The sequence below is a fragment of the Anas platyrhynchos genome, chromosome 3 (genome assembly GCF_047663525.1).
Source record: "Anas platyrhynchos isolate ZD024472 breed Pekin duck chromosome 3, IASCAAS_PekinDuck_T2T, whole genome shotgun sequence".
NCBI classification, from domain to species: Eukaryota; Metazoa; Chordata; class Aves; order Anseriformes; family Anatidae; genus Anas; species Anas platyrhynchos.
Window position 1 is genome coordinate 69,911,354 of NC_092589.1, and position 58,004 is coordinate 69,969,357.

Here is a 58,004-nt window from a genome sequence, read left to right on the forward strand (position 1 = left end):
TGTTACTTTGGAACTGCCAGAATCATGACACCTTTTTTTCAAGCATTCTGCCAGTTTTTGAGGATTTTGCCATTGCTCAGGGGTGAATTTCCAACACACTGGGGGTGCCAACTGCTCTAGATGCCTGCCCATATCCACCCATACTCCCTGCCACCCACAACTATACTGCCTCCGGGCAGATCTCCGGATGAGCTTCCTAAGTAATTGTTTAACTTTAAGCAGAACCTGAAGTGCATTCATGAGGCAGAACAACAAGACTATGGTGGTCTGAGTATCCCAAGAATATTCAATATCTTGGAGAGTTATTGTGACAAGCTCAGGGGATAAGAGGGTGGTGAAGGAGGAAGGCAGAGTGATCCAGGAGGATACAGGAGTGGTGAAGGAGAAAGGGAGAGTAAGCAAGTAAGGAAAAATATCCTCCCCTTTCCCCTCCACAGATTGACTCCCTAATGGAAAAAAACAATAGGTATAATTGCTAATAGTTTCCAAGATACAGTTTCCAAAGTACAGAGTTGATGATGTTACTGAGTACAAATAACAAGTTAGAGTCATGACCAGATATTTCATCGTCTCATAAGCCATTGCTACAACACACAGTACCATAATGATCTGAAACCAGGGCCCGGAGAGGATAAACAACACGACAGAGAGCAAATACGGAAAATAATGTACTATAATACTTAATTTGGAAAACAGGCGCAGCAGAGTTGAGATTAAAGCAATCAGCATTATGACAAGTGACTATTAAGCAGGTCTAATCCTTACACCAATTTTAGTTTAACACACTCTGGTCAGATCTGCCGTTGTCTCAACCTTTCGGGCCCCACATTGGGCGCCAAAAAGACTGTTGTGGTTTAACCCAGCCGGCAGTTAAACACCACGCAGCCGTTCGCTCACCCTCCCCCCTCCCTCTCTGGGACGGGGGAGAGAAATGGAAAGTGAAGCCTGTGAGTTGAGATAAAGACAGTTTAATAAGACAGGAATATAATAATAACAAAATAATAATAACAATAATAACAATAATAATACAATGGTGATAATAGGGAAATAATAATAATATGTACAAACAAGTGATGCACAATGCAATTGCTCACCACTCGCTGACCAATGCCCAGCCTAACCCCGAGCAGTCCGGCCCCCTCCCCTGGCTAGCCATCCCTATATATTGTTTAGCATGACGTCAGATGGTATGGAATACCCCTTTGGCTAGTTTGGGTCACCTGTCCTGGGTCTGTCCCCTCCCAGCTCTTACTGCACCCCCAGCCTGCCCGTTGGCAGGACAGAGCAAAAGGCTGAGATGTCCTTGGCTTAGTATAAGCACTGCTCTGCAACAATTAAAGCATCGGGGTGTTATCAGCACTCTTCTCATCCTAAGCCAAAACACAGCATTCCACCAGCTACTAGGAAGAAAATTAATTCTGTTCTAACTGAAACCAGGACACCATGTTTTCTCACAGTATGTGGAACTGCAGATTTATAACTTCCTTAAATGTGCAGCTGTAAGTATAAGCTTCACCTACACTGTCATATTATTAACAAACCTAACTCCTCAAGCCATGTAAATTTGCACTTGGCCTCTATTCTGGATCGAATTAGACTATTTGGTGGATACATCCAGGGATAGCTTAGGTACTGTTGACATGGCCAGAAATCTATGTGTAGTATTATGCATTAAAAGTACATAATATTTATTTATTTATTTTTTGTCAGATAAAATAGAAATGAATACAAATGGAATATAAATTGGAAGTTATGCACACTTAATTTTTTTCCACAGAAAACTTTTCGAATAACAGGAAATGAATAGTAGAAGAAGGCCTGCTGTAAAAGGTACTCAAGATCAGACAATGGTAAAGAAAATTCATCAGAGTGAAAGCTTTTATTTTCACTGTTATCTAAAACAACTAGACACACAGGAGTAAAATGGCTGGAAGTTATTTATTTATTTACTTACTTATTTATTTATTGGTTATTCCAACTGATGACCAGCTGAAGTCATGCTTAGCATTTCCAATGGACTTTGTGCACATGTGGCTCCAAAATGTTAATTGCTCCCCAGATTTTAAAAGACATAATCTTTGCCTTGAGAAACTAATTGACTGAAAGCAAATATTTTAGTCTAGAGCTTGTTTTAAGCTCTGCTGGAATATTTATTGTCAAGTCAAGTGATATCTAATAAACTAAACTAAACTTATGGTCAAAATTTCAATTCCTTTTTGTCTCTGTGTTACTGACAGGTACGAAAGTTTGGTTTTGTCACTCCAGCTGCCAAATTCTCGTAAGGCATTTGGAAATAATTTGACATAGTACACATTGACATCTTTGCTGTGGATCCTTGTTATTTTACATGACTCTTTCTTAATGAACATCAACATATGAAAACTCCCATTGTGAACCATGTATTTATTTAAACGAACCTAAACAAAACTATAGTTTATTTAAAAAATAAATCTCCTGAGATTTACATGCAATATCTACATACTGATTTCAGTAAGAGCTCAGAATAAGACTATTTATATTAGTAGGTTTAAAAGATTACCAGTGTTACAAAGAGTATGTTTCATCAAAATCCAGATTCAATTCCATGTGCTTCATCCACAAATGCTAAAACGTTGTGAATCTGATCTGTTCCACTGGATGTCTTGCCTCTGTTTGTGTTCACATACTTGTGTATCATGCTGTAATGCTGCTCTTTTGTACTGAAGCCATATGGGAATGAAATCTTTTGCCAGTCTTCATTGCTGGGAGTACAAAATGGTGCTGGGTCAGCAGGTTCAAAAAATAAGTGAACGTTTCTTTCTGCCAGCTTGGCTGCATGGTCTTTAGCTTTGATTTCAAAGACCTCTTGTTCCTTTTTCAAGTAAATTTTCCAGAACTTCAGCTGAAAGTGGCTAACTGGGGAGCAACAGTAGCTGAAACACGTTGAAATGAGTGCCGCAGTCATGATGATGGCAATCAGCAACCATCCTACCATCTTGGAAAAGAAATAGGTAGGTTAACAGTGTTTTTACATGGTCCTATGTAAGGGTATAGAACATAACATTGAATCAGACATGGAAACCGTGTGTTTTGTAGGCAGAACATTTGACTATTAAATACAGGAATCATTCCTGGTTTGTACAGGGTTTTATCATACCTAGAATGTTTGGTTCTTAATTTTGCTGAAAGTAGGTCAGGTATAAAAAATAATGTACATTAATCACAATGATCTCATGTGTCTTCCATATTTGTTTGACTTGTTTGCTTCTTTTAATTTTCATTGAAATATCAGTAACAGTCCGTCTTCCTTGATTTTACTCCTTTCTTACACTATCAGAATTCAACTATATAAAATTTGCCCCTTTCCAGTCTTTTTCTTGGAGAATCCACAAGCTAAATACTTAACAAATTTAAACACTGTGTGTGTGTTATAAATCTAACCAGCCATACAAATAACCAGCCAAATCATTAACTATCATTAATGTTTTCCTGAGAAAAAGTGATGAAAAATGGTTTATTTCCTGGAGCTAAGGAGAAGACCAAACAAACAGAAACAAAACTGTAGTGCTGCCAAAATGCTTTAGATTCATTTCACTGCAAATGAAAAAAAATCCACTTGCAAATGCTATTGATTTTTTGATCATGCATTTTTCTTTCAGCGCTACAATAAAACTGTAGTGCTGTAATAAAATAATAATACTGTAGTAAGGTAGATATATTTTTTAAGCTATTCACGTAGACTACAAGTGTGAATTTAATAACAGGTCCAAGCTCTGAGGTTTGTAGTCAAACCAGCCATCTATTGCTTCACTCGCCAGTTCTCTGTTGCAATGAGACATTGGCTTCCTTCCTATTCATAACCTCAGCTTTCTCTCAGCTAATGCATACTTACAACAGTTTGAGATATTTAGAGGGGTAAAAGTGGAAAAAGAGATGAGATTGTGCCAGCTCTAATCTAAATGAGAAAAAAAAAATGCAGCCATGGAAAGTTCCCTGCCCAGCTCTGGAAAAGGTTTTGCAAGTGCCTCTGCCAAGAAATTGCTATGCAAACATGCTAAAACAGAACCTAGCACAAACAGCCACTTGTTACCTTTCTGTTAGTATTTTTGACCAATGAATTTTTGCTAATAGTGTACTTTTGCTATTCACACAGTGTGAGAGATAAGGGCTCTTGCAGTCCCCTGCAGGCACCAGTGTGTGTGAAGAGAGTGGGGCTGAGGTCCATCAGTGAAGAACACAGCAGAGAAGCTTTAACTAGGACTAGGGTACATCAGGGAAGAGCATAGCAGAGGGGCTTTACCTGGGACTGGGCTTGAAGGCTGTGAAATGCACCTATCTTCTTGGACAACTCCTCGTCACAGGGTATTTTCTCCAGCGATGCGTTGCAGTACTCTTTGATGTCCTTGCACACCAGCTTTCTGATGAAGCTGTTCCCACTTGCTGCACATGCATAGAAGCTGGCACTGAGCAGGGCCACCGCGATCCAGGTGAAGGGGGCCACCAAGGCACTGGCTGTCACTGGCACCAGCACTTTGTGAAAGTGTCCACAGGAGTCACAGCTGCACTGGTTCTTTGGAGAGCATCTGCCTGTCACCAAAAGCCAGACTCTGGCATTTGTCATGTAGCCGAGCAGGAAGAGGACGAAGGCTGGCGCTATGATGAAGGCACAGCCATACAAGGTGTTCCAGGAATTGCAAGGACACTTGAAGACCACGGAGGAGAAGATATACTCGCTGGCAGCTGTCAGCAGGGACACAATGCTGTAACCCAGAAACTTCTGGTGGCGGATACAAAAATCCATTGCAGTGCGTAACTTTTCCATTTTCTGCTGCAGGCTCTGGTGGTCTCCCTGTGTTTCGAGGACGGTGAAATCTCAGTCAGGAAAGAAAAGTCAAAAGAGGTGTCTTCAATGTCCAACAGCTTATAAAAGCCCACAGAGCTTTCACTTTCTGTTGGTGAAGCTGTAGCAGCAAATCACTGAAGTGGCCTTTTAGGGGAAACAGAAGAGCATGAACTCACTGCACAGTGTGACAGTCAAGTGGATACCCCAGTGGAAGCCCACCCCAATAATCAGCATCAAAACAGCGAAGTCTGTCTTTGTTTGTATAAAAATAGATTTATATTTGTCCAGACATGCCTGCATTACAACTATCAATGGTTTAAACCTCACAGTCTTCTCAGGGAAGCTTTTGAGTGAGGCATCAGATTAAAAGTGTGAATAAAATGTAAGGAAACCACCCACAATTGTGTACATTTTTTAATCCAATCTTATTATTAGCAATACAATATGGCTTGTTCTTTACAGAAGAAAATTCATCTATAATCATGTCAATTTTTAAAGCTAACCAATTAATCATTTTAAAGTAATCAGAGAAGGTTGGCCAATGTACACCTAGCATTGATCCAGGATTACTGAGTGAAGGTTCGGCTACCAGAGTGCCTTCTGCCAGGAATCAGACTGTGGACTCCCACCAACATAGCAGCTAGTGGCATCTGTATAGCTTCTCACCCCCCCAAAAAACCACCTGCTCCTAAAAAGCAAAGATTAAGCAGCTAAGCCAATGGCATAAAGTGGAAAAATGATGCAAAAGGCTTGCATACTGAAGAAATATATCTGGAAGGGATTGGAAGACTGAGCTTCCTGTGAAAACATTTGTTCCTGGATTACATAGGTTTCACTGACACCCTGAGGGGCTTTGACCAGACCCCTAACAAAGATTTTTCTCATCTGACATCTTTTCTCAGCCGGACATTTGTAGAAACTATTTCAAGCAAGTCAGCAAGTATGAAGTAGATTAGTGACCCATACACAGTCATCCAAGTAAGCTATCACATATATTCATAGAAACATAAAATCATCAAATGGCTTGGGTTGGAAGGGATCTTTAAAGACCATCTGGTTCCAACTCCCCAGGTTGCTCACAACCCCAACCAGCCTGGCCTTGAACACTATCAGAGACGGGGCATCCAGCACTTCTCTGGGCAAAGACATACTTTGTTTCAAAAGGAGACAGACGCTAATTTTCCCGAAATCATTTTTATTTTTATTTTTTATTTTTATTTTTATTATTTTTTTTATTATTTTTATTTTTATTGTATTTATTTTTTCTGGTCAGATTTTCTTGCTACAAAATGCTGCTACTTTTCATCTGGTTATTAAAGGTCCCTTCAGGGTCAGCTCCATGAAAGACATCCTAGAATTAAGGGCTAACTAGCTTTTATGATTGTGGCGTTGGATTTGCTAAGAAAATTGTTTCTTTTTCTTTTTCTTTTTCTTTTTCTTTTTCTTTTTCTTTTTCTTTTTCTTTTTCTTTTTCTTTTTCTTTTTCTTTTTCTTTTTCTTTTTCTTTTTCTTTTTCTTTTTCTTTTCCTTTTCCTTTTCATTTTTATTTTTATTTTTATTTTTATTTTTATTTTTATTTTTATTTTTATTTTTATTTCTTTTTCTTGTCAATCAGGAGTTGTCAATCAGGACTATTCAGGTAACAAGGCAAATAAATTTGTACAGTCATGAGGCAGGATAATGAAACTTAGCAATTTGCTAGAGTACTCTCCTGCTAACACTTGAGCACTACCAGCCTGAATGAATGTTTCCAAAAGTTGGCATAAAAGAGATTTGAACAAAGAACTTGACAAACAATATCTTCCTTGTCAAAATCAAAAGATTTTGAACACTGTGGAGTGCAAAAATATGTGTTATCAACCTGTCATCCTTGTACTGAACAGGGTCTGTAAGACTGCCATGTTGCAAGCCTTTACAACACAAGACTTTAACATAAATAAAGAGTTTTACATATATATATATGCACACATAAAAATTATGCATACATATATATACTACTTGTGTGTAATGCATATAAAGAGAGTGTGTGTGTGTATCCATATATATTTCCCCCTGTACTCAGCTCTGGTGAGGCTGCACCTTGAGTGCTGTGTTCAGCTTTGGGCCCCTCTCTACAAGGACATCGAGGCCCTGGAGCTTGTCCAGAAAAGGGCTATGAAGCTGGTGAAGGGACTGGAACACAAGTGCTATGAGGAGCGGCTGAGGGCACTGGGGTTGTTCAGTCTGGAGAAGAGGAGGCTCAGGGGAGACCTTATTGCTCTCTACACCTACCTGAAAGGAAGTTGTGGGGAGCTGTGGGTTGTGATAGGACTAGAGGGAATGGCCTCAAGTTGCACCAGGGGAGGTTTAGGTTAGAAATTAGGAGAAATTTCTTCTCAGAAACAGCAGACAGGCATTTATATGATTTAATAACTTAGTGGGTAGTATTGGTGATAGGAGGATGGTTGGATGAGAAGATCTTGTAGATCCTTTCCAACCTTGTGTTTCTATGATCCTATGATTGGAACAGGTTGCCCAGGGAAGTGGTGGCATCACCGTCCCTGGGAATGTTCAAGGTTGGATGCTTAGGGACATGGCTTAGTGGGTGACATTGATAGTAGGGAAATGGTTTGACCAGATGATCTTGGAGGTCTTTTCCAACCCTAATGTTTCTATGATTCTATGTTACACTGATCAGAGGCTAGAGCCTGAGCTGGAAAAGGTCATGTGGAACATGTGAAACAAGGTAGATAAGCTGCAATTTGCAAGGTCCTGCAGTTTTTCCACCTAACCTAACCCATAAAAGGGGCCTACAAGAAAGCTGGAGAGGGACTCTATCAGGGAGTGTAGCGATGGAACAAGGAACGATGGCTTTGAACAAATGGAGGGGAGATTTAGATTAGATGTGATGTGAGGAAGAAATCCTTCACTCAGCGCACAAAGTGCACATGGGAACTAGGGATGAAGATGCACCTATTTCAGGTCTATGGGACCTAAAGACATGAATCCCAAGATCCTGAGGGAACTGGCTGATGTAGCTGCCAACCTCTCTCCATCATAGTTGAGAAGTCCTGGCAGTTAGGTGATGTCCCTGGTGAATGGAAAAAGGGAACATCATGCCCCTACTCTTCAACAATTAAAACAAAGAATTGGACAAGAAGCACGACTCTTCAACAATTAAAACAATTAAGAGTCATTTCTTTTCAGAAAGAGTGGTCAGGCATTGGGACAGGCTGTCCAGAGAAGTGGTCAAGTCACCATCCCTGCAGGTGTTCAAGGAAATCACAGAATCATAGAACATCCCGACTTGGAAGTGACCCATAACGATCATCAAGTCCAAATCCTGGCTCCACACAGGTCTACCCAAAAATTCAGACCATATGACTAAGTGCACAGTCCAAACACTTCTTGAATTCTGACAGGCTTGGTGCCTTGACTATGTCCCTGGGGAGCCTCTTCCAGTGTGCGACCACCTTCTCAGTGAAGAGCCTCTTCCTGATATCCAGCCTGAACCTCCCCTGTCGCAGCTTGACACCATTCCCTTGGGTCCTATTGCTGGTCACTAAAGAGAATAGATTGGCCCCTACCCCTCCACTCCCCCTTGTGAGGAAGCTGTAGACTGTGATGAGGTCCCCCCTCAGCCTCCTCTTTTCCAGGCTGAACAGTCCAAGTGACCTCAGCCGCTCCTCATGCACCTTCCCCTCTAGGCGCTTCACCATCTTAGTAGCCAAGGAAAGGTTGGATGTTGTGCTTAGGGCCATTGTTTAGTGGGTGACATCGGTCATAGGGTGATGATTGGACCAGATGATCTCAGAGGTCTTTTCCAACCCTAATGATTCTATGACTCTATGATTATATGTATATATATATGTATGTCACTCACAAGGGGAGTGGAGACACAGGCACTGGGCTCTGCTCTCTGGGGACAGAAACAGAACCTGAGGGAATGGCATGGAGCTGGGACAGGGGAGGGTCAGGCTGAGTGTTAGGGAAAGGCTCTGCACCCAGAGGGTGGTCGGGCACTGCAACAAACTCCCTATGGCAGTGGTCGTGGCACTAAGCCTGACGGAGTTCAAGAAGTGCATGGACAATGCTCTCAGACACATGGTATGATTTTATCACCATGCATATTTCCTGAAGATTCAAAAGACTTCTGTGAATGACAATTAATATGAAATTGTGAGCTGAGTTGCCTCCAATATACGGATAGTCACCAGTACTTCAGTCTCTCCATGGACAGTCTCTGCTGTAGTAACACCCAGAGTAAATAGCCAAAAAAGCAACAGGAACAGACATAGAGAGAAATTTTGATTGTGTTTCTGCTCATTTTTAGTCACAGTCATAATGAGGGGACCTGGATGTCAATCAGCCCTCATCATTGTGGCTTCAGTAAGCCTGAAGGCATTAAACAAAACTCTAGCTTTAGAGAGGTGATGCTAAACAAAAGGAAGACCACAAGTCTAAGGCTAATGAAGAACAACCTTAGGTTTTATGTGACCTGTGAGTACAGCAGAACTGCAGGAAAGATGGTGATGCAGAGGATACTTGTGGGACAGAGCTGAATCTTTGCCTTTCTGCTACAGGATAAAAGAGTTGTCCTATATTTTTAACATACTCAGAACACAAAATAGACAAGATAGGGAAAAACATGTTTCTAAACACAATTGGCTAGAGTGTGGCTACCAAGTGACTGTGAAAATCCACACAATGTACAGCTCCCTACATTTTATGCAGTGTAAAAAAGGTTTGTGGTTGTATAACATGATAACCTGCAGATGTAAAAAAAAGATATCATTCATTCCTTTGTTTAAAGATATGACCTAGGTATCGCAGGTGAGCAGCAATCTGGGCAGCTGAGTAGGTGGCACAGAGGCACCAGAGCAGGCACCAGAGGCATTGGCAGCCACTGGGCTGTGCCAGCTCTGTCATGCTCAGCACCGAGCTCCTGCTACTGCTGCTGTGGAGGAGGAAAATGCGCCACCACCTGAAGTGCTTGCCTCAGTCTGAAGAGATTTTACTTCGTTATTATTCTGCAGACATAAAAATTGTTTGAACTTTGAGGGAAAAAGGAAAAAACAAAAAACAAAAAACATGTACACCAGCTAAACTGGCTGGACTGAAACAGTGAAGGCTGAGTTAGTCTGCTAACCTCTTGCTGAGAATGGCTACAGTAAATACCTGGGGGGAAGCACAAGGACAGAGAAAGCAAGCTGAAGTACTTTTTCAGAATGTATTTACACCCCAAAAATTTGCATTTCAGGGGTTTCCCTCACATCCAGCAGCTGTTGAGATATTTCTCCTCTTTGTCCAGTTGCTTTTTTAAACCAAGCACACATCTTAATATCCAAATCATTGTGTAGCAAGCACGTTTAAGAGGGATGAATCATGTTCATTCAAACCTGACAGCACCCAATTAGATACCCCCCCCAGGTCCCAGCAGAGAAAGGGAGAAAATAGTTGATTCTTAACTGGTCTGTCTATGTCATTCATACTGTACACTTTCATCGTATCCCCTTCTTTTTCAGGCTGAGGAGCCTGTAGTAAAATCAGTTATTCTTTGTCTGATGGGCTGTATATCTACTATTTTTTATCCATATTGACACCTCAACCATTCCCCAGGATTTGGGTAACCTTTTTAACATGAAGAGACATGGAGGGGCGTACAAGATTTGCAGTGCACTAAAGGTGGATCACGGTTTTCCACACCTGCATACTGATGTTATTTATTTCTCTATTTCCTTGTAACGGTTTCTAGAATATTGACTGCTTTTTGATCATCTTTGAAGCAGTGAGCTGATATTTTATTGAGATCTGTATTATATAAAAAAAAATTCACAAACTTGTGGAGTAATTTCAGTCAGCCCAGAGTCCATCAGTTTATATATTAAGGTAGGAATAGGTTTCTCTTTCATCACCACTTAATCTGCACCTGCCATTCTGCTTTCTGGTCAGGTAATCTAGTAAATTATCTCTGCAGTTCTTTAAACCAGAAGGTTTTTTTTTGTTGTTTTTGTTTGTTTGTTTGTTTGTTTGTTTGTTTAACTCTGCAGAACAACTTCATGTTATTAACAACTATTGTTGCCTTGATTTTTACCCTCTTTTAGGTCACATAAAAGATTGTTAAGCATTATTCTCACAGTACCGATGCACTACTTTTTGCAATTTTTAGAAAACTTAAAAACTCTGAAGACCTTTCTTCTCACTCCAGAACTGCTTAGTCTTTCATTTTTTTCTTAAATTCTGCAGGGCAGAATGTGATATATGATTTTGAAATCCAAGTAGAACCAAATCAAATCTCCTTTATCCATCTTCCTGTTCACCATTTCACATCATGTTAATGTATGTATACACTAATTTCATTATTTGCTATATTTTCTACTTATTTGCCCCATACAAATACCAGAAGTACTTTTTTTTTTTTTTTCATTTCATTTTGCAACTTTCATTATTACCAATAAAAACCTTTGCTCTGAAAAAAAATGCATTTGGGACAGCTGCATTTTCTTTACACAAAAACTACTGTTGCGAAATTGTTGTGGTTTAACCCAGCCAACAGCTAAACACCACACAGACGTTCGCTCATCCTCCCCCTTCCCTCTCTGGGATGGGGGAGAGAAATGAGAAAACTGAAGCCTGTGAGTTGAGATAGAGACAGTTTATTAGGACAGAAAATTAAAAAAATAAAAATATAATAACAATAACAATAATAATAATATGTACAAAACAAGTGATGCACAATGCAATTGCTCACCACCCGCTGACCAATGCCCAGCCTATCCCCAAGCAGCCAGCCCCCCACTCCGGCTAGCCACCGCTATCTACTGTTTAGCATGACTCCAGATGGTATGGAATACCCCTTTGGCTAGTTTGGGTCATCTGTGCTGGGTCTGTCCCCTCCCAGCTCTTGCTGCACCTCCAGCCTTCCTGCTGGCAGGACAGAGTGAGAAGCTGAAAAGTCCTCAGCTTAGTTTAAGCACTGATCTGTGACAATTAAAACATCAGTGTGTTATCAACATTATTCTCATCCTAAATCCCAAACACAGCACCCTACCAGCTACTAGGAGGAAAATTAACTCTATCCTAGCTAAAACCAGGACAGAAAAATACTCATTTTCTATGCAAATTCAAGTTTCTGGAAAAATAAATGTAAAAAAACCTTGCTGATTATAGTATTTTAACCATTTATTTTTTAACTATTTATTTTTAAACATCTTACCAGATGAGGAGCAAGGTGAGGAAGTTTCAAAGTTTCAGAAAAGATGTCTGAGAAGAAGTTCCCTTTCCTTTTTTTTTTTTTTTTTCTTTTTAAATTGGTTGACTTTACAATGTTTCAAACTCAATGTGAAGATCCTCTACATAAATTGTGAGAACGGATGAGAGCATTCAGACAGCCCTATATTATGTGGGATGCTTGTCTGAGTCTTCTGCAATTGGCAATTAATTAGGCTGTGTTTGGCTTTATGGTGGGGACTGGAGCTAATGGCAGCAAGAGGAGCTCATCAGCTTTGTGTTCACTACCCTCTTTGCCCAGGAGGGGTTTTTCACACTCTGAGAGATTTGTGCACTGGGTTGGAGCATGGAGGTGAAACCGCTGTGGAGGTACTGTCCTCCTCATGGTGTCAGGGACACTGCTGTATCTGAGAACCACCAATTGAACAAGGAAGCCTGAAATCAGAAGCAGATAAAGTTCATGCAGGGTAAAGACAACAGCCAAGGAACCCTGCTACTTCACTTTCTATGTCTAATTTTAGCCATCTTTTGTTTCTCTGTAATAAAATATGAGTTCAGAAGCAAGCTTCCTGGGAAAAGGGAAGGGAGCTCCATGTGAAAAAGGATTAACCCTCCCCTCCGAGCAAAATGTTTCCAGTAAACACTGCAGAAAGAGGTGGGAGAGGGCAGACCACCCAGGAAGGAAGGAAGGGAATGCCTGTGCTACGAGTCAAGGCGTGAGGCTGAGGTGGCGATGGTCCCCCAGGGGGTACGGGCAGCCTCGGGAATCTGGGGGGCTGGAGAAGACCCATGGTGGAGAAGCTGGAAAGACAGAGAGAGCACAGAGCCCCCTGATCAGGCTGTTGTTAACATCCGGTTCCGTCAGTGCATTGTTCTCCCAGGGCAGCTATTTCTTGATCTCTAAATTAGCACTTGTCTCTCCACAAACAGCTGTAAAGCATTAGCTGGAAAGTGGTCAGAAAGTTTTCCGTTAAAGAATGCAGGATTCCAATTTAATGGTTGTTTTTGCATTGATTCACGTTAAATTTCGTGCCTTCCAAGGGGGATAGAAACTGCTAGAATGAAAAAGAAACCAGATATTTTCAGAACAAAATGGTGATTATTGTAATTTGAAACATTTCCATTTTGATATATGCTTTATTAAAATGAAGAAGTCAGATGAAAAGAACATTTTATCAAGTTTCACCTTAACGTTTTAAATTCTGTCCTTTCCTCAGACATTTTCTGTGTGGAAAAAGCTGTAGTCTAACTAGTTCTGCTGTTGTATCAAATGTATAGTATTGGTCTTAAATAGAGCAAGTGTGTGTGTTCATGAATGCTGAGGGGTTTTGCCAATAGTTCATTTTGTTATATTCATCTTAGTAAATCCTTGCAATAGGTCATTTATTTATTTATTTTTGCAGGACATTTACTATTTGTTTGGTCTAGCAGAAGACTGCTTTTGTTTTTGCAAATCATTCTTTCCTAGCTGCTCCTGTGAAGGTCTGTCCTGTCCCAGATTTGTGTTATTAGTCTTATCAAGCTCAACTTCCCCTTTATTAACCTAAAAGCTTGTTCTTTATTAACCCTAAAAGCCATGAACACAACAGAGCTTGAACACCACAGCACTGCCAATAGGTTTTATTTTTATAACTACTTGTTTCTTCAAAAGAAAGCATTGTATTTCTCACTTCCCAGTTAAGAAAGACAGATGGAAAAGTCTTTTTATTCTAGGAAAATTCTTGTAATACTTTTTGTCTCTTTCCAGGTAAGATTAATGCTTAACTAGTGGGAGTCTTGTCCGCACAAAGCTCTGCACCTATCCTCCAGGTGGACTGACCTCCCCTGGAGGCCCATTACCTTGGTTTGTGAAACTGAGCAAGTTATTCTGGCTTTCTGACTGAACCAGCCTTACTTGTTTGTGAACTGTCATGCAGCTCAGTGGCACCACATAAATCATTAATAATACTAATACTTAGTTGAGCAGCAGCCTAAGAGTTAGCACTGTGTCTGTGCATGTACAGCTTACAAGCATTTGTGTACATTATTCTGGTAATTTAAGACATTCTGATATTTTAAGACATCACATTTATTAGCAGTCTTTGGCTGAAAAAGAATTTTAGTGGGTAGGAAAGAACCAGGATGGAAAAACCAAGCACAGCTCCAAAGGAGGCCCTAGAGGGTGAGCTGTGGTGCTGTCGCACAAGCCATTGCACCAGCCTTCTCTTGCTGTTATTTACTGCTGCTCTTTTAACACCAGAGGCTCACAGAGTCTCATTTCTGGACAGTGAGCTTCCTGTAACATGTGGCCTAGAGCAACCAGCTGCCTGAGGGCTTTATTGTTCAGCTACATTAACCTACAGTCTATATACGCTGTAAGTCAGTCTGTGCAGTTACTGGCTGTGATCTGTGAAATATTTGCTGAGCTTGTAAGAAAATATATGATATTTTCATAGGATTAGAAAGGTAGAAGTTGTCAGGTTTTATGGAGAAATCAAGAGGCCCTAGTGTGCAGATTATAGAGTTAGCTCATTTGTAGTCAGGTAATTCACCCTGAGCAGCCAACTAGTCAGTTCCAAGAAAACAAACTCAGTCTTTTTCCCTTACTATGTAAAATGATATGCCATAAAACTACTTTTTCAATTATGAGCACATTAAAACACAAACATTTTTATAGTCTCATATGTATGTCCTTTATTTTTCATGTCTTTGCTGTCTTCACATTATGCCATCGCATCGTGCTATCTTGGTACTGCTGAACAGCTGAGATTTCATCTTGTTCCACTCTTCTAATGTTTATCGCCTAATGCTGTCTGATTATATGCTACAAAATATGTTTTATATGCTTAAAATTACAAAAATCTGTAATTTTTCATTCAATTAATCCTTTTCCCTCTTTGTAAACTTGCACTAATGAACTATTTTATCCAATTTAACTAATGGTTCTTCAGTTTATGGTAGCATGTCCATTTCCCTTGCCTTCAGTTTCACATTTTGGGCTCTTTTGCTACCCAAATTGTATTAGGTAGAGATTTTTTTCTAACAGAAAGGCAGTGCAAGAGATGAGACTCTATCCCTTTCAAAGTTTCCCACATACCTATTGTAGTTACGCCAGTAGGTTCAGAGGCTTCCCTGGGTGCAATCAAGTGAGAAAGATATAAATGGAAAAAAAAAAAAAAAAAAAAAAAGGAAGAAGAAGAAACCTACTGAATTCCCCTTGTTCTAGAAGACAATTTATTTTTCAATTATTTCAATTTTGAGGATTCAACACAGAACTAAAAAAAAAAAAAAAAGAAAAGAAAATGACAAAAATTCTGTCTCTCTGACAAATCTAAGCCCAAATATTATTGAAATAGTGTCAAATAGCTATTTTTGGCTGACACAGTAGGTTCACATTCATTTGAAATACAAGACACATTTTACCTTATTTGTGGGGTTGTGAAATCACCACATATCTTTCACAAGGCATAAAACAGGTGTTTGGCAGACTCAGATGGTCTTTACAATATGCGGAGAAATGCCACCACCTCCAGATCCTTAAGGAGAAGACTTGATCTTCCTGTTAAAGGATGCTGTCATTCCTTCTTTGTAAGTTTAGAAGACTATAGTTTTTCTAACTGATCTCATGTCTTACCTTCAAAGTACTCAAACAATTTCACTTGCCAGAAATGTACCAGCTCAGTCAGACTGTATGGTAGCTATATCTGGCATGCATTAAAGGGCAAACTCCATTGCACTCAACAGCACTTGGGGGCACTTTCAGTACTTCCTTGTTATAAGCAGCTAGTCCTTCTGTCAGGCTGTCCTGCCGCTTCAGAGAATCTAAAATATTGTTGCTAGCAGAGATTTATTTATTAATAGGAAAATATGGTAGATGAGACATAAAGGGAGAACCTTCCCAGCTGCCTAGATTTTATGTTGGCAGTAACTTTGCAAGTCTCTGAGTCTGCCCTCATTTATTCTGCAATGCTGAAATACTTCATCATCATCATTGTCATTTTATGTGCAAGGTGTTTGCAGCTGTGAATATTTTATAGCAATTACTGAATGCCTTCTGTATTTCTGTACCTTATATAAAGCCACCGTTATTTAATTGTCCTCTCAAGGACTCTGTTCCTCTGTCCATTTTCCCATTGCTAACAGCCTGTGGTTAGGTCCACCAGAGGAAACTTCATGAGATTTACAAGACTGTTTTTCACCACTTTACCACTTCTGCTTTTATAGTCATATTCTCATGCAACTAGGTTGGAGGAGTATCCTACAGAGCCCTGGCCCCTTGAGGCAGAGTAATATATATGGCATTCTAAGGCTAAACTATTGCATACCATTCACTACTGAGTGGGGAAAAGGTGTCCAGTCACTACCAATAGGTCAGTCACAGTCACCTTCACTACCCAACAAACTTAATAAAAACAGGAATACAGTTACATTATTTGGCCAAGAAAAAGGTTAGGCCACATAACAGAAGACAAGCACGAGAGAAGTGAATTAGTTCTAAACCATAATTACCAATTAAAGCCTACTGCAACTACTTTAGCATCTTGGCTAGGTCATAAAATGACCTAGCCTTCCTTAGCATGTCCTGAAGAGCTCAGCTACTCCTAGTGATCCTGTTCTTTAGGGAGAAAAAGAGATGCATATGCTGAGCAACTATTCTCCTTTGCAACAGGCTGATTTCATTTAACTTACTGTTACAGCAGCATGAGAGTAAGCTGCTGAGTAAGAGCAGCTTTCCCAGCTTTCTGTGTTGCAACCTCTCTGAAGACAAAGTAGAAAACCAGTCATTTTACATTCGTGATTTTAGAATCATTCCACCTCCTAATTTTGCTTGCAGAATGCCTTTCAACTAGAGAACAAATGTATGTTAATGTTGGAGAAACACCATGAATTTATGTTTCTTTTTGCCATGGATTAAGACTAATCATGAGGATCAGCACTGTGTAGAATGGAAGCAACAGGATTAAAAGATTAAATCCATAACAGTTATATTATCCACAGCATGCTGTCGAATGCAAGCAATGAATTTGATTTGTGCTAGTTAAACTCTTCAGCTCAGGTTGCTAGAAGAGTAAGGCTGCTTGCTTTCTGATGGTTTTTAAGCCAAAGTAAACAATCCTAAAATGGTTATCCACCCATCCCTTTTCAAACATCAGACATTCTGTATTTAAAACTTTGAAGACTGTAGTATCCTTTTAAATGCTGTAGTATCAACCAATTTGCTGGCCTGGTGAATGAGTTACATGAGTCACAGTTAAAGCAGAGGGTAAAATCCAGGGCACCTTTGTGTATATCAGCTGTTGAGCACAAGTTTATGCTCCTACTAACTGCCAAGGAAGAGCTGAAGTTGTTCACTTTAAATTCACATATACTCTTTGTGTTTGTTTTGGTAAGAATCGAAGGCAACATAGTTGCTTGCAGGTCAAGTGACACAAGGAATTAGGACAAATAAACAGAATATTCTTAGCACCAAATAGCCATGGTATAGGATGATGATAAAAATTTCCTATTGAGCTTGTACATCTTTCTTGTTCTGGATATGCCAACTGCCAGTAACTCAAATTCTAAAAAGCTGCCAGTTTTATATCTATTTAGCTATCCAACAGGCATTGCTTAATCACTCACCCTTCATTCAAGCAGTATCTTTCAAAGCAAGAAATGTTCTCTTAGAGTTATGAATTCAAGCCACTTCCAAGAGTAAAGTCACCCTAACGACTATTCCTGCTAAAAGATCTATGATTATATTTTTCTAAAGATATAACCCATCGACTCATTTTACATGGAATTTTAAATAATTTATCTTTAAAAAGTTAAACCTTACCTGAGAACAGATGAGAAAAACAGTTTTCACAGCACCACCAAGACCCAAGTGGACTGTTAGGATCTCACCATTTGTCTTTTACCACAATAACTTTAGTAGCACTGCAGGCATTCTTGGGGAGACCATTGTTATATGCATAACAACAAAATCTCTCCTGACTTTTTTTTCCCCCCTGCCTTTTGGACATTTGAGTAAGAACAAATCTGTGGAAATTAGATGTTTAATTCCATTACCACAATAACATCATGTCACACTCAGCAATAAAAAGGGGGGCTCTCGTGGGGGAGGGGGATGTTCCTAAAAATTGAGTGTGTATGTTATATGCATCACTGTGACCAAAGGCAACAAAGGGAACATGGGGCCCACGTTCCTGCAGGACACCATGCTGGCCCCAAAACCGTGCTGGCCCCAAAACTTCCTGGACCAAGAGACATGGCATTGAGTGGGTGTATCACATCCCTTATCACCCACAAGCCTCTGGGAAGGTTGAGAGGTACAATGGACTGTTAAAAACTACGCTGCGAGCATTGGGTGCTAGAACATCGAAACATTGGGATATAAATCTACCAGAGGCCACTTGGCTAGTTAACAACAGGGGATCTGACAGCCGTCCTGGTCCTGCTGAAACAAAACCCCTACACACTGTGGGAGAAGCTAAAGTCCCTGTAGTGCATGTGGGAAAGTGGATGGGGAAGGCGGTGTGGGTTGCCCCTGCCATGGGGAAAGGCAAACCCACTCGTGGGATTGTCTTCGCCCAAGGACCAGGGTATACCTGGTGGGTAATGCAGAAAGATGGGGATATCAAGTGTGTGCCTCAAGGAGATTTTAACACTGGGAGAAAATTAATCTGTAATCCAAGTTACGTGTTGTAGGAGGACACTGCAGAACCAATGACAGGTCAACTTCGCAAGGAACCAGGCAAGTGCAACAGTGATGTGAGCTAAGCTGGTGTCAAGAAAACCAACTTCACCTGCCCTGAGTGACCACTTTGACATATGAAGCTGAAACCATCAACAGTTTTTATGAACATTTTGGGAAAAGACCTATGGAATGAAAGGAAGTACAGACATAAATACTTCAGTGGACAGAGAACAATGGTGATGAGAGCATCTATATACTAAACTGTGTGGGACCTGATTGTGACACAAATGTTATGGAATAAGGGGTGGAGGTTGTGTTGGGTCTGTCTGAGCTGGAGTCACCTTTTCCCTGCAGCACCCACACAGTGCTGTGCTCTGCACTCGTAGCTGGAACAGCACTGATATCACTCCAGTGCTGTGCCTATTGCTGCGTAGTGCTGGCACAGCATCAGGACTCCTTCCAAGCCCCCCAGAGCCAGCAGGCTAGGGGTGGGCAAGTGATGGGGAGGGGACATCACCAGGGCAGCTGACCTAAACCAACCAAAGGGATATTCCATAACACCTGATGTCACACTCAGCAACAAAAAAGGGGGCTCTCGTGGGGGAGGGGGCTGTTCCTCCTGAACAACCACTACGCCTTTTGAGGTCCTGCTTCCCAGAACATGGCCAAACATCACTCGTTGATGGGAAGTAGAGAATAATTTTTTTTCCCCTCTCTCTGGGCTTCTGCACAGACTTACTGTTGCTTTTGTTTCTTTTTCTCCCCATTCTCTTTCCCTATAATTAAACCTTTCTCATCTCAGACCTTGAGTTCTTTGTGTTGTATTTTCTCCCCCTTCCTCTTTGAGGAGAGGGGGAATGAGAGAGCAGTTGTGGTGGAGCTCAGCTGCCCACCTGAGTAAAACCACCACACATCACCACCACAAAGCCTGAATAATTTGTTGTTTTCTTGCTGTTTTTGTTGAAGTGAACTAAAGCAGAGAGGATACAGCTCCGTATATATGAATTCATGTACTGCTTAGTATCTCATGGCTACTGCAGTCATGTTCAGATTAATTGAAAACTGAAGATAAAATGTGAATTCTTATGAAGTTACTAGTTTTTCTGTTGACTACAGTAGTAACCAAGGCAAACAAAAAGTTAAATTAATCACTCATCTTTATTAGTTATTATCAGGAGAAAAACTGATGCTGTTTTTATTATTATTAATTATTATTATTATTATTTTCTTTGAAGTGCTTTGACATTATTCATTTAAAGGTTTAACTCATTTAGAAAACAGGCTGTGTACTGAAGACAGTATGGACATATCCTGCAGTGGATTGCATGGGCCTCCTGCTGCAGAGTACTCCCGGAGTCATCCACCATGGAAGGACTGAAAATAAAATCTTGTCTTCATTATCCGAGTCTGACTTAACTGGCTTAAAGTTATCCTGCTGAATTTTAATGGAGTAGACAGAGGAAAGGGATTAAAGTTAGACAAAAGTAAGTTTGATTCCAACTAAGATTTTTACAGACCCAATAAATGTGATTGTAATGGCCTCCTGGTGTAGAAGAAATACAGCTATTTTCCAAATATTACCTGCTTTCAAACACTAAGAAAAAACTGTTCATCAGTGGAAAATACAGAAAATGTGGCCAACAGAACAATCTGATACATTTCAGACTATAATACTTCAGCATCAACTTTGATCTTACACGTTTTAAGAAATGAGGTAATGTGCTCCATTCCCTTTGTTTCCTTTGGTCACAACGATGCATATAACATACACACTCAGTTTTTAGTTGATCTCATAAATCACTTAAAAATCTAAGAACCAGATTCTGCCCTCAAACATATACACAGCTACTGGTGAGCTGAATTGCCATTGAACTAACTTCAGAATAATTTAGACTACAACCTTAAATGTATGTGATAGACCATCAGGTATTGAAAAAAATTTAGAGAAATCAGAAGGGAAAAAATTGAGAGAAATCATTAAGAATACAGGAATCCCTCTACATACACCTGGTTATAGAATAGCCATTTTTCCTGTGATCAGAGATGCAGAAAATTAACATTTTCAGAAATCAAAAAGAGGGAGTCCAGCAATAGGAGCAGAGGCATGTGCAGGAAACACTTCAGTAGTGTGACACCATTTAAAACAGAAAGTAAGAGGTAACTTTGCTGCTGGATACCATACAATGACATTTTGTTGTTCATTATAACCAGTCCATGTGAAACTTGCGCTAAGTGCCTCTGCCAGGGACATAGAGGTCACAGTGATTGCTTCTGTCTTATATTTCAGACCAAGGACACAAATACAAGGACAGCAACCTCTTTTATGTTAGCAAGTGTTAAGGACACCAACCTTAATGACAACCATACAGTCCTGTTAAGGACACCTCCTCCACAGTCCCACCAGACAGTAGGGCTGGGCTGATCCCATGTGCCTGGCTCCTCCTCATTACACTTCCTGGTAATGCACAGGCAGATTTTTCAGTGCATGTCGCCCTATGAAGGCATGAATTGTTTCTTCCTGGCCCGTGACACAGACACTTCTAGCCCACAGCCCAAGTTCCTGGTTTCTGACATCATAGAAACATCTGTTCTTTCATTTGCTTCAAATTTCATTACAACAAATGATGATCTTTGTTACAGAATGAGAGAAAAAGGGAGAAGAATGGAAGTGAAGAATGGAAACAAAACTTACATGGCCATTGGAGAGACACTTTTAAGGAATAGCTAAGAGATTGTTTTCATGTCTGAAATATATACAGGACAATTACGGGCTTCATCACTGGTTGAAGCAAAGCTTACCTGCCCTATCTGACTAAAAATCATATCTGTGTAAGTTGAATCAATAACATTCATATTCAGGTAACTCATAAATCTTTCAGAGAGATGTATCAGGTACAAACCAAGCACAAGCTGGAACAACCCTTAGATTCCCACTTATGCTGAAACAGACCTGGTCTTCCACTCAGGAGGATGGACTTTTCATTTCCCTTCATTCCATCATTGCCTGTAAGTAGCACTGCCACAAACATAGAATCATTATGTTTGGAAAAGATCTCTCAGATATTTAGTCCTACCATCCTCCTACCATCATCATCACCCACTAAACTATGTCCCTAAGCAGTCCAACCCTTCCTTAAACACCCCCAGGGCTGGTGACTCTACCACCTCCCCGGGCAACCCATTTCAATGCCTGACCACTCTTTCTGAGAATAAATTTTTCCTAATTACCAACCTGTCCAACATGGAACTATATGGAGTGACATTCCCCAAATTCAACTTCCTTCACCTTAAGCAATTAACTGAGTGATTTGAAACAGGTGATTAACCATTTTACATGCCTCTTTCAATTAGCAGGGAAAAGTGTCTTGGTGTTTCAGGTCTTAGGTAGACTAGCAGTCCAAAGGCTCTCTCCACTGACTAGAGACAGAGCAGAAATTAACTGGAGTCCTACATCTTTGTCCAGACTAAATATCAAATTTTGTTGGCTAAATCAAGGCATTGGAGACTGTAGCAGGGCTTCTGTATGTGAATACAGTGCTCAGAACTGTCTCAATATTTGGAACCTAATGAAAATATTCAGATCTATTCACTGAAGATGTTAGACAAGAAAAGCTCAACACATTTCAATACGTAAAATCACAGAAGGTTTAAAAATAGCAATGTAGATAATAGATACTTAAGCAGGCGTAAGGAAGATGAAATAAAGTTTCACGGTCGAACAAAGTATTTACTGCAATTACCAGGAAAAGTATTTTAATCAAATAAAAACATCTTTTCCATAGAGACAATTATAATGTTTTTATTTAGCAAATGTACTGGAAAAATTGTTTTTCTGTAAAGATGTACAGATATGCCCCAATTCCATAGAGTTGCCTTTCTCTCAAACGGCTATGATTTTTTGAATTAAGTTTAATTAACAGAAGGGGACATATGTGGAGATGTCAAACTTATTTTTGTCATAAACCACATGATTCCATTTACCACTAATCCCCAAATAATTGTCCCGGGGGCCACCAAGAGCTTGCAGAACTCTTGATGGTGCTTTACTGTGGAGTGTACACAATTTTAACTGTCCTCTGTTTCTAGTCATGTGAACAGAAAAAAGACATTAAGTACTTCCTTAATACCTTTTTTCCATACTGACAATTGCTGAGGTTACCACAGGATTGCTTTGTGTTTTTTATTTTATTTTATTTATTTATTTATTTATTTATTTTGCATTTTTCCAATTGCATATGGAAGAGCACTGATATAGGATATTATTTCCCTGCTAAGATGCACTACAATCTATGGAAAACTTTTGTGAAACCCTGCCTTGTAAAACTGAGGACAGACGCTACAGCATTCATCTTTCTGCAGTCTAAACTTGACTGAAAGAAAAAATGCTTTTTTTTTTTTTCCTGAGAATTGTGTTCCTTTATATTTTGAACCAGCCCCTTATTTGCCTTCTGCTACTGCCTACTAAGCATTGTGCTGCTCACTTGGTAAGTACTGACAGGATTCCCATCTCCTATCATGCCAGATTGTAAAGCATGGAAGAGAGCATGGAAGAGATGACACGATGTAAAGGTCTGAAATAATTATACAGGAGTGCCCCACATTGAAGCATTCTTTGGTCTGGCAGAGGGAATTGAAATCAACTGCTAAGATCTGCCCTGCATACTTGTGTTCAAATGTCCTTTTCTTAAGAGCATGTCCACAGACATCCATAGCAGCTTGTAATGAAAAGTCACTAAATGCAAATCCAATTCTGTATAAAAAGGAAGCCCTTAGAAACAAATCATTTAAGAGAGCTCTTCTCACCAAAAATGAATTACAACTTTACATTACCAAACTCTGATGAACAAAACATAATATTCCCTCAGATGTGAGGCCCAACTCAAAACTCAAAGGAGGAATACTTATTAAGTACTTAGTTTTCTGAGAAATTCATTGCCTGCCTTATTTGTCAATCCTTTCTGGTCTGAAACCAATCTTTCCCCAGCTGTTTTTGGAATGTTTCAGAAAAAAAAGAACATAAACTTGGCCCTATTAGGGTTAATGCTTTTGCATAGACATATATGACCATAAACTGGTCAACTAATAGAGATCTTCTAACATTGTGACTGAGAACAGAAAGAATACAGCCACAATAATATACAACTGTCTACTAGAAGTATTGCATACAGACATCTTTGGCCATGCAGTCTTTTGGCCTTCTGAAAATATGTGAGCTGCATTGCTAACATGACAAAAAAAATAGCAATGTTGAGAATGAGAAAGAGGCGGGTATAAGAGGCTGATATTGATGGGGCGCTACTTCGAGCAGTTGTCACCATCTGTGCCAGCCCTGATCGGCCTTTGATTGACACTCCAGTTTTGTGCTTCACATAAGTGATATCTGCAAAATCCAAAAGATCTTTCATTTCCTCATCTTCATCTACAGGCAACTCTTTTTGTGCTTGAGTCTGTGCCTTTTGACGCACTTTTCTTTCATTTACCTCAATTTGTGCAAAAATGTCAGGAACAGCATCAACAAATTTGTAGCCTTTGGCTACCTTTCTATTTTTCTTTGCTCTGCTATGCTGCTGCTGCTGCCTCTGTGAGATTGCAAATATTCTGTCAATGGCCTCCTCTGTCTGTCTTTTATCTGAAAACCTCAACAGGCGCTCAGCAGTCTTCCTAAAGCTAGCTGTGTTTTGTACACGAGACAGTATCTGCTTCTCCAGCTGCTGGAAAACTGGCTTAAAATGCTGCAGGTTCCTCTCCACAATCCCTACGTAGTCCTTCACTTCCTGCACTGCAGAGCTCCTAATGGCAGAGGCACGGTCAAAGACAATTTTCTGGCGGTCTGCAATAACCTGTGCAAAGGCAGAACGGGGCCCTTCCTCAGCAGTCCACAGGTAAATTGCATAGGCGTGCTCACTGGTGGTGACAAAAACATCCAGCTGCCGAGAGTCTCCGCGGACCGTGAAGCTCTGCACGTCGATGGAGGGCCCAATGAACAGGTAAATGGCTCTCGTGACTGGGTGCCGCAAGAGGGTTGTTACATTCACATAGTTCGTTCCGTTGTAAGGGTAGCCCCGGGGATACATCCTTGAGGCAATGGTAGCTTTCTCACTGTGGCCAGTATCATCCATCCAGTACATCTTATATATCCCATCACGGTGTCTAATAAATGCCCCATGGACCTCATCAACAACAGTTTCTTCAAAAGGCACATCCACATTGTGGAAGAAACTGGTTGCTGCCACCAGGGGGCTGTCATCTTCTAGGTGGATTTGGTCAACCACCAACAGAAGCTGAGGATGGAGAAGTATGAGGTTTCTTTGCAATTTTCTCAGCTTCAGTTTAGGATTGTATGCACCCACTCCTTCTCCCCTGATAAAAACCACCCCGCTTCTCTCCATGGCAGCAACCACTCGTCCCTGACAGTCACCAGCCAAGTCATGTTTATATTTAAGCCACTTTGAAGAACAGTCCTCTGTAATCTGTCCTTCCCATGGGGAGAAGCAGCTCTTGGACACAGCAGGGGAAAACATCAACACATTATTAAAAAAAGTATATTTTGGCCCATACAGAGCTTCTGTTATGAAAGGTACACCATTGGGAGCAAAAGTAAAGGAGTTCTGGTCCGGGTGTTCATGACCAGCATTAAAGTTCCTCCATCCCTTGATCCACTCTTTGTACTTGTTCTTATGAACGATATCATATATTGCACGTCCTCCCAGCTTTCCTGACTTGAAGGAAAGGAAAGGCCTGTTGATTTCAGCTGGCAAAGCACTTCCATAGGTTACCACTCCCCAGTCCTCAAAGTAATGCAGCTTTGGAACTCCAAAGTCTGGTGGAGGTACAGAGCGCAAACTTGCATCATACCTGACAAAAAGATGAGAAAAATGGGTTTAAAAATCACTTGCTGATTTCATCAGTACCCATACAAAACTCAAAATGCAATTCAATACTTATATCAAGGAGCAACCTAACGATATGAAGTCTACAGATATCCTTCCTGAACAAAATAAGCATATAGTTATAATGCTATTTACCATACTAATCTCCATGCAAATTTGTAAGAGTCAAATGAATGTTGTATCTTTTTTTATAGAATAACTGAAAGAACCTGCTCTACATTTAAAACAAACAATCCTTCTGCAGTCCAAATATAAGAGTACCATGAACTATCCTCAAACAAGCCATGTTACATTTTATATCATAAAGCTACTGACTGCAATAGAAATATTTTAAAAATCACATTAGAAAGGCTGTAGGCACTATTTGCATGTGACAGCAACAATTGCACCTACCTGCTGACTACTTAACCAAGAAAAACAGAGAACCCATTTCCTCAAAATTGATGAGCAAACAGAATTAGTAATAAACTAAAAATTAATAAAAAATATTTTTAAATATATTTTTATGATTTATATTGCTTAGTATATGCTATTTTCTTTCTCCTGCTATATTGAAGAAAAATTTTACAGCTTTCTTGTATACATTTCAAGATATAAGAAGTCTGTTTTAAAAAAGAGGTTTTAATTCCTGAAAAGATTACATTACTTATAATTTTTGTTTAATTTGATTTACATGAGTAAAGGCAAGAAAAATGACAACAGGCAGGAAAACAAAACCCAAACTTCTGGTATTGTTGAACCAAAATAAATGAAACCATCATTAAGTATAGTAATATTTCTGTTAGATGGTTCCTCATCCGAAGTATTCTCTATAACTAATCAGGAGTCTCAGTCAGGCCCTAGACAACCCTAGCTCATGTGCTGCATATGGCTTCACGTAGTTCTGATCAGCCCCCAAACTGCAGAGCTCAGGAGTTTACTCTATAGCTAGTGGTCCTTGATGGAGATCCCCCTAAAAGCAAACCTCTTTCTGAAGACTCCAATGCAAGTGGATGTGCTCATCAAAGGAGCAAAACTGCAGCACAAGGAAAAGACAGATGTTGGGATATGCGTAGCTTGTTGTTGTTCTGACTCACTTGCACTTAAAAACATGCCTCCCTTCAGCATCAAAGAGAAATTTCAAGTATATTAATTATAAATTTGCAAGGTTTTCACAGAGAAACAGGAGAGAAAATGCGTGAATGGGGTTGTAGAGGAAAGATTCTGCATTTTGCAAATAACAAGCTAAAGGGTGCTTGGAGCCTAGTAAACATGCATTTTAATGTGTGTATCATAAACACGAAGCAATATATTTAATAATGCTTTTCTTGTAACAGAGAGAAATACAGCTATACTGAATCCTCAAATGTATTTCTTCTTTCTACAGACTGAGGGAATTTATATGTAAATTTATACGTACATCTTGGAACTTCTCATTTCTTAGCTTTTGTAGACTAACTGCAGTTAGCAGAGGTGTAAATTACAAGGAAGATATAGGTGCAGTCATCTATCATGTTATTTTTTCTAAATATAATTTGCAAATTACATACAATTAATAGCAGTCATTATCTTTTATATTGCTTATAGTTTTGTTTTTTTTTTTAAGAAATCTATGCTTTATATAGTTGCCTAATCATTAAAAAAAAAAAAAAAGCACAACAGGATTAATCATCAGAATAGACTGAACAAGCCAAAGAATATATTCAGAAATTTTCAGTCCTTTTGGAAATGCATGTGTTCTATAAAACAACAGACAATGGAAGGAAAATATGGAAGCGCACATAGGATGAGACAAAAGTGTTGCCTGTAGCAACGCATTCTGAATATCTTTGCCAAGTGAAGTTCTTGTGAGCCTAAAAACTCAGGGCTCCACATGGCCAGCACAATCTCTGCTTTTACAAAGCAAATCTAAAGATAACAGCTTATCACAAACGGCAAGCAGCTGTCTGGTCCCTTCCAAGCCCACTCATCCCCTTTCATACCAGAGAAATTCAGTGTGGAGAGTGCACCACCTCTGCCCTTTGGATGGAGTCCCTGGGCCCTCCACTACCCGGTTCCTTCTGATCTGCTCTGCCAACCAGTTCCCGCTGCCGTTGCGCATGACAAATTTGTCAAGAAACACCAGCTGGCTCTCTGGCCCATAGAACCAGTTGTAGTTGGAGTCCGCAATGGCCACAGTTCTCTGAAACCCTTGGGAAAAAATTAAAAGGAATGTGAGAAAGAATAAATGATGATGAAACCAAGCAGTAAAAACACAAACAGAAGCAGCCTTCTCATATGTTCATACACCTACTCATAAATGAGCCATAGACACGTTACACAGGAGCTGTTTCCTTCTGCTGTAGATAACTCAAATAGTTACCTTTCTTCGGCTATGAGCTACAGACAGTAAGTACTACAAAAATGTAAAGCATTTAAAATTTAAATTGCTTTTTAAAGCAACATCCCATCCACTTTTCCTCCTCATTCAAATTTTGCAAAGATAACTCTCTTTACAGTTTTTGCTTTTCCTTTGTCAATCCAAACTCTCCAAACAACAAAAGAGAGACTCCCTCAAGGAAAAACAAATAAAAACCAGTTTCACCCTGAAACAGCTAAAATGAGTTCACTTTGCTTTTTTTGGAACCTCTCCCCAGCAAATGCCTAAGGTATCACATGGATTTAATGCAATTCCTTACACATCTGTGCTAGCATGCCAAAGCTGCACTCATCCCCTCTTACACACAAAGCTAGATCTGGGCTTTCTAATATCCTGTAAAATTATTCCACTCTTTTTTAAAAGGACTTTGAACGATATAAGTTCCTAATGAACTCTCCTACAAAGAAGCGACACAAAACCATCACTGGAAACTTGCAAGGCTACCCAAAACTAAATCTCTTCTGAAACCTACAAGTGGTTGGCAGAGTTTATTAGGTTATAACTGGTTTCATATTTGTAGATCTCCATTTTTTAGCCACAACTAGGATTTCATACTAGAGATGCTGAAACAAACCGAAACACTGGAGAGATTCAGCATGAAAACAGAAATACTAAGAAGTCTGCAAAACAGGCCCATCAGTGATGTCTGATATTTCTCTTTAACTCACATTGGCAAAAGAAAGTGATTCATGTACCCCTGATCTGTACTGAAAAACCTATTAGTTAAGTCATTTACATTTTCCATATGAAAAATATTTTGAAAAAATGGTTATATGAATGGATTTCAGTATTTGATGGAAAATCCGGGAATGAGTAAAACTTCCCCACACTTCCTTGATACTTTTACCCCAGCTTTATGATTTTCTACTCTTTTCACCCAATATTTTAGTGTGACCATTTTTCTTTTAGGGAAAGGAAAAAAAAAAAAAATCAGTAATCTCAAAGAATGGTATTTTTCAAGTAGAAAATCCCCAAAACATCTGATCTTCAAACTCTGAAAACCAGAAATAAATTAAAAATGCTCTACTTGATATGTGAAGTTTCTTTGAGAATTAGAAGATCCATCTTCATTGGTGCAAATGACCTACCTGGCAGGACAGTCCTGTACATAAATGCAAAGTGCTGCTTGAGCCAGGGGTGGCTGAAGTGATTGATATCAAAGTGCCTTTGGACAAGAAACATATACTGAAACAACGATCTGGTTGTGTAGCTGCCATAAGCCACCCCTTCATAGAGGGAGCCATCTGTGACCTCCTGCAGCAGGACCACTGACTTCTCCATGATTGCCAACACTTGCTTGGTCCACAGGTAAGCTTCCTGAAGGTAGCCTGAAAGAAAAATGTTAGAAAATCTGGTTACAACACTATAGGTCATAGATGATGTCACCTGTGTTCCGCAGTGGGATCCTTCACAGCAAAGAATACACAAGAAAAACTGCCAGAGTTCTAAAAGGTGACCTATTACTCCAGAACTCCTGTATTTCCAGGGTGATAAATAAAGCACTATACTTAAACACAATAAAGTTACAGGAGTGAAAGAAAAAAAAAATAATATATATATATATATATATAAAAGGTGTTATATATATAACACCTTTTTGCTAATAATGTGGGATTATGCTTTCCATCTTAAAATGAAAATTTTCTTAATGCATTCAGAACATGCAAAAAGGGTAGAGTCGCATCAAGACTATGTATTTCAGTTCAAATTAAAGTGCTAGGAAAACAAATTTACAGCGCCCACTAGAGGGCTCCATAAAGTAAATATTCTGTTCAGTCATTTTTCACTGTAATTATCAGCAGTGTGATAAAAGATTCTCAGTTTACAAAAAAGTTGACACTTGAACTGCACTTAACTGATATTCTATTAAGACTGCTCTATTTTAAGACCTTCTGTGATTCCACTTACATTTTCAATGTGTTGCACAATCTAAAGGATTATCTAAAATAGAAGTTCTTTTGGAAAAGATTTACATGTTTAATTCCAAATGCAGATTCCTCAATTCCAGAATAAAGTTAATCGTCCAACTAAGATAAGGTCCAGCCTCCACAAATACAAATCCTTATCAGTTATATTTCTTCTAAAGAAGAAAATTCTAGAGATATTATTTAGGTCCGCTCTATGCAAATCAAGAGCTGGAAGGAAGTTGCCCAAAGCCCTTCTCAGGACTTGTCTGCCTTCACCAAGAAGCAAGCATAGGCACAAGAGCTTCAGCTGTATCTACATATTGCAGAAGGATGTGCGTTTGGAAGGCAGCATATGGATCCCAGCAGCCAAAAGTCTCCATGCCTCGTATTACTCTTTTGGATCCACTGGCTGGAGAGGTAGGAATAAACAGAGGACAATTGCCTTGCACGTCACTTAGTGACTATGCAACTCAAAGTGCCTGGACACAGATTTAACCAGATTTATTTCCACCATATAGCAGAGCTCAATTTTAGGACAGCTGCCACAAGTTATATCCCATTACTTGGTGTAGTGGTGCCTGATGAATGAAGCATACATGCCAGGCTGAGAGAGTATGAGCTACATTCAAACCCGCTACCAAGAATGTTTCATTTTATTGCCACAATTACTGTATTTATGCTCAGCAGAGTGATGAGCAACTCAGACTTCCTAGCAATCAAGACTGCCAAATCCTGCTTAGTTAACAGAGAGGAAAAAATTGCAATGTCTAAGTTAAACAGACAACCTGATTCTAAAATGGCATTTTTATCCACTGGCTGAAAGGAGAAATACATGTATGATTGAACAGGACAGCAGGCAGCACTACATACTTCTGCCTATTTCACTCCTGTTTACTTACTTGATGCTATGACCTTATAGCTGTAGTACCTTAATGAAATAATAATACATAAGAATGAAAAATGGTAGAGACTCAACAGTACGTCAGGCTACACAATAAAACATAATGAAACTCACCTATAGATAGCAACATGTATATCACATTAGGCCTTACTCAGATCTCTTTTCAGAATATGTGTGTGTTTATTTTAACTGCAAAAGCTTTAATATATGTAGGTTCCTAGAATTTATTTCAATTAGTTTCATTTTTCAGTCCTATGTCAACGTTTACATGTCTTTAAGTTGGCTATTTAGCCTCTGCCTACTTGATTAGCTGAGTACAGTACTTAAAATTATTCAAACTTTTTTGGAAAAAGGTCTACACTGGGATACACTATTTGCAATTGCTTTGAATCTGATACTGGAAAAGATTTACATGTTTCCTTCCACCATCTCCTTCCACCCCCACCCCCCTTTTTTTTTTTTCCTCCTGAAGAAAGTCTTTCATCTCGGAATGAGAATTTTCAATAAAACATTTCAAAAAAATCATTCTAGACCAAAAAAGAAACTTCATTAAAGTTTTCATTTTTAAAAAATAAAGCTGCCTCATACTGAGAACAATTGATGTTTCATTTAGAAATATACAGTCTGGATGTTTTGAACTGTTGTCATTTAAAATATCTGCACTATTTCTAAATTGCTCAAGTGTTAGTGAATTTGCATTTTATTTCTTTCTTTCCAAAAATATGAAATTAGGTGAAATAAATAATACCCAACTGATGTTATCATTGTTTGGCATGAAGTATACTTCTGTCTATACTCTAATGAAAAGCAGAGTCATCTTGTAAACTGCCAGCTTTTTGCAACAACAGAGGATCAAGGAAGGATAGAATTATGAGGAATTTAGCAAAACCTACTGAATAAACATGATAATCTTATTCTTCAATTTGTGGAAAGCAATAATTTCTATGTATACCCTTCCTGCTTTTTATCATATGCACATTAGTGAGTGCATTTGTTATGATAAGCTCTTAACAAAAAGATGATCCCCCTCAAACACAGTAGGTGCCACATTTTTTTTTGAAACACATTGTTTGGGTGCCCAAAAGCCCAACAGCGTGCAGATGTGTCCTTGCTTACTTAGCAGGGCTGAACAGCTTGGCAATATCATCAGCATCCAGAAATTAGTTTTTCCTTGATTTGCATCAAGTAGTTCCATCAGGTGTCATGTCTTCAAAATACATCTAGCACATACCAAATAAAACTTGATAAAATATTGACACATTCTTATAAGCAGGAGCTGGCTCTATGATTTTCACTTCTCAGCCAAGGTACCGTTGGGTTTTAAAGCCAGGATTTCTCACCAGCTCTTTCCCTCTTACTCCATGACTTGCACTGTCCTTTACAGTCTGCATCACTTAAACAGGAGGAGAGGGATATTCCCCATGCAGGCAAAAGCATGGGGGCATCACATTTAAAGGGTAAAAAGGTAAAAACCCGTAACTCTCCTTAGCAAAGTATGCTGAAAAGAAAGGTCCAGAGCTGTGGTCTGTGAGTGGATAAAGGTACAGCTTTGCAACCATCTCAGGGGAGACAGGACAAAAGTCCTGATCAAAATTTCAGCTGATCGTATTGCCTGGCTCTCAGCTCAGAGCGTAGGGTGTTTCTGAGTACTGACCTTCTTGATGCATTGTGCAAGGAGACCAAGTTCATCACTCCAAGGGAGCAATGGTACACTGCCCAAAGGTGTTAGAACAAATTCTGAACTGATAATCTGCCCTGAAAAACTGGACTGGCAATCCAACACATGAGCAAAGTGTTAATTTGCACCAACAGTGAAGTAAGAAATCCAAAAACAGTTGGATAGCTACATTTATATGCACAGCTATACCTTGTACACCTGCCCACAGATTTTTGTTCTATTCAGTAAATTACATTTTTCTAAGCAGCACATGAGCAAACTCAATACAGCCGAGCTCTCAGACCACACAAAGCAGTGCACCTTCTCAGTTGGCTGCCATAGACACTTAATGCAGAAAGAGCAGAAAAAAATATGTTTATCAGTTTCTGTACATTGTTTCACAAAGGAGCGATTGAGTTGATGCACTGCAGAAAAGCATTCCTGATTTAGCACATACCTTGATTCATCAGAACCAGGCTTCCAGCCAGCAGGGCCACACAGTTGGTAGGCTGGTGGTTATGGAGGTACTGGAAACCCCATCCACGTCTGTATGATGTTTCGTACATATATCCTGAGGCATTGGCAATTACCTCAAGAAATCTCTCCTGTTGAGTCTTGCTAAGATAGCTGTACAAGAAGTCATAAGCAGTGGCAAAGCCAACTAAGGAATGAGCAAGAGGGACCTCATCCCATGGGGCATCCTTCACTAGCCTGTCAATAAAGAAAGATGCCAATTAATTAAGTTTCAACTATTTATTTTTCTACATTACCATACTGTGAGTTGTGTATGACTTAACATCGCTGAAGTTAAGCAACTCATGCTGAATTTAATACAGGAGTAAGCTACTTACCATGTCTCTGAGACCATTTTATTCTCTCCAAAGTATGGACAATACTAAGCTTCAAACCTCGTTAATTATATTAGAAAAATTAAATCTTTAAATACTAAAGCAGGGCTTGAAATATTATGGGTTTTGTTAAGAGAAATAGGTATGCAGAATATTTATTGCACTGAAACAGAATCTATTTATCTGAAAAAAGATTCACAGCATTTTTGTGAGAAAGTAATATCCCATAGTTTATACTCTTCCAGAAAACTGAAAGAATCTTTTCTTTTCCAAAGCAGTTGAATGTTAACAAATTCCTAAATGGTGACTATGGGACTGAAGCTGTCTTTAAAGCAACAACAATACAATAACTCACAATGCTGTTTCTTAATTTCACAAACACAAGCAAGGATAGAAGTAGAGATGATGAAAATTATTTTCATGTCTACAGTTCAAATCAACATACTTCATGTCATTAAAAAAAGAACAACAGTATTTAACATAAAATAAGTAAAATGATGCCATAACATGTTTTCTAGGAACTACCTGCTTGTATGAAATAATTACAGTCATTTTAGCAAAACAGTAAATTTTTACCAAGAAAATTCATAACAAAGGTGGAGGCAGCACAGAACAAATATTTCTCTTAAATCAAGCATATGTTGGCTAATAAAGACTTCAGTTTTTCAGTACAAAGAGTACTTCCAGGTGATAGTCCGACAAAGAAGGAAATGTGAAGGAATGCACAGTGAAACAAACAAACAAGCAAACAAACACCCCCCCCCCCACCAAAAAAAAAAAAAAAAAAAAACAACAAAAAAAACACTTGATAAGCTTAATAATTATCAGTTACTTTCATGGTTGTTCTCTTCACACACTTTGCAAAACTTTTTCTACTACAGAAACTAACTTTAAAGTGTTGAGATAGATAGTGTCATACAGTTACCAGTGGAAACTATGTTGTACCCCTGAGGACATGCAGCTATTCTGTGATTCTATAAATACAATTTCTTCCTGGATTTCTATAACCAGTAGTGAACAAGCAGATAATAAAAACAAGCAGATAAAAAACATCGAATTAACAAGATCTTAAACAACCCCCCAAAACCAACCAACCAACCAAACAACTCCTCATTCAACTTGAGTAGGTGCTCAACGGGAGCACCTACTTACATTCAAAAAACATAAATGAACCAGAAATTATAAATACCAGGCTAGGGCAGGGCAACTATGGTTAAAACACATGGTCTACAAGTGACGAAAATGACCCTTAACTTTTGTTTCAATACACCTAATTCCATTGGAAGAACTCAAATGACCTTGGCAGATTCATAACTGTATGTAAGATAAACCTCCACAGGCTTTTTGATTAGCTGAGTTTCCAACAGTTTAAGTGTTCATCTTCACAGAATCAGAGTGGTTGAGGTTGGAAGGTACCTCTCAAGATCATCTAGGCCAATTCCCCTGACAAGCAGGGTCACCTAGCGCACATTGCACAAGAAACCTCTCAGTTTCAATCTCATCTTCTGCTCGGTGAAGCTATACATTCATTTTTTCTTTTCTTAAATGAAATCATTATCTCAAGGATTTTAAATTAAATACAGGAACTTATTCAGTATTACTGAACACAGCAAAATGTGGCCTCTTTTTGTACCAGGATTTTTACTAGGCTAGATGATTTTATTGTGAACCAGGTTGTGAACAATATTAAGACAGCTAAAGCTGTGGTAACATCAGCCAAAGCATTGGGAAAAAAGTTCTCAAAATTTACTTTTCATCTTCTCCATAACCACATTACATTCTTGGTGGCCGCTGTTGGGAAAATTTATCTGTCATTTTCCTTCTGGTTCAAACTCTGAACTCATCAACAAAGGCTTCCAGCCAGGTATAGTAAAATTTTATATTTATGCTTTGGGTTAATTGTTGTGGGAAAAAATTACAGACCTGTAGGCCAAAACACTTACATGCTTTACCTAGGAATTCATTATTTCCATACTTCAAGTTGGACTAGAAGAAACCATAACTGAACTGGGAAAGCAAGTCTTCCCAGTCACTGGGTATATTTATACTGTGTCATGGAGGCACAAAAATTGAAAATCTCAGTTAACAGGTCATTTGTCAATCTCAAATGATTCTATGACTCTATGATTTCTGCTTATTCATCTTTGGTATCATTGGAAAAACTCTTAAAATGTAATTAGACATATATGTAAAAATGAAACTCTATTCTATGCTGGATATACGTAACATTTTTATCTCTGACCAGCTATATCATGAACCCAAATTTGCAAAGTACTTTTAATTTTGCTTTTCACCAAACCTTTGCACATTCATAGATCAGAGTTCAAATAGGAACAGGAAATATGACTTTAAAGACCTTAGTATAGAATAATTAGCAAGTGCTTGAGGCTAAGCTATATAGAAGGAAAGAATAACGAAATAATTTGACTTAAAACATTTAATTCAATTTCAGTGTACTTATAAAAACATATAAACTGCTAATTAGAATGTGTTAAAATCCATTTAATGGTCTTTATCAACTTCACCTGAAACGGGATTTGACAATAGAACTGATTTATTGTGAATTTCCTTGTTAAGATATTTGGCTTGATATTTGCTAACTTTGTATTTTGTTTTGAGCACAACCCAGCATCAAATTCTATAGCATAAGATTTTACATTAATGTCTGTGGCAACATTTCTGATAAAATAGAAAATGCTCTACACAGGAAAGGATAAGCTGATCAGTTATGACTACATTTAAGTTGACTTCTTCAGCAAAAAGAAAAATCAAATCTTTCAGTGGAGAAACAAACAAACAAACAAAAAACACCTTATGTTGAGCTTCCTAAGCCTAAACATTGTTATAGTGAACCCCCTCAGGTTTAGACGAAGTAATTTTGTAATTACTTCCATCAAATAGCAATTGTGTATAGTAAGTAAATAAAATTTAACAGAGGAGATATACGCAAGTAACAGGGAAAACTAAACATGATGATTTAAATACACTTATTTCTAAACATACAAAGCTTACAGCTAACATCTGTTCTTAAAATGAACTTCCCTTGTTCATTTAGCGATTTAGCTGATATAAATCTGTGTGCCTCCATTAACTTCATTTCAATGGAATCAAGCAATGTACACTAAACAATGTGTAAAATTATTCCCAAGAATGGTCAAGTAGTAAGCATTAAACACTTTTTGTATCTAAATTGTGCTCTCATATTTCAAATAGATTGTGAGTGTCAGATGTGGTAAACTGCCTGGCTGATAAGCCGTGGGAAAGCATGGTACCACAGGCCTGCAATGAGCACAGTCTGTGACAAAAGTTTTCAAGGCTATTATGAACTACTCTGTTCTGAAATATTAAAGTTGTTTGTATTAATACAAGTAAAGATGGGTGAAAACATGCTGTAAACAGCTCTTTTCTAATCTTATCTAGACTAAAAAAACATGAGCCAGTATGAACCTCAGCTTAGCAATTAACCATGTCTGAGGGCAGCAGGCAATCTTTTAGTGCTGTAGCCAGCCCCTCCTGTCTTTAAAAGGTATCAGATGTTAAAAAAATAAAAATAAAAAATCCAGGGATCCAGAGTCCAAATGTCTACAATGGATTCTTTACTGCAGAACAACTACTTAGTTGCAAACACATGCCTGGGTTGCTTTGTTCATTTCTGTTTCATAGAATCATAGAATGGCTAGGGTTGGAAGGGACCTTAAAGATCATCTAGTTCCAACCCACAACTTTTTTGTTGTTGTTGTTGTTTAAATTATTTTTATTATTTTAAACATTAACTTTGATGTAGATCCTCCACGATGAAACTTAAAAGATCACAGATAAGGTTTTATGTAAGTAATGGGGTTTTCCTACATGTTTTGAGTATTTTAGCATAGCATAAGGTGGTGTGTGTGTGTGTTAGATTTGCCACCTTCTGTAACTAACAATGAACCTGAAGTTGATTATGGTTCAATACTTCAGTTTTTGCTGTCAGGAACCACCATGAGTTCACTGCACTGTCCAAGATTAATGACATATATACCACCTTTTTGCATAGGAATTAAAAATCAATATCCCGTCTCCTTGAAACAAAAACAACACCAAGAAAAATCGTGGTAAAATTACCACAACCTCATCACTTCTTGACAATACCACTAAATTTGCTAATGTCTCGTCTTTCAGTAGAAATTGTTTTTTTGTATTATTCCCTCATTTCTCTCTACTAATAACTACTGCATTATCAAAAACAGGAGTATTATCATTTCTCTGAGAAATGTAAGATAAGAGGAAAAAAAATATACTGTATGTCCATTTCAAGGCAGGATCTAAGACAAGCAATTCTCCCACTTAAAGTGAGGTCCTTGATCACTGCCTATGGGATATTTAGAATCAGCCTGACTTCACTTTGTATCCAATTCTTAAAAACAAATTGAACTAAAAAGGAAAATAACTTGCTCTAACTTGAGAAACATAATACCTATCTGGGTATTGTGTTATCTGATTTCCAGCTTCTGTATCAATAAATAACATGGTATAGCTGACTGCAAAATGAAGCACTAAGCATATCCTGACACATATATTACGCAAGTAATCCACATCCCGAAGCTTAATGCTCTAAACTTCCCCATGACAAATTACTGCAGAATAACTTGGAGGTTGAGGGCAGATTAAGCTAATGATTGGAGGAAACACGGCAGAAATCACTTCACAGTAGTGGAACTCTCATTCGCATTAGGTAGATGCAAAGGCAAATGAATGAGGGCTCTATTCAGGAGGATTACAGCTGAAAATTAGTCCAAGGACATCCCTTTAGTACTTTTTGATGTAATCCATCTTAGACATAGTAGCTAGGTAACAGAATGGTTGAGCTTAATGCACGCTAAATGTGAAGCATGGATGCAAATGTGGCATGTAATAGTGCCAACTGAGCTCTCAGTCCTGAGGCCAACTGTATAATCATACAGATTTGCCAATGCCAACGTCAACATCAACACCCTGGAACTCCAGATAACCTTGCTATTGTTCTGACCTACTTCTGGGAGTAGGTGATACAGCTTTAAACCTTCAATCAGGCAAAGGAAATATTCTTTCTTGAACAGAGGAAGCATACATACCAAGAGGAAGCATAACCACCAAGGGAAATGAGACCACCAGCATTTATTTTATAAACTAGACTCAATGTCCAGTATTTTTCTTAGAAAGTCTCTAAAACAAAATATTTTCTTGTGCTTAAATTGAATACTTTGTTCACTATCAGAACAGTGTCTTCCTTTTTTTTTTTTTTTTTTGAAAGAAGAAAATCCTTGAAAAAATCTCTTCCATCCAAAACAATGTCTCAGCTTTCACTGTTCCAATATTTTTCTGGTTGCCATCAGAGCAAAAGCCATATTATCTGCAAAACTCAAGTGCTCAGCCATTTGCAACCATAAAAATACTAAGAACTTTTTTTTTTTTTTTAAAGTCCCTGAAAAACTGATGACTAATATTTCCTATGTCTAAGGTAAAACATAGGTTTGCACATATCCCTTTATCATCCGTGTTTCAACAGCAGTCACTGAGACCCACTCATGCTTATTTCCTCTCAGTTCATAAGCAGACAAGTAGTTCTTAGGTATAAAAGGTTAAATTTATACCATAAAAAAATGACAACATACAATACTTCTGAAAAATGTTGTCTGAGAGCTTATTATAAAAGTACGGTTGTACCGCTTAGGCACTGAGGAGGCAACTACAATTTTACTCCTTTAGAAACTTTCAGCTACTGTCTATCCTCTCTTTCTCCATGTTTCCCTATGGACTTATAACCATCATTCTACTACTTCTAAAACTGCTTTCATATCATTTTCAATCAGTTTTGTCTTTGATGATAAGACAGTCCCTTTCAAACTTGGCTCTTTCTTAGCGTCAACCATGATTCTTCCACACTGACAAATTAATAAACAAGAACCAAATCTGTCTTGATAGTTCTCAGTACCACATAAAGCAAACACAGAAATTTAGTTATTATTTCTAGATTACCTCTAGATCTCATTGTAGAGAATTTTTATATTAGGCACGTGAGCTTCCTGTAGTCACTGCAGAACTTCAGCAACAATTTATCTCCTAAAAAACCTAGCTGGAACCATACATTAAAATAGAAAATGTAGGAGAAATTCTTCAAATTTCAGCTAGCCAGACATTCACAATTCACAAGTCAATTTTACAGACACATACAATTTCTGTTTTTAAATGCTACAGGTGAAAAAGATAAAAACAACATGAGGGTTCGATATTTCACTTACTAAAATAATAAATATTCCACATATCAGATTCATCCTCCTACCCTTCTTTTTCTTCCTCCCTGTAGGACACTATCTCAGCATACTCCTCCAGGCTTCTTATATACTAATTTCTATTCTAGTATTATAAAACCCTTCTGAGTATTCTTTGAATGTGTCTGGTGGTTATTATTAGGACTCAAACAGATGTGCTAAATTTGTGTTGTCAGCATAGAGCCTCACTTGATTTCAACTTAGCACATGTGAATGGATTCTATTTGTACATTTATCTACACATTTAAGTATTTGTATATCTTTTACTTTACAATTCATGTTGTTCTACACTGAGCGCTATCTGGACACTATCAGCAACAGTCCTACGCCATGCTCCGATACTTTCAATAAACATGGACTAACAAAGCTTCTGGATTGCTGGTTAACAAGAAATACTGGGAGGGCCAAAAATTTGTTATGATGAAGCCTCCTATTAGCTTTTACTTCCTCACTGCTATTTCCTTTGAATGTTTGCATGTGCTTGACAGCAATTATCTCCAATGTGAAACCCATGAAGTCAGGCTTGCTGTCAAATCCTACACCTTACTGTACATTGGTAACATACTTGTGTTCAAAAAATGGTGTGTGAACTATGTGCTTCCGCCCCCCCCAAGAAAAAAAAAAACAAAAAAAAACAAACACAGAAATCCCTTGTCTAGCAACTCTAAAGAGGGAAATACCTGTGAAAAGAGTGCAGAATTTGTGAACTTCTGAGGTATTTGTTCATACAACAGGCTTAGTAAAGAAGAAACTTTTTCACTGCTTTGTCCAAAATACAGAGTCTGACTGGACTCTTATTTCTGCATGATGTGTGCCTCTAATTACATCACTTTACTCAGTGCTGGAAGAGGCCAAGACAGCATATGGAAAAAATCACTAGTGCAGATCCCCTCTGCCAATAATGCATGTCTGGTAGGGAGTGTTCAAGAAGCAAGTTGGAGATAAAATGCCAGAAAGCTGATCTATATCCTCTGCTCTCTGTAAAATAAGATAGTATGGCTTAAATAAGGACAAACTTTCCCTAAGTTTTTAGACAGCATTTAGTTATTGAATCATGAGAAGACCAAGCAAGTTATTTAACACCAGGTTTTAATTTTTAACAGTAAAAATTCATCTATTTTCATTGAAACATTAATGTACTACATTTCCCTGCTCTTGCTAACCTTCAAAACATTGTCTGTTCCTGTATTATTTAGATGATTATTACAGTGAACTATTAGCCATTGACCCTTTGTTTATTTTAAAATGTAAACCTACTCCAGGATGTAGCAATTATGGATGCTCTGTTATGAGCAGCATGACTATCAACGGCGGTTGTTATGACAAACAGCTCAAGCTCTGTTAGCCTACACGGATGGGAATTCAATTAAGGGTGTCTTTTATTATGTGATATATACTGACTATCACAGTAGTTGAGAAAAGACATAAGTGCTTCATTACATGCCCGTTCGAAGCATGCATCAATTATCAGTAAACTATCTTATCTTTGTCCTGGTAATATTGAACTATATTTGGACTATAGAGGATACTCACTAACATAAAGATGAGATTTAAGAATGTCAGTCTCCTTGCTCTCTTGACATTCTTGGACAAATAACCAGCAATCTGTCCAACTAGTGCACACACTACCAAAACATACTTTTTTTTCCTAACAAGGTTTAAATTTTATTTATGATTGTTATGAAAATTAGAGGAAAACACTTAACTTTTTTTTTTTTTTTTTTAATTCTAGAGTTACTTTAAAAGTCAATGCCATTTCAGCAAAAGTCAAAAATAAATCCAGATTATATTCTTGAAAGGATTAAGCTGCCAAAAAGTAACATATATGACAGCCCGATCTAACTTGCTAACGCATGTTGATTATTCCTCGGAGATAAAAAGTAATTTTTAGGGCAATTTACATGGCAGCCTAGACACTTACATTATAGAAGTATCTGAAGAAAAATGTTTATCCAGACTTACTTTTATTTTACTGATACATTTCTGGACAAACCCTCTTTACTGCTGGCATAAGCAGTTTTGGCAGATGAGCCTCACAACATTCAAGGCTCTAAACTTGACCATCATGAAAACAAGTCCTTCTTTCCACCCCCCCGTTAAGAACTAAGCATGACTAAATAGACTGAACAAAAATTTTATAATAGTTCCATTTCTGCAACATTGCAAGAAATGTTCACATCCAGCCTTATTCAGGACTTATGTCCAGAACTTCTAATTGCCTACTAGTAGTGATCAGGCAAGAACTCTCATATGTGCAGTGTTTGTTTTCCTAGTTTTATCCTAAGTGGAGAAGTGTGTGTAGTAAAATGTTTCTCTGGTACTTTTTAAACTGCATTGCTTGGGAAGAACAGATTTATGAAATCTGTCTGTCCACTCCTTCAGCTTCTGAACCTGTAGACCTATTTGAACAAAGCCAGCCATAACAATAATACCTCAGCGATGCTACAATCCTACAAAATCTCCATTGGACAAGGGACAGGAATCTACAGTTCTGGGCTCCCCAGTACAAGAGGGACATAGAATTACTGGAGCAAGTTCAGAGGAGGGCTATGAAGATGAGAGGACTGAAGTACCTGTTGTATGAGGCCAGGCTGGGAGAACTGGTCCTGTTTAGCCTGGAAAAGAGAAGACTGAGGGGAAACCTCATCAATGTATATAAATATCTGAGGGGAGGGTGTCGAGACAATGGAGCCGGTCTCTTTTCAGTTGTGCCCAGTGACAGGAAGAGAGGCAGTGGGCACAAACTGAAGCACAGGAAGTTCTGGCTGAATATGAGGGAGCACTTTACTGTGAGGGTGAGAGGGAGTTGGACTAGGTGGTCTTCAGAGGTCTCTTCCAACCTCAGCCATTCTGTGATATGACTACCATCAATGATGGAGACAGTGTGAACTCCATGCTGACAGCATTTTCAGCCATAAGTTCTATAGGGAGAAACAAAATTGAAAAACAGGTCCCTGTTCCTGTTACAACATTTGAAAAGCTGACCGCTAGACATGCTTGGAGGTTATATGGGTTAGTGATATGGTTTAGTGGTGGACTTGTTAGTGTTAAGTCAGAGGTTGTACTAGGTGATCTTGGAGGTCTCTTCCAATCTAGATGATTCTGTGATTATGTTATACAAAGAGCAGCTCACCCCAACCCTATTGCCTACACACAGAACCTTGATTAGGCTTTGACTGCTTGCTTAACAGTGCGTCTGCATCTTATTCAACTAAAACAGTGACAGATGGCCATATAGCTACATATTTCCACTACCCAAAGTGAGTGTGAGCAATGAAACTAGGGAGGAAGTTGATGAGTTTGGAGCTGTCTGTAGGTCGTGCTAGAGATGGTCACACATTCTGGGATTCATCTAGAATATACAGCTGTCAGTCTACCAGGGGAAAGGCAGTTCTACAGGCTGCCTCCCAGGCTATGTGGTGAAATGAAGGTAAGACTGAGAGTTTGTATTGCTATACATTTATTTTGGATGGCAATTTCCTATTTTTGAAAAAAAAAAAAAAAAAAAAAAAACATGGAACCAAACACCATCTTTTTGTGCCACTACTTTTCTTCCTAACTCTCACGTGTCCTCTCTTCCTTAACATACAATCAGTTTAAACACACTGCAACTCTTCCTCCCACCACTTTTGTTCTTCTCTATGTATTTCTGTAGCATTCAACAGCTTAATACATGGTATAGGGGAACCACAACAATGTGATAGCTTTTAAATCACGCCCATCAGGATGATACAGATCCCAAGTTATGTAATCTCCATCTAGCATATTTCTCATGAAGGTCCAGAGCTGGAAGTCATTTATAGGACATTACTAGTTGATCTTTCCCCAGAGAGGGTAGGGAGTAGTGGTCTGAGCAACAAATACTGCTTGAACAGCTAATGCTTCCTCCTATGCTGACTTGAAATCTGACTTGGACTTCTGGTGAGCTGCTTCCACCACAGAGCTGTTGGACAGCAGCTGCCACTGTTGGAGGGATATGGTGTCCCTTTCTAGCTACAGCTAACTGTCATGGGCAGAAGCCCTTGTTCCGGCAAAACCCCTATTTCTATCCTCTGACCTCCTCAAAGTGACAGCAAACCTGGGGCATAGTCAGGAAGGTGCATGAAGTAGCAACTGCTGCTAGTGGATAGGAGAAATACAGCTGCCTGAGAAGAGGAGGAAAGAAGATAAATTGCTGGTAGGTATGAAAAAGGAAGGTGAGGAGGAGAGAAACTTTGCATTTCAATTGCTAGACCTACTTATACAGAGAGAACATTAACTTCTGCTGTAGAGAGAGTATGGGCAAGGACAGAGTAACTCGTGTATAACAACTCATATCCAGGTGAAGTTAATCCTGGCCATAAAAATGCCAGATGTTCAAACAGTTGTAGTAAAGTATTTACAGGGACAACTATTTTTATCATGTCCTAGTAAGTCTTAAGGAGAATAATTGTGTGGCAAAGTGGAGCTGTAAGCCTGAACTGAAGCTCAGACAGATGTTGGAGCATTCGTAAAACACCTGACTGAGGAAACTCAGAGAGTCACTTGTACCTACACTTAATGATACCTTTATCACAGGTTCCCCTTTCCTGAATTCTTCCTAGGGAAACATTACCCAAAGAAAATGTACAAGTCTGTTAAAAAAAAAAAAAAGGAAGAAAAACACTTTCAGCACTTCTCTTCTCACTACAAATCAGATGTGAAACCCTGGCTTCTGATCTGTGGTGGTTTGTGACTTTTTTTTATATTTATTGCAGTTGGGATGGTATACAAAGACCCTTCTTTCAGCATCAGTTTACAACAGGGCAGTTACAGTGAGGGTCAAAAGCTGTGTGGCACCACTGGTCCAGATAGGGGTAAATGCATTCAACAAGTTAGTTACTGTCAAAGAGAATGTCAACTTAAATAATTTAAGTAATTCACCTATCCAACTCACTCTTCCAGCTGCAAGCAGTATATACAGTAAGAACAGCAACTTAAAAAAAAAAGAAAAGACAAAAATCTACCAACTAGGCTGAGCTGCCATCCTCTCCATGTAATCCTTGGCCATGCCAATGGCCTCAATGTTGTCCGGGTAGAGCACGCAGAACATTGCCAGGGCCCCAAGATTGTTGCCGTAAATTTCATTCCACCGAGCGCTGAACTCCTTTGGGTCCCAGGGAGGCAGGTACTCCAGGGGATTGGAGAGCATCGTTTGCACTGCCTCGATCAGCCGAGCTGCAATGTGCCGGTGAGTGGTGGCTGCCTGGAGACGCAGACCCTCCACATCCCCCTTGGAAAAGTAGAGCATGGGATAGCTGTCATAGTTGGCGTTGACAAAAGGAACCATTGCATCCGGGTTCTCCCTGGCTCCGAAGGCAAAGGCAAAGCAAATTGTGTGTATGAAAAACACACTTGGGGCTCCCCGTGTGTGAGTCCTCATTGTGGCATCAGATCTCCAAGCCCCAGTGGGAGCCAAACCATCTTTGAAATATCCTACGGAAGACAGATGAGAAGGAGTTAGAAAAATAGTCTGTGAGGCAATATAATTAAGGATGCTTTCTAGGAAATATGATTCCATCTAGACTTAAAAAATAATAATAATGGATTGTCCAACCGGCTTTCAAATCATTTCTATATGAATCATTCAGACAAAACACCTACTGAGCAATTTATCCTAAAGGAAAGCCTGTATGCTTTGCAGAAAGCCTCTCCCTCCCACATCTTTCCCTCCAGTAGCTGATACAAGGCAAATGAACACACTGACATCTCTTAGTGCTCTGAACTCACCAAGATTTCAAGTAATTGCAGCAATGCCTAATTCAAAGCACTGCTGACTGTACTGGCAAGCAGAGACAGCACAGAGGGAAGGAAGGAGGCGTGGAGACAGCCACTGAGATGGTGCTAGCAGCAGCCAAGCCTGCGTGCTGCATTGGCTGATGTTAACAGCTGGAGAATGAAGGATGTGGAATGCTGGAGTTTGTGCAGGGGTCATTTTATACTGTGCTCAGGGCCTCCAGTTCTGACACGTCCTCACTTAAAAAAAAAAAAAAGAAAAAACAAAAACACCCGCACATCTAAAAAAAAAACAAACATACACTACCACCTCAATATTATTATTATTATTATTATTAATAATAATATCCGACATGACAAAAAGAAAAGAGAAAAAGAAACAGGCTGAACCTTAGAAAAACAGCTGAAATACCTAGCCTCTAGGGCATTTAGGTATTTTGTATTATTTTTTTTTTCCTAAGGGGCTCACCATTTTGCATTTGGAGATTTACTGCCAGCTACCAAGAAGGCTGAAGGTTAAAGTACATTTTTTTCTACATACACAGCTTCTCAAAATGTGCTCAAGTGACAAATCTATACTGAGGTTAAATGCAACTATTTAAATATAGTAAGCTACTTCGAAAGAAATACCAACTATCTAGCCTGAAGTCTCAGATAAAACATGGCCAGGATCCCCCTGAGGAAAGCCAGCAAATTCCTCAAATTCTTCACAGGGGAAAGGTTACAGAAAGCAGACCCAAGAGAGACAGTTTTATGTAAATAATGAACAGTAGTTTTCAATTATTAAAAAGAGAAATAGACAGAAAGAAAGAAAACCTAAGAACAATAACAATCTTTTTCCATGGAAAACTTGTTTCATAGGATTCAGTAATAAAACTCTCAAGAAGCTGAAGTACAAAGCAACCTTTTATTTCTTCCCACAGCTCTGAACATATAGATGCCAAAATTTCCTAACAGAAACTTAGGCTGCCGAAACCTTATTTAGAGACCCACATCCTGATTCTACAATGTCATTAATACATGCAGAAACAACAAGATAACCTTGTTGGACTGTGTCCCTCAACAACCACTAGGTACACAGAACCTCTAGTTGTTCATGTTCAGCTCCCAAAATTAATTTGGGAGAAAGTAATTTTAGCCAAGAAGTACATCTTTTCTTGTGCATTCCTTCTTAGGGTAAAAATAATATTGTACTCTATAACTGCCTACTTTTTTGCATTACAGTGCATAGCATAATTGCTTTAACAGAGAGTAATGGAAGATGACATTTTCACAGTATGCTAATGCATTTTGCAGGTAAGTTTTGCCCTTTTTTGGATGTAAACCAACCATTACAGGACACATTACACAGATCAAAGGGTGGTTTAGTTGGTAATACTTTTACTATGTCTACATATCCTCTCACCACATATGCACACACAAAGAAACATGCACGGTAGTTTATCCAAACAGACTCTAGCCCCTTGGTATCCTCATCTGTAAATAATGGAATCATACAAAAGTATATTTTGAAATGAAGGAGCTAAAAAGCTGCCAGACCAGCACATCATGTTTAAAACACAATACATTATTATTATTTTTTACCTTGTATATTAGAGGCAACCACCAAACCACAGTGTTTGGCCTAAAAATAGGATAACTAGAAAATGGGTATATCATATACTCATAACTAGCATACACAGAATGAGGGTATGGAAAAGTCAATAGACAGTGACAAAAGCAAGACTACAAAGTCATTCTTACTTATTCGTGGTCAAATCATACTAACGTCCCTTCTATGATATAAAGACAACAGCCCATGGTGGCAGCAATTTAGCAAGGCCTGTGAGCCCTGCTCCTCAGCTTCGCAGGGCTCAGCACCATGAGACTAGTGGCTGGAGGAAGCAGCTAATAAGGAGCCCACCTTCCTTCCCATGCAAACCTCTGTGGAGGCACCAGCTACAACCACATGGATGAAATCACTGAGGTGAGGACCCAAAATGGCATGAGTATCGCCCCAAAGATTCTACAGAGGATGAGAAGATTTAACACAGAAGATTTCTGTGTTTTCTCAGCTGTGATGCCCTTAAGAGCAGGACCAGGAAAATTAATAATACGAATCACAAAGCTCCAAATATAATAGAAGTGTGGATGTCCACTATCACCCAGATAGCAAGGAAATACAGACTATGTGCTTACAGACAGCCCAGACTAACCAGTCCCAAAGGGATTACAAGAAACTAAACTGCCTTGAACTACACACTCAACTGAGGACTTCCCTGACTAGAACCAGACCTGAGCATGCACTGCACTGATTTACTGACTTGTTCCAGTAACTCCACAGGGCTAAGGGGTATGTTTGATCATTCTCACTTCTATAATTGTTTAGAAGCTAAATTGGTTTATAAGACATCTCCAAAAACATTTCAAAAATTATCAGGTGAGAGAGGCTCCAGACTGCAAAAGAACCAAAGCACCTCCAATAGGAGAACCCGACAAAAGCCAGTAACATTTAGGGACTATCTAAATTTCTTTACAACGGTATGTGTACCATTAGGTGGAATAACACCAAACCACCAAAGCATAATGCAGATTGTGTGTGTTGAACTCCATATTTTGATGTTCCCTCAATTAACTTACTTGCATATTAAAACCTGAAGAAAAATACACCATTATTTGGAAATGTACACATAAAACCCGATTATCGCCATAGCTTAGGTGAACCCAAACATGGATAGATAACTGGCCACATAAATTCCAGCTTACCAGTTGTGAGTGAAACTGCAACAAATTTGTTCAATACACAGGGCACAAACGTAAGGGAGCTTGGGCTTTCTGATCACTTAAATCTCACTCACAATACTATTTTTTTTTTCATTAAAAGAATTTCTTGTTCTCATATTACACTACTTCATTACCAACTGAATTTTCCAAGAAAAACTTTACCAAGCAACTCAACCTTCTCTGAAACTTTTTTTTTTATGTATTATTATTATTCAGTTTGGAAACCTCAACCTGATAAAATATTAAAAATAAGGAGGGTGAAGGATGTTTGCCTGCAGAAGAAAATGTTAATATACCATGTGCTTTGAAAGGTTGTCACTCAGTCCTAGACTGAAAGAGCATTTGGCATGATTTCCACTCCATTGCCAGCAGAAACAAACAGTAAAGAACCTCATTTATTCTAGAAGAATACAGACTAAATCTTAACTATTTCAATTCTCCCCATTGCATCAAAGAGTGGATGTTCAACTGGAGAAAAAAAACAGGAATTGTTAAACTAATGCTACTAATTGAACTGGACATTGGTATATACACAGTAGGTTCACCAAATAAACACTGTTTAAAGGAAAACCTAGGCCCTGTTTACTCCAGCTACTTATACAATGAAAGACAGCACCAGCAGCGAGAAGGTTGGAGCAGGAGAAGGGGGAGCGGAGAAAGAACAGTGTGGTTGGGACCACCAGCCAGCACAGCCATCCTCAAAGCAATCTGATCTTCTTGTGGAACACTAAAAAAAAAAAAAAAAAAAAGCCATTTGGAGAACCGTGGTTTTCTGCGGTATCAGTTCTGAAGAGCACTATACTTTGTGCATGATTTTTGCTGGGGCAACACTTTTATCACTTCCTAGAAGAAAGAAGTCACAGGTGTCTCTGGTAGCATTTCTGAGACCAGCCCATGCGTCACCTCTCAAATGGTGCTCTCATCAACTTGTATATCCAACATCAGAAAAGGTAGTATTTTAGTATTTGGGATTGCTGGTGATTAAAATTTCCATGAACAGAAGGCATCACAACACCATGGATTATTCAGGTTTCTGTATGAGAGCACTTCCCCAGAGCCAGATCTGGGACACGTAAAACCACACCTGCCCACTCAGTCCCACCGGGTATGACTGTCACAGCACAGAGCTCTTGCCTCACCTACGCCCACTGAGGCCATGGGCCCTCCTCCACCTCATGGTGGAGGACCAGCATATATAAAATTGAGTTTATCAGCTGGAAGTAGTGATGTTTTAAAACCACAGTGCTTATAGCAATTGAGGATTTATTTTGTCAAACAACGTCAGTTTTATCACTGATCAGAATATTTTGCAATTGTATTTAAAAACAAGAGAGCAACCAAGTCACCTACTGAATCCAATGACATTTAAGGACAAAACAATGCAGACTAACCCCATGAAAACAGAGTGAAGGGGTCAAGAGACCAATTCCTGTATGTTGCCATTCAGTTCCTACTGACTCATAGAAAAATCTGAGCGCAAAATTAGGCAGCACAGCAGGACCAAGAAAAGTATAAACGTTGTGCTGCAGCAATCACAACAAATCTAGTGTCCAAACTCCCAAACTATACAGTTCCCACATCAGCAAGTACTCCAAGTCCCTTTCAAAGCAGCTGGGCTGGAGACCAGTGCAGGAGAACCTCACATTCCAGAACAAGAGCAGTTGGGAATCCTCCTTCCAGTCTCCTTCTGAGCAGCCGGATAAAAGCAGTTTCTATCTGTCTCTGCAGTGAAAATGCCGGGAAGGTGTAGAATCACTGCTTACAACTTGAAAATACCTATTATGACCTTAACCACCAGGGGACATTACTTCACTTCTTCCTCTGATTTTTTCCACTATGAGAAATATGCTACATTGCAATTACATAATGTCAAAAGTATTTAAAAGCTTATATACTGAAGTCTTAAATATGATTCTGAATCAGATCTACAATAAAGAATATATAGCTCAGGTACCCATGCATTTGTTCTAAAATGATCTGAAATAACTTAAAATAAGCTTCACATCAGCTCATGTCTGTATAACAATTGTACTGTGAAAATCATAAAGACAACCAAAAAGAACCAGTTCCTAAACTAATTATCAATATATGACATCAAGTCAGCAGTCAAGATTTAAACTTGTGCCTGTCCTTTGATCTAAGTGCAAAATTCAATGGATCTATTTAGCACAGTAAAGAGCTGTGTGAGTATCATTCTTTGACAACGATGGCTTACACTCATTCTACACTGTGCTACAGACAGAACAGTAACTACAAAATATTTTTATAAGTTTACAGTAGGATGTGTAAGTTATCTGCTGTGGAAACTTCATCTGCTTATTCCTTTCATTTAAAATCTTATTTGTCTATTTTACTACCACATATATAAATTAACATACACACTGAATGCATAACCTTTTCTCTGCCTCAAGTGAAAACAAGATTTAAATTGTCTGCATGCCCAAACCATAGCCTGAGAATTTGGAATTTTCTGCTATTTTATAATTTATTCCACCACACAAATGCTTTCTCAATAATGTTTTGGTTGCACTAATATTACTATTCTTAACTCTTACTGGGATCTTTTATTCCATACACTTCACTGTGTAGAACAAATAAGAAAGTTATTTTGATATACAGAACCATAAAGACACTCATTCCCAACCAGTACAGACATGCCTGTTAAGGCATCCACACTCAGTGGATGAAATGAAAGCTCAGTCACTTTTACCATCAAAGACAAAACTTTGAATTACCATTGAAACATCTCCTTTAGAGCAGCAGCACTTATTTTTAATATTTTCCTGAGATGAAATAATTTGTAAAAGGCCATTTAGATAATAAAAAATAGCTTTCACAGAAGCTACCACTAAAGAAAGAAAGTTTGAGAATCTTCCTACAGGCCAAAATAAAATATTGACTCCACTATCCCACTGATGTCGCAGAGGTCAATCTGCAAACCACTCGTTCCTCTGCTAAACTGTTACGGAGTGTAGGACGCTTTTAGGGACTAGGACTATTGTTGTAATAGACAGTGCAGAAAAACAGAAAAGTTCCTGTAACAATTTGGGTGGTGAAAGACAATTAATCTGGCAGCTGCTAAAAAATACAGCTATTTCTGGCCCATGTAAGCCGACCCATTCAGCTATCTGGAAGAGTGTGAACGCTTGGGCTCAGGGTATCAGAAACCATGCAGAAGGATTCCTGTGAAGGAAGCCCACCAGCTAACAGCAAAACAGTGTCTCACAACAGGAAGTAGGCAAAGGAAGAGATTATTTGAGGTTACTGTGATCTATGCATGGATCATGCAGAACTACAGCACACAGGAAAAGCTGCAAAACATTCAGAGCATGACTGCCAATAGGCAGGAGGTGCAAATAAAGGACAAAAAATTAATCATACATGTAAAAGGGGAGAGGCAACTTTACTGCTGTCAAAATGAAGTTCATCTTTGTGATTAATACAGCCTACTCGAACTGTTGCATGCCATGGAGCTTCCCTCACATTTAAGGTGACTGATTAGAGCACCAGAGACTTCTGATACTGACACTGGTGTTTTCATCTCTGACCTTAGTTTCTATCTTCTTTTCCAACTAATACTTCTTTATTAATCTCAGTCTTTACTCCTCTAAATATCTGTAAAAGTTTTAAGTCCCCTGGCTTGTTGTTCATCTCCACTGTGTATAATGAACAGTTTTAAACTTTCATGCTTATTGTGATCATGGACCTTCAATCAATGAATCATGAATCCAAGATGCTGGACATGAATGTCACAGATGCAGTTTTATAAAACCAGTTATTTCCCTTTCTTCCTATCTACACACTTCAGCAGTTGAAGATATCAAGTATTTATATCTGTAAAGTACTTCTGCAGGATGTCATACCAACAATGGAAATGCATCAGGCAGCACATCCTTCACTTGCTATGGAAGCAAAGCACATTTTAACTGTTTCCATACCCTGTTAATGACTCAGTCTAGCATACAAAACTATAATAATTTTTACTTTTCATTTCTGTTAATGTATACTAACAGCACATAGGAGCACCATCAAAGACCAAAGACATTTATGCTAGTCAGCTCAAGAACATAAAATTGCAAAATGAATGCCTGTGTTTGTGGACCTAAGCTGCAGCACCCTACCTGATAGCCACATGTCACACAGATCAATATGCTGTTCTTTATTATCAGATGCATCTGACTTTTTCCAAGGTACAAACTCAGGAGTGCCATGTGGCTCCTTCAGGGTGATTACAATATTACTGTTGCTCAAAACAGTCCTGATATGAAGTACCAAGTACATTTTCGTGGAAAGAAGCCTCAAATACAGATACAGTTAAAGGCTTCGCTACTACTGCAAAACTTAGCTTCTCAGTTGGGATTACAAATTTACTTGAGTAGTCTTCAACACAACCATAAAATTAATAGGCTGATCTTGAAATTTAGAATTGTGTTGTCTCATTTCTGACATTGAGCTATGCAGGCAGGGCTCTTGCAGCACAACTGAAGCCTCACAGACTGCTTCAGTAGAAAAACATAATACACCATAGTTATAAGGATATGATTAAAAAGCTTTAAAATGATATGAAAGCCACAGATTTTTTTCAAACAAATTTTATGAATACTTTAATAGCTCTTAGCAGCCAATTAATTAGAACACTTAGGATGGCTCTATCAAACAAAAAAGGCAACAACGACAACAACAAAAAGCAAGACTATTAACCAGGACAACTGTAGCAGAACTCTAATGTTAAAATATTAAAAGTCTATCTGCTACTGAAATACAATACCTACTTGAGTAAAACAACCAGAGTACATGCAATTTGTTGTCTGTTCTGAATAAGGCTGTTGCTAATCCCTGTTGTAGGAGGGATTGAGTCTAAACTGGGTGGGGAGGACGGGATGTGACAACAAAAACCAAGCAATGGTAATTTCAAGCTCAATAAATAATGGCCTTACTGTGCCTGGGCTTTAACACCTATGTCCCAACAGCAGATTAAAGTGGAATATCAGCATCTGATGGGAGAAGCAATTTCCAGTGCTCTGTCCTTCACATGATCCCCAAAATGACCAGACCTCATAGGTCAGGACTAAGTTAACAACACCTTGCTTCCGCTAAACTTCTGATGACCAAGCACTAGTGAGAAAGGACCCATATCACATCAGCAAAATTTAATTTTTCCTGGCAGGCTTTAATGCAGGCTCTGCTCTGTTCCCATCATGAGCAAATAACTGAGTCCGAAAAAAGTGCAATGTACAGGGGTTTGGGGTTTTTGCTAATGAAGCAACTTCACACCTCACCATATTCCCACTGTGCTTAGCTGTGCTGACAGACACATACCATGGGTTTTGCAAGAGGAAGTTTTGAACTTGTGGAGTGAATGAATCCTTGTATAGGTGAGCAGAAACTTGACCTCCTGATTATAGTGAAGAAGTCACACCTTATGCACACTTGGGACATCATCCGTGGACCACGTTCCTTCATGCTTTGGTACAAGTCTTATCCACCCAAACAGAGAAGCAGCTCAACGGAAAGGCTTTCAATCAAATATTAAGCCTATTTATTATAAATACGTGGCTGCAGTTGTGAACACAAATTGGCACCACGTTGTAGTAACTTCAGGGGACTGAAGTTCAGCTCTTTTGTCTAGATCAGCTGAGTGGAAACAGCAAGGAAAGTGCAAAAAGCCAGGACAAACTTGCGGCTGAAATATATTTGCCAATACAGCTTGCTAAGTAAAAAGACATTCTCTTCTACTCTCCTGACTTGGATTATCAAGTCTAAACCAAGAAACGATGGTTACAGAAAGTTGTTTCCTTGTTTACATTTTTAATCTGTTCAGAGGGAAGAAAAAAAAAAAAAAGCTTTATTTGTTTCAAAATGTCCAGGAACAAAGCAGTAGTAACTAAACTTTTCTGCTTGTTGCTAGAGTATGTTGTGGGTGCCAGATGTACAAGTTTCCAAATGCAGTCCTAGGAATGTGACTCAGTTTTAACTAAATGCAATCACTTCCATGAGAAGGAATGTTTCAGTTGTACAGACTCATTGACATCCTCATCTGACCTCCGCTCTCACTGCTCAAACTGCCAGGTACTGATGGATGTGATGGATTTCTCCACCAGCAAATCAGATGGTTATGTACATCCACAACTCAATAGCTACCTGTTAATGGTAATGACTCTCTACCACCACTGATCCAGTCTTTCTTTATTTGGAGAAAAAAAACACCAAACATTACCCAGCTTTTTCAAGAAAGTGTATGTGTATGTGCTGTTAGAGTACTTGAGAATAAGAAATGCAGCACAGTGTTTGAGATGAGCCTTTAAGAAGTAGCAAAACAGAATCACCACTCTAAACTAGCTTTTGGCTAGTCCTTTTAACTTTATTGTAACGGTATGCAACCTATGAAAATCAAATCTAACATTCATCCTGGTAATTAAACACATTTTCCTCTCCACTATGATACAGAACTTTACTGAATACCTAATTAAAACATGTAAAATAAACTCTGATAACAGCTGAGCTCCCTTGGGCAACTAAAATCTCTCAGCTTTTACCATAAGAAGCCAACTCACACATTTCTTCTGTATATTCTGTGACCAAAGTACTGGTTTTGGAAGAGATTGTACATGGCTATGGAATGACAAACCAGCACCCAGTGTCTTCTGAGGCCTGTACCCATGGCACAGGATACAGATATGTTTATAAACTATTCTCTATCTTGCTCTTGTATCAAATAACAGCACTCTTTTTTTTTCATGGCAATGCAAGACTATGCTAAGTGTTCCAATACTTCAAGCAACAAAACCAAACTCTTATATTGAATAATAAAAGGATATTTTGTTAAAGCACTAACCGTTCTTTCCCAATGAAACTGCCTAGGATCAGTGTATTTTAGTTTTTTCTTGCTAGTGAAGTTTACAGTTGGGAAAATCCCACTGCAGAACTGGTTCTTTGCTGACTTCCTTTAAAAACTTTAACTAATGTAGGTCACAAAAGAAACACATATAGGTAGCGACACACAATAAAAAAATTCCTAGTTGGAATAATAGTTAGTGCTTCTGTAGAAAAAAAAAAAATGCACCCAATGATCTCCAAATGGTTCTGAAAGAAATTCATTAATTAAGCCTCTCAACACCCGGGCGAGTGAATTTATCTGTTTTACGAGGGAAGAAGCAGAGATGTGGAGAGGTGGGGCGACTTGCCCAAGGCTACCCAGCAAGAGTCTTTCAGAGCAATAAGCAGAATCTGAATTATTGATTCCCATTGCTGCCCTTCAGTTGCATTGTTCCCTTCTTGAAATACTGCGCTGAGTTACAATAATTGCTGGCAAGATAAACGTGATGTGGCAATCCTTAGCGGAGATTTGCTTTGCCTTTGTTTAGGCTACATTAAAACCTTAGCGTTAAACTGCAATTGGTTTTCTCAGGGTGACCAAAACCCCCCAGCCGCTTGAGCAACATTTCCCCTATTTCATTCACAGCTGTAGCCACTTCTTACGCTGTCAGTGCTCACGTCCAGCAAGGCAGCAGCTCCAGCTTGAAAAAAAAAAAAAAAAAAAAAGGCAGGAAAACGTCGCAGCTTTACATTTTTTGGAGGTCAGCGAAGCGTCTGCATGCACGGATGTCAACGTGAGAGCCAGCGGAGGGGCCGGCTGGGCACCACGAGTTACAGCAGCGACTTCCCCAGCAAAATAAAATAAATAAACAAAAAAATAAATAAAAAAGAAGGAGGAGGAGGAAAGCGGCAGGAAGTCGCACGGGGCAAATCCCCCTTTTCCTGCCCCTCGGCTTCCCCAAGCGCCAGACACGGGTGCCTACCTTCCACGGGAGCGGGGGCTCAACTCATCGGCGGTGCTCCGGGGGGCACGGGCAGGTGAAGCCGCTGCTCCCCAGGACTGGGACTGGGACTGGGACTAGGACTAGGACCGGGACCGGGACCGGGACCCACTCACCCCAGCCTGGCCCGCCCCGGCTCGGCTTTGCTCAGGCTCCTCAGCCACGGCTTCTCCCCCGGGGGACAAGGCGGGGGGACGGGATGGGGGTGCGTTTTTCAACTCAGGAAGAAAGTAGCTCCCCCTTCCCCCTCCACCCCGCCCTCCGCCCGCCTTCCTTACCTCTCCCAGTCCTCCTCCTCCTCCTCCTCCTCCCCTTCTTTCCCCTCCCTCCCCCCGGCGGCCCCTCAAGCCGTGGCAGCGCCGCAGCCCCGCTGTGCCCCCACCAGGTTCGGGGAGCTCCTGGCCCCCTCCTGCTTCCCCCACCCCAGCGGGACCGAGGTGGGGAGAGCCGTCAGCGAAAAGCAAAAATATAAATAAATAAGTAAATAAATAAATAAATGAACGAAAAGGAAATACGCGCCCGCCCCCCCCCCCCGACACCGAGTGTCGGCGGTGTGGTTTTGCGCAGAGATTGATGAAACCATCCGGGATGATCCAGCCGATACCCGTCTCTTACCGTGCTGTGCGCTGGGACCTCCCATGCGGAAAGTTCCCACAAGGCAGCGAAGAAACAAAAAGGCAATTTGCTAATCTGCTCCCCTAAGTATGGTGGGGCTATTTATATAAATGTTTCCCGTGTAAAGCAGAAATGCGAAACGCCAGGACCGTTCAAGCCAATCATCCTAACCTTTTTCAAGATACCTAGGAAAGTAATGCAAAAGAAGACAAAACAGATGATCCTTTGGAACAGTCGTTTATGCTTTCTTGGTCACTGTAACCAGGAAAAAGTATGAAACAAAGGATTTCAAATGTTTGTTGGCTTCAGAAAACTGAGCACGCTTTGTCATCCTCAGACTATTGGACTGGGATCAAAATAAAAATATTTACATGTGATATGGGTTGGGATGCAGTCCAGGTACCTGAGGTTTAGATTTCCCAAAGCTTATTCTTTATTTTAAGTCAGCTTACTGGTGCTACTGAGTCACTCAATGGCCTATAAGTGCTCAGTTCCCTTGCTCTGACAGCGTTAAACTGCATTATCTGAGAGGGGGATTTTAAACAGGATCTTCATGGTTTACAGCAGTGTGATTTCCTCCTGTTCTATAAAGATCAGTAAACATGTAGAAACTAGGCAAAACTAGAAACTATACATTTATTTTAATTCTTCTGTTGTATTTTCCAGAAGTATCTATTGACAGTCATTGCATAAGGAATAGGGATCTGCAAACTCAGAGCAGTGCCAGAGCCTGGAATGAAGCCTCACTTTTTACCAGTAATGACATGCCTAAAAGCACAAAGTGCTTTGGTTTCAGTCATGCAAACACCAGATTAATCATTAGAATATATGTTTCTAAACACCTATTTGAATAGTATTGTGCTATTGCATTGACACTGCGGTTGTAAAATATCGATGTTGTGACATGCATGAGCACGAGGAGAGTTGCAAACACCGCCAGATGTGGCTCAGAGGGAAATTTGGCTGGAATTTCTGAAATTATCAGGATGCCTAAAATGACGAGGAGGGAGGTGTCTACGTACTGGTTGTACAACTGCATCATAAGGTATTTAAATGCACTGAGTATCTGATGCTAAGTAATACGGAATTAGACCTTGCACTTCTGAACAGCATAATTTGAAATCCTGGCCTTAGTCTGTGGTTGTGCCTGTTTGTATTTCAGAGAAACTGCACTGTGCTGCTTTGTCCCGACTGAATACCTGGGCAAAGCACACTGCAGATCCCATGTAGGCTGTGCAGTCAGGTTTCTTTCCCATAGAGGATGTGTTGGGCTGTGCTTGGGTCCTGTTCTAATGTGGAATTAGACAGTGGTGGATGTCCATGTGTGAAGTGGAGAGTCCCAAAGCCTCTCTGCCTTATGTCTCCTTGTGTAAAATGGGGCTTGTGTAAAAAGAGAGCAAGATATTTCCATTCTAGTTTAATTTCATCATTGCCACTAATAATTTTCTGTTTACATCCAGTAAACAGATGCTGTTTAC

The 58,004-nt window shown here is 39.2% G+C and overlaps 2 protein-coding genes and 1 long non-coding RNA gene across 7 annotated transcripts; 1 reads left to right on the plus strand and 2 right to left on the minus strand.

The window, feature by feature from the left end:
- Nucleotides 1–272: 272 nt before the first annotated feature.
- On the plus strand, nt 273–5,217 carry LOC106018871 (uncharacterized). 2 transcript variants are annotated; one of them, XR_011808403.1, is made up of 4 exons: nt 273–1,499; nt 1,778–1,850; nt 2,862–2,990; nt 4,133–5,217. It is a non-coding gene; the product is annotated as an uncharacterized lncRNA (long non-coding RNA). The 2 variants fall into 2 exon arrangements; XR_001193291.5 differs by having other exon boundaries at nt 1,778–1,830.
- LOC101803387 (calcium homeostasis modulator protein 6) lies at nt 1,741–4,801 on the minus strand. The gene is made up of 2 exons (XM_005025235.6): nt 4,280–4,801; nt 1,741–2,974 (listed from the first exon to the last, which is right to left on the minus strand). The coding sequence occupies exons 1-2, from the start codon at nt 4,799–4,801 to the stop codon at nt 2,564–2,566; spliced, it is 933 nt and encodes a 310-aa protein (XP_005025292.2). The 3' UTR covers nt 1,741–2,563.
- Nucleotides 5,218–19,828: 14,611 nt separating the features above from the next.
- Nucleotides 19,829–56,660, minus strand: DSE (dermatan sulfate epimerase). Of its 4 annotated transcripts, none has more exons than XM_038176625.2 (6): nt 56,527–56,660; nt 44,563–45,031; nt 32,900–33,153; nt 29,066–29,305; nt 27,541–27,748; nt 19,829–25,544 (listed from the first exon to the last, which is right to left on the minus strand). In XM_038176625.2, exons 1-6 carry the CDS (start codon nt 56,549–56,551, stop codon nt 23,783–23,785), a joined length of 2,958 nt encoding a protein of 985 aa, XP_038032553.1. In that variant the 5' UTR covers nt 56,552–56,660; the 3' UTR covers nt 19,829–23,782. The 4 variants fall into 4 exon arrangements, with proteins under 4 accessions (XP_038032553.1, XP_021131817.1, XP_038032555.1 ...); XM_021276142.4 differs by lacking the exon at nt 56,527–56,660 and adding an exon at nt 55,894–56,178 and having other exon boundaries at nt 44,567–45,031; XM_038176627.2 differs by lacking the exon at nt 56,527–56,660 and adding an exon at nt 56,028–56,156.
- Between the last annotated feature and the right edge of the window lie 1,344 nt (nt 56,661–58,004).

Excerpts from the sequence above, each read along its gene's own strand:
- LOC101803387 (XM_005025235.6), bottom strand. The coding sequence starts at position 4,801 with ATGGAAAAGTTACGCACTGCAATGGATTTTTGTATCCGCCACCAGAAG. Across the intron at positions 2,975-4,279 it reads GCCTTCAAGCCCAGTCCCAG|ATGGTAGGATGGTTGCTGAT; the intron begins GTAAAGCCCCTC and ends TTCTTTTCCAAG.
- DSE (XM_038176625.2), bottom strand. The coding sequence starts at position 56,551 with ATGGGAGGTCCCAGCGCACAGCACG. Across the intron at positions 29,306-32,899 it reads CCTGGTTCTGATGAATCAAG|GCTACCTTCAGGAAGCTTAC; the intron begins GTATGTGCTAAA and ends TTTTTCTTTCAG. Across the intron at positions 27,749-29,065 it reads GTACAGGACTGTCCTGCCAG|GGTTTCAGAGAACTGTGGCC; the intron begins GTAGGTCATTTG and ends TTTTTTCCCAAG.